This window comes from Acomys minous, assembly GCF_964271855.1.
Source record: "Acomys minous genome assembly, chromosome: 12".
NCBI lineage: Eukaryota > Metazoa > Chordata > Mammalia > Rodentia > Muridae > Acomys > Acomys minous.
Genome location: NC_140493.1, coordinates 3,855,094 through 3,910,611, shown reverse-complemented (window position 1 = coordinate 3,910,611; position 55,518 = coordinate 3,855,094). Strand labels below are relative to the sequence as shown.

Genomic DNA, 55,518 nt, shown 5'->3' with positions numbered 1-55,518 from the left:
GCGGCCAGTGCTGTACAGAGAAACCCTGTCTCAAAGAAACAAACTGAAAAGGAGCGAACCTTCTGGGGCCACTGGACTGGTGGAAAGATGACCGAGCAGAGCTTTGGCTCCTGATGAGGCCAGAGGGCACAGGGCACGCTGGCCCCAGCACGGTCAACCTAGGGGGTCAACATAGAAGAGAGTGGGGACTGACCCCAAGCCTCCGCCAATCCTCACGGTCCGGCTGACGTCACATATCCGGTAAGAAGCTGGGGAGGGGGGGGTGGGAGTCACAGAGACCTCCCGTCACGCGGGCCGCGCCTGCATGGCATCCAGTCCCACCAGCTGGGCCTGGCACCGCAGACCAGGCGGCGAGGTGTGGACAAGAATAAAAATGGGGCAGCGGAAAGGGCGGGGGGGGGGGGGGGACTGGCGGGCACTGGCGGGCACTGGCAGGACCGTTCTGTGCCCAGTAAGAAACGGAGGGTTCCTCTGAGGAGAGAGAAGGGAAAGCCAGGACAGCTGGAAGGACAGGATGCAGTAGGGGACTGAGACAGGGGCGGGTACGGTGGAACCTGCGGTCCAGAATTGGCTATTTCCCTCGAAAATGTCAGAGGGTTCTGTCCCGTGAGGGGGCAGGGGGGGAAGCCACAGGAACAGCAGACCGGAAGGAAGCCATCATGACAGTCCCCTGTTCTCATTATTGAGCGTCTGTGGAGCCAGTCTCCATGACAGACGCTATGTATAGGGATGAACAAAACGTGGCCCCTTCCCCGTAAGGGCTTGTCACCCTGTTGGAGAGACACATTAACCGCGGAGCGAGACAGCGTGCTGACTAGTATATGGAAATGCCTAGCTATGCGACAACACACAGAGATGTCCTTACCCAGGACATTGGAAGCTATCCTGAGGGATGAGTTAGGAGGTACCCAGGAACGGAGAGCGCCGAGGGCTCTCCAAGAAGGGAGAGTTTCAGAGATAGGCAGAGTGCTCATCCCAGGATGCTGGGGGACAAAGGGAGAGGCTCGGGTCCCCAAAGATGGGGGCGTAGCCTAGCAGAGACTTGGGCAGTGCACTTTTGAAACATCATTCAGATGGCACGATGGAGGACTGACCAGGGAAAAGCGAGGCCACAGGCTGGCCAGGCTGCAGGGTGGCAAGAAAAAGGTGCAGCCCAGGTGCGCACAGGGTTCAATTACCAGCAGAGCTAGATGCCTTTGCTCTGGGGTCAGGGGTCAAGGACGCTTCTTAGGTGCCGCCCACTGCACTGGAGGAGGAGAGGGTTGCATTTTGAGGCCGACTCTAAGGAGTCTGCTGATAACCAGGGGCATCTGTGGGCAGGCAGGGGCAGCCAGGGCAGGGAGAGGGAAGGCCTCTGCTTGAGGAAATGCCTTTTCATGCTGCTGGATGACAAAGGGATAAAACCTAGGCATGGGTGACACTTTGGCATGGTAATCATCTGATTTATTTTTATTTTTATTTTAAGAAGATTTATTCACTTATTTATTATTGTGCATACAGTGCTCCTCTGTATATACACCTGCAGGCCAGAAGAGGGCATCAGATCACATTATAGATGGTTGTGAGCCACCATGTAGTTGCTGGGAATTGAACTCAGGACCTCTGGAGGAGAAGTCAGTGCCCTTAACCTCTGAGCCATCTCTCCAGCCCCTGATAATCATTTGACTTAATAAATCACAGGATTTTTTTTTTTTTTTTTTTTTTGGATTTTCGAGACAGGGTTTCTCTGTGTAGCCTTGGCTGTCCTGGACGGACTTGCTTTGTAGACCAGGCTGGCCTCAAACTCACAGCGATCCACCTGCCTCTGCCTCCTGAGTGCTGGGATTAAAGGCGTGTGCCACCACTCCCAGCAATCACAGGATATTTTTGGGGGGGCGGGAGGGGGGACTCTGAGAGGTAGACAGAGAAGCCAGGGCTGTGAAGGGGGTGAGAGAAGGCGTAGAGGCAGGAAGTAAGGGAAGAGCTGGAGGAAATCCCCACTAACAGGTTCAGGGCCACGTGGCGCAGCTGGCACAGTCCGAGTGGTCCTTTCCACACACCCAGGACCACCTCCTCAGTGAAGCTGGCTCTGTTCATGTCTGCCACCTGGAAGCGACATCTCGTGCGGGAACGGCAGAAAGAACTTAGTTTCACACTGAGGATTACGGGGTACAGAACACACCCCACCTCTTGGGAAGAAGAGACCAGGCCACTAGGACATGGGCACCGCTGAAGCAGGCCTTAGACATGGGGTTCTCAGTGACCTTGCTGTGGCTAAGATAACATTGGGGCCTCGCAAGTCTCTAGCTCTCAGGCTAGGTTTTATTCAGCAGCCAGTGTTTGGCTGTCCTGGGAGGTTCCAGCTCAGTGGCCAGTGTTACCCCCTTACTGGCCTGGCCCCCCTCCGGTCAGGTGAGCCCAAGCTGGGGCAGGCACGTGAGCACTCTGTACCTCCCACCCCCAGACACACATAATCCCAGGGGCAGGCGCCCCACAGCTTGCTCCTAAGGACAGCAGTGTGCTGGAGGCACCCTAGCTGGGCTAGTGGGACCTGCCACAGCCAGGGAGGACAACAGAGTCTGGCAGGGGACAAGAGAGCTGGGGGAACTGAGAGAGGCAGGGAGGAGCTGCAGACCTGAAGGAAAGTGGGGGTGACATGGAGCTAGGGCTGTGTGGCAGAGCTTACCTGCTGGCGGGCGGGCTTTGGACGGCCATCAGCAAGGCACTGTTTGCCGAGTTCCTAGCCACCGGGCTCTACGTGTTCTTCGGCGTGGGCTCCGTCCTGCCCTGGCCTGTGGCACTCCCCTCTGTGCTACAAATCGCCATCACCTTCAACCTGGCCACAGCCACAGCTGTGCAGATCTCCTGGAAGACCAGCGGGGCCCACGCCAACCCTGCCGTGACACTGGCCTATCTCGTGGGATCCCATATCTCTCTGCCTCGGGCTGTGGCCTATATAGCTGCTCAGCTGGCAGGGGCCACTGTTGGCGCGGCTCTTCTCTATGGGGTAACTCCAGGAGGTGTCCGAGAGACCCTTGGGGTCAACGTGGTAGGTGCAAAGAGGCTGGGGCATGTGGCACAATTATAGGGCACCTGAGAGAGTCAGGTGGTCAGCGTGGGAGGCCAGACAGGGGGGAAGGAGGCAGGGACGGGAAAGTCGTGTTACCATGTGTTTGGCACGTTCTGGAGCAATGGGCTTAAGTGTTTGGCTAGGCCATCGAGGAATGGAAACTTGGTGTGCTGAACACATGGGGCAGGGAAAGGCAATACACAGAGGAGGGAGTCAGAAGGCCAGGCAGCTTAAGGCTGGCATAGCCGAGTGCGGCTGGCGTTGAGGTAGAGGCCCTACCTGCTCCTGTTTTGTGTGCCATGCTCCGCTATTTCCCCGGTGTTCTAGGTCCTGTTTCACTCCCCTAATCATTTCTGTCCCACCTGCCTCTTCTCCTACCCACAGGCCTCCTCCACTCTCTTCTCAAGCTTTCTACTCCCTTACTTTGGCGTCACCCCCATGATCTACAGGGCCTCAGTCAATGGCAGAGTGGGAAAGGTGCTAGACACTTCCACGGAGGGCGGGGGCGGGGGCGCGCAGGCACCCAGACATGATGTGAGCCGGCTGCACAGATCTCCTTAGGTTCTGATGCTGTGAGGGTCGTCCTTCACGCCTGAGGAGACTGGGCCTAGGAGTCTCACTGACCCCGGGGCTCAGAGCCCACGTCCACTCCGGTGCCATCCTCTCTGCCAAGGTCCACAACAGCACTTCCATCGGCCAGGCTGTGGCTGTGGAGCTGGTCCTGACGCTGCAGCTGGTGCTCTGTGTCTTCGCTTCCATGGACGGTCGGCAGACCTTGGCGTCCCCAGCCGCCATGATCGGGACCTCCGTAGCACTGGGCCACCTCATTGGGGTAAGGGACAAAGTAGGACACAATGTGTGTTGCTAGCGGCGGGGTGTGTGTGTGTGTGTGTGTGTCTGAGCTCAGGCAGAGGGGAATACCCTCTCCGCGCCCCCCCCCCCCTCAGGGCTGCCTCAACCACACACCCTCCCTCATATTTGCCTGTACTTTTTCCCCAGATCTACTTCACTGGATGTTCCATGAACCCAGCTCGGTCCTTCGGGCCTGCGGTCATTGTTGGGAAGTTTGCCGTCCACTGGGTGAGGAACTCTGCTGGCATAGCCCCGGGGCTGTGGGGGCTAAACAGAAGGACCAGAGGTGGTAGGTTTCCGTTAGGAGTCCACATGGCGTTAGATAAACCAGCTCCTGGCCCCAGGCTGGTTAGACCACCCAAGAGTGCAGAGTTCCCAGCATTCAAAGGGCCAAGGTGAGTGTCCTGGCTTGCACCGGCTCTTTTTCAGCTCCAGCATCCTGCAGTATCCAGGGACTCGCTCCCACGAAGTGGGCCAGGGCAGGAACTGCAGCCTTGGCCCAGGCTTCATGTTCCGTCTGTTTCCGTCTTCACTTTCTCCAGCTGGACCAATTTTCAAACTTGAATAAAGAAAAAGACAAACAGAAATAGACCACACAGAGGCAGAGACAGAAACGGCAGTAGTCAGAGCTAAAACAGGAGAGGTGAGAGGAGAGAGGCAGGAGTGGGAGAGGAGACCGGAGCCCCAGCTTTAGCGTTGGCTGCACGTTGCAGGGCCCCCACTCCAGGGAAGGTGAGGTCACCTCACCCTTAGGCCCGTAGCTCTCAGGTTATTGTCCTGTAGGCATTTAAGCGTCCCCGGGGCTGGGCTTGAGGACAAGTCAGTGTCAGGGGAACAGGCAGGGCTCCCAAACCAGCCTGTGGTGCCGGTCGCCTACTTCTGTCTCCTCAGATCTTCTGGGTGGGACCCCTCACAGGGGCCGTCTTGGCTTCGCTTATCTACAATTTCATCCTGTTCCCGGACACCAAGACTGTCGGGGAGCGCTTGGCCATCCTCGTGGGCATCGCAAAGGTGGAGAAAGTGGTAGATGTGGAACCCCAGAAGAAAGAATCCCAGACAAACTCGGAGGATACAGAAGTAAGCGTGTGACAGCACGGCCCCTGGCCCCTTGAGCCGCTAGGGCAGCCTGCAGGTGGGCGTCGTGCCTTGAGTGACCTGGCTTGAGGCGTGTCCCTGGTGTGTGGGGGATCAGGAGGCCAGCCTTGTGTTCTAACCATGGGTACCAATCTCTCTCCCTAACAAAACACTTGTTTCCTCCTCCCCCGTTTTCATCAAGCAGGCTGACCTTACAGTCACAACCTGCCTGCTTTGGCCTATGAAGTAGCTGGGACTTAGTCACACTGCCATGATTGGCTTTCGCATTTACAGACAGAAAGAATCCGAGGGGTAAATCCACACAGTTAATTCTCCAAGGCTTTCCTGGCTTTTTCTTTTTTTCATTTTCTTTCTTTTCAGATTTTAAATTTTAACATACAAAGTAAAGCGGTTTGGATGGGCCATTTTTATTCACACTTTTCTTTTGTTGATCCTCTGCCTGGCTCGCCGACCCCCTTTTCCGGCCCCCCCCCCCCACCTCCTGGTCATTTCTTGCTGGTCCCCGTCCTCCCCACAGGTCCTCCCCCCCCACCTCCTGGTCATTTCTTGCTGGTCCCCGTCCTCCCCACAGGTCCTCCCCCCCCCCACCTCCTGGTCATTTCTTGCTGGTCCCCATCCTCCCCACAGGTCCTCCTCCCCCCCCCCACATCCTGGTCATTTCTTGCTGGTCCCCATCCTCCCCACAGGTCCTCCTCTTCTGCGTTCATGTCACATGTTTCCCCCCTATTCCCCAGCCTCCCTCCCCCACACCACCATCTTCTCATGGTCCTGTTTCTAGTTTCATGACCCTTTTCCATTTCTTAAAGGTAAGAGCGAAGGGAGACAGAAATCAGGCAGCAGGACCCCAGCGGGCACCCTGGGCCTCTGGATCCCTGTCTTGGGGGAGATGGGAATTGGGGTCCAAATAGCCATTCTGCTTGGACTCTGAGGAGGGAACTTCAGAATCCCCAGACTTTCTCACTGAAGAGAAGAGGGGAACACCAGTCCTTGGGACAGCCTGAGCTCTGGGTGTGGTCTGGGCTTCTAAGGACAGAGGCGGCTCTTCCAAAAGACATTCACTCTTATTTCACAAATGCTCAGGGAACAAGCTGACACAGAGGAGCCTTCACATTGGTTAAGATGGGAGCTCTGGGCCAGATAGGCCACCCTCCACCTCGCGCCCCCCCCTTCTCCCCCTCACCCCCCTGCCGCCACCTCCCCCCTCAGGGCCTCTCAGTGTAGTCACGGGGTGGGGGGGGGAGCATCATGGGCCCCACAGAAGCTGCTAAGTCCTGTTAAATGACAGGAGCAGGGATGGCCCAGAAAGCGGAGGTTAGAAGTTGAGTCCCTCTGAAGGACGCTGGCAGTTGACTGTTTTCGCTAAGTGGTGAAGGCTGCTGCACATCCGCTCTGCCTACGCCAGGAGGCGTCGTGGGGGTGGGGGTGGGGTCCTATCTGGGTTTCATCGTATCCGCTGTAAAATGGGCACGCTCCTCCCACGGGGAATGCTGCTGGCAACAATGAGTTAGAAAATGCTTTGGGAAGTTAAACGCTGGTAGAACATCGCCAATAAATGATGATTATTGTTGCAGTCACTGTAATTATTGGGTTTGAATACAATTGCTGTTGGTAATGGGAAGGGGGGAAGAGGAGGGGGTTGATTGAGAGGGAGGGAGCGGGGAGGGAGGGAAAGCAGGTTCTGCCGCCTTTCGCTGGGTCAGCTTACCCAGAACCCTCTGGGGTCTACTGACCTGGGAGCTTTGTGGGGGTAGGGTGTGGGGAGGGGCCCTGGAGTGAAGAGATAAGCCAGTTCAAGCCGGTTCTCATCTCTATGGTACCCATCACCATGGTACCCTGAAATGCAGCAGCCAAATCCATTAAAAAAAAAAAAAGACAAGTGATAGATCCTTTTCCAACATCTTCCTTCCAATGGGAGGGGCTGCCAAAGCCTTACAAGGGCAGGTTGACGCAGCCTGTGACTACAGCAGTGGCCTGTCCGTGGCCCAGCATCTATGCTCTGTAGTCTGTGATATCTATGACTTCATTGGTGCCAAGTGCTATCCACATCTCTCCAAGCTGAGCCCTCGTCATCTGGTCATTCATCTTCACAATGGAAAGCCCCAGGGGCTTCTTGCCTCTCTCCTGTGCCCTTTTATAAGTAGGGACAGCGTGTGTGTGTGTGTGTGTGTGTGTGTGTGTGTGTGTGTCTATGTGTCTGTGTGTGTGTGTGTGTGTGTGTCTGTGTGTGTATGTGTCTATGTGTTTGTGTGTGTGTGTGTGTGTGTCTGTGTGTGTGTCTGTGTGTGTGTCTGTGTGTGTCTGTGTGTGTGTGTGTGTGTGTGTGTGTGTGTGTCTATGTGTTTGTGTGTGTGTGTGTGTGTGTGTGTGTGTGTGTCTATGTGTCTGTGTGTGTGTGTGTGTGTCTGTGTGTGTGCGCATGCTCACGTGCAGAGGATGTGATTGACTTGCCAGAGGTCACTTGACTCCATTGCTTAGACCCCTAAAGTCTCCCTAGCTCCCAGGTTAGAATTTTCTGAAGTAGAGCTCCATGGGGTCTCAGACAAGCTGCAGCTGCTGGAAGGAGGGGGCAGGGGCCGGAGGGCTGTGGCGGGGAGCTCCTGCGGTAGGCTTTTAAGCCTCTTGAAAAATTATCTCTGTTCCCCCCGGAGCCAAGCACACACTGGGTGCTCGGTACATGGTTGATGAATGAGTGACTGAGGCTGGGCAGCTAGGGAGGGAGGGGAGGGAGGGGAGGGAGGGGAGGGAGGGGAGGGAGGGGAGGGAGGATTTGATCAAGAAGAGGAGATCTCAGAACCTGCAGCTCCGAATGAGCCCAAATGACAGCAGCCGAGAAGCCCCCTGCTCCTCGCAGGGCTGGGAAGAGGGTGGTAGCCAGAGTTCGTGTCTCCACTCCCAACTCTGGAGCATCCTTGGCAATCCTAGAATTCACTTGTGGGAAGCACAAAGGTCCCTGTGCTCACGGACAGGCACCTGGGGAAACAGGAGTTGAAACACACAGGCCTGTTCCCTCAAAGGGAGGCATGCAGCCGGGCGGTGGTGGTGCACACCACTCCAGAGGCAGAGGCAGGTGGATCGATGTGAGTTCGAGGCCAGCCTGGTCTACAGAGTGAGTTCTAGGACAGCCAGGGCTACACAGGGAAACCCTGTCTCAAACAAACAAAGAAAAACAAAAAATAAGGAAAAAAATAAAGGGAGAGACATATAACCTGTTATCTGCCCAGAAGCCTGGGTGTGGGAGTGGAAAATAGCCTGGTGACCTTTGAACTTTGTGTGCAGGGAGCAAAACCACACAGATCTGCCTCTCAGATCCTTATCATGGCCTTGATAGTCCTTAGGCCACTCCCTCCCCCCCCCCTTTTTTTTTCTGAGACAGGGTTTCTCTGTGTAGTCTTGGCTGTCCTGGACTCGCTTTGTAGACCAGGCTGGCCTTGAACTCACAGTGATCCACCTGCCTCTCGCCTCCCAAGTGCTGGGATTAAAGGTGTGCGCCACCACGCCCGGCCTTGGGCTCCTTCTTTATGGGATATGTCACATACACGTTACAAAGAGTTTTGATGTACTTGCGTCTTAAACTTCATTGTGCACACGGGGGATTGAATTATTATCAATTATCAGGAAATTTTTCACCAAATTGTGCTGAATTTAAATAAGCCTAAAATAAACTTCTCAGGGTCGGACTCCCAATTTATGAACCAGCGCCGGCTGCTTAGTTGAAGCGGACAGCCTTCCTGCCTCCCGCAGACAGTTACTCCGCTGCCTGGGGGTGGTCGCAGAGATCCCCCAAAGGGACCCCAAAAGAGCAAGGAGGTGGCTTGAGAGAGAGCCGGGAGCCGCTTTCACAGACAGTCCCTTAGAAGGCCTTCTGTGGAGGAGAGGCAGAGCAAGGGCCAGGCTTCCTGAGAAATGAGGAATCAGGTTAAAGCTGAAGAGCTGGGGGAAGTTGGACGGAGTTAGTGCGCAAAGGTTGGCGTCTCGCTCTCTGGAGACTTTACTAGGACAACAGGCCATCTGTTTGGACGAGGGAAGAGCTGGCCTTCGGTGCTCCAGATCGCAGTGGCTCCAGCTGGCCAAGTAGGCTTCACCACCACAGTCCCTGGGGCTGGTTGGGGACAAAAGGTCTGGGGAGGACAGAGACCCACCAGGCAGGCCTTCAGTGTGCATCCCCCCCACCCCCACCCCCTTCTCTCATTTGTCAGGGGAAGTTTTTAATTAATGGTGTGTAATCTGATCTGGCCCTTCTTCCTGCTGAGTACCGCTTTCAATCAGCAGAGCCATCTGCAGTGGCAATTCATAATTCTCTCGAAGGGGAGGGGGGCGCGGGATGGGTGCCTTGGTGATTAATACAATTAGCCTTTTATGTTCATGATTGTCTTAGCGGGAGCAGCTGATATGAGCCCAGAGCCTAGGCAGTTACTTCCGATTGGCTGGCAGGAAGCCCCTTGTCCCCCCACCTCCCACTGCTCCTCTTTAACCCACCACCTCAGGTGTAAAGAGGACAGGCCTCATCTGGGACCATACTGTGCAAGGCGGGAAAGCCCAGAGAGGGGTCAGGCTCTGGGACACGTTTGGCTCCCGGGTTTAAGGGAAAATGGGGACCAAACCAGAGACTCTCTTTCCAAGAGAGCCACTTTGGTTTAAGGCCAAGGCTGAAGGAAAAGACGTGGCTAATGCTCGCCTAGGCTGGGCAAAGCCCTAGGTTTGACCTCCAACACCACATGACTGTGCTGTGGTGGCACATGCCTGTAATCCTAGCACTCAGGAGCTGGGGGCAAGAGGGCCACAAGGTTGGTTTGAAACAGGGTCTTTACTCTGTAACCTGATCTGGCCTTGAATTTGAGAGAAAAGTCCTGCCTCAGCTTCCGAAGGGATTGTAGGCTCTTGAGCTTTTTAGGTCACCGACTCATTTCCTCATCTGGAAAGCTCTGCAGTGAAGGTGGCTGGGAAAGCCGTGTGAGGCCTGCTCTTACCTCATGCCACTGAGTCAGAGCTCATGGCTCCTCGCACCATCGTGCTAAATGCCATCTCACACATGTGAGCATGGCTGCTTCCTGTGCGGTTCAGGGCAAAGGCAGAGCTGCTACTAAGGAAGACATTGCCTCCTTTCCACACCCTGGGCTTAGCTGAGCCGTGTGTGTGTGTGTGTGTGTGTGTGTGTGTGTGTGTGTGTGTGTGTGTGTAAGTACATGCGTGAGTGCGTGTGAGTGTGTGTGAGTGAGTGTGTGTGTAAGTATGTGTGAGTGTGTATGAGTGGGAGTGAGTGTGTGTGAGTACATGTGTGAGTGTGTGTGTGTGTGTAAGTACGTGTGTGTGTGTGTTCCTAGAAGTGAGGTGGGCTCCTCCAAAAAGCCACACACAAGAAGAGAAGTCGCATAGTAACGGGCTTCTCAGCCCTGGAGAGCCGGTAGCGAGGAGCGCTGACTTGGAGGAGCTGGGAGACTGGGGGAGGCTGGTGACAGAATGAAAAGGGCTTTGCGGACTTGAACTTCAAGGGAAAGTAAACAACAGAAGTCGAGGGTGATGCTGCACACCTGTGGTCCCAGTACTCCAGAGACAGAGACAGGCTCCAGGACGGATGGACAGACGGACCCACCCACACACACACACATACACACACACACACACACACACACACACACACACACACACACACGAGCCACACCGTGCAGCTGAGCCAGATGCAGTCTTCCTGGACTGCTCGGCGACCAGGAGGAACTGGAGGTGAGGCGGGAAGCGCTGAACACACAAGAGGAGGGCTGGCGTTCACTTGCGGGGCTGGCTGCACCACGGATGCCGTCAGCACAGCCCCCACCTATGCCAGCCCGGCACGTGTACCGGCCCCCCGGGACAGCCTCAGAACACTGAGGTGCTTGGAGCTGCCATCTAGCCTCCACAGGGAGGTGAAGCCTGAGAGACAGCTCTGAGAGCACCAGCGCCCTGCCAAGATCCCGGAGCCTAGCCCTCTGCACCGCACAGGGTTCCCTGAGCTGGCTTGCAATCCTAGCGTCTTACAGTCTACAATTGGCCTGAGCCAGCTTCCAGAACAGCTACAGCTGCCTGCAGGTGCACCAGCTTTCTGGACCCATATCAACTAGGGCTAACGTCAGAAGAAACTCAGCCTCTCAATCTGGGGTTTCTACCCCACACCCACAGGGGCAGCTAAGGGCAACTCTCTCTTTAGACAGCCCCTCCCCCAGCTGACTCCTGCTCAGTCTTCTGAGTTTCTAACTTTGTGAGTGAGGTATGGGTTTGCACAAGGTTTGAAGAGTAATTCCGAGAGCCACTTCCATGACACCACGTTTAGTCCGTGGTCTTATCAGACCCCTCTTCCCAGAACAAGGCTGCTCGTGTTAGCCAACAACTGGCTCAGGTGTGTCGGCGGCACAGGTGTTGTGGCTGATGAAATGCTGGCAAAGGACGTCAAGGAAGGACTGTCTCTCCTGGTGACAGCTGGAGGAAGACACCACACACACACACACACACACACACACACGTATGAGTACACACATCTAGTGCAGTGCAGTTGGCACACTTGGAATCCTAGCTACTCTGGAAGCTGAGGCTGACCCTGTTGTTCACACATATCTGAAATGACGAACGGTGTTTAGCGGGGTCTGATCTGATCCATTGGCCACTGTACTATATTTACAGGGAGCTTACAGGAAGAGACCTTTCATGTTTCAGAAACTTTCCTTTGCAAATCTGGGCTTTTCTTTTTATTTATTTTTATTTTTATTTTTTTGGTTTTTCGAGACAGGGTTTCTCTGTGTAGCCTTGGCTGTCCTGGACTCACTTTGTAGACCAGGCTGGCCTCGAACTCACAGCGATCCACCTGCTTCTACCTCCTGAGTGCTGGGGTTAAAGGTGTGCGCCACCACGCCCAACGCCCAGGCTCTTCTTTGCTGAAGGGTTCCTTGTAGCTCGTTCTCCATGAACACTGCCCCTCACACCACTTCCTACTGCTTGTTACTTTTGCAGTAATTTCTGAAGCCTTTTCTGTTTAGGAATGTGACCTTTTGTTCATAATAAGTAAATGTTTTTTCTTTGTCTTTTCATTGCCCTTATAGTGTTGTTTTTTCAATATTTACAGTGTAAAATAAAATACACCAAACTGCACAGAATTGGATAGTTAATGAATAAAACAATAGTAATGAGAGAGAGAAAGAGAAAGAGAGAGACAGAGAGAGAGAGAGAGACAGAGAGACAGACAGACAGACAGACAGACAGACAGACAGAAGCAGAGAGAGTGAGGCAGACAGACAGCACCAACATCAGATCTGAGGTTTGCGGTACAGCATAGGGTAATATCCTTGCTATCTGTAACAAGGTTGCATGATGGCAAGTTGATCAAGATTCTTGTTAGTGACCTTGAACTCCTGATGGAAGACTCCCCCGGGTGAGGAGAGAGGATTACCCACAATGCTGCTCCACGGCTGTCCTCCGTGCCGCAGAACAAGCCCAGGGAGGCAGGGAAGAGCCCAGAGAAAAGGAGCTTGATAGGTTTTGGGGTGTTTTTTTTTTTCTTTTTACCTAAGCTTAGGACCAGCTGCAGCGGTGTCAGAGAGAAAGGCAGCGAGGAAGTTAAGAGCTAATCAAGATGAACCCTTGTAGCCACGCTGCGGCCACTCTGGGCAGCCATGGCAGGGGGCTGCCACAGGCAAGGTCTGCAATCACTTCTCAGGGAGAGCTACCCAAGGCAGAGTCACGTTCAGCAAAGCTGAGGAGGCCGGGCACCGCCAGTGAAGGGGGGTGGTACAGGAGTCTGATGGCACTAATTAGTAGACTGCAGGTAGTGGACAGAACAAAAAAAGAGAGAGAGAAAGATGGAAAATGGTTTTTCAGAGCTCTGATTAGGGCAGATGAAGAAGTCAGGGCTCCTGGAGGAGAAGGCCAGAGACGGGCGGGGACCAGGAACTCCCGCCCTGACAGGCCAGAGCCCAGCCCAGGACCTTCATCTGTGACATTGAGTCTAGAGCCATGGGCTCAATGCTCTCCACCTGGGGACAGCTTCCAGGCCCCTCGCTAACTGGCTTTCTCCTGAATTCCAGCCTTACGTCACGACTGCTGAGCGCATCAGCTTCTAGCTCTAACTCCCCTGCTCCCACACTCTACCCTGATTCTGCCCTCGCACGGAAAACCTTTTTTTCAGGGTTTCAGCACCTGTCACAAAAAGACCTTTTAAAGAAAATTGCATTTTTAGTCTACTAATTTGAGGACAAGTTTCCCTGACTTCAGTGTCGTCTGTCCCACGCTAGCAGGTTTACAGTTCCCTCATCAGTTTCCCAAGTCATGACTCTGCCGGTCTCATTTGTGGTGGCAGGTAACTATGTGGCCCAGGCAGGCCTCACCCTTGTAATAATCCTTCTGCCTCAGCCTCATTGGAGTCATCTTGATCTACGTGATCATAAGACTTTCCTTGGTGGTTGTGCATTTGGTGAGTAAATTGGACAAGGATCATGAGAGACAGTCCCCATGGCCAGCTCTGATGGGACCCACCTACAGACTGCGCTGCGTCAACGCACTCATCTCCGTCTGACAGTGGGTTTTGTTTGGTTGGTTTGTTTTTCGAGACAAGGTTTCTCTGTGTAGCCTTGGCTGTCCTGGACTTGCTTTGTAGACCAGGCTGGCCTCGAACTCACAGAGATCCACCTGCCTCTGCCTCCCAAGTGCTGGGATTAAAGGCGTGCGCCGCCGCCGCCGCCGCCGCCGCCGCCGCCGCCGCCACCACCACCACCGCCCGATGTTTCTCCCTTCTCTCTGGGGGTGACAACAGGGACAGATTTTGATCCTGTATTACAAGTTGTCTGTCTGCTCCTTTGTGCTCGGAGACTGTGTAGATTCCTGGTGTCTCTGCTTTCCCTGGAGCAGCTATGCTCAGACGAGGGCTTCCCTGGGGTTTTGTTTGTTAGTTGGTACCAGGAACTGAACCACGGGATTCAATTTCCGAGCCTCCATTCTGAGCATGCACTGCCTCACTGTGTCTTAGCTACTTTTCTACTGCCATGAAGAGACACCAACCAAAACCAAAACAACTTACAAAAGGAAGCATTTACTTGCTGGGTTCAGTGTCGGGGGTAAAGTCCATGACCACCGTGGTGGGAAGCATGGCGGCGGGTCAGCAGGCACCACAGTAGAGTAGAAGCTAAGGGCTGACAGGATGAGACAGCAACCAGGACACAAAGGTAGACAGCCGGGCTGGGATTGTGTGGGCTGCTGAAGCCTTAAAGCCCACCCATAGTGACACGCCCCCCTCCAACAAGGCCACACCCCCTAATCCTTCCCAAATAATTCCACCAACTGGGCACCAAGTGTCCCAACATATAATCTGATGTGGGCCATTCTCCTTGAACCACTACATACTAGAATTGTCTTTGATCATGGAAGGTGGTGGGTTACCAACTAACAGAACAGCTTATGCCAAAATAACATGAAATGTAGGAATATATGCTGTAATTTTATTAGCCAACAAGAAAAAGAACAAAGGGTACATTGTAAAAGTCCACTGATTATAAGATGCCCCAAACCTCCCAGCATTAGCCAGGTTGGTTTTTTTTAAATCTTTCTTTTTTTTTTTTTAAGATTTATTTATTTATTATGTATACAAATCTCGTTATAGATGGTTGTGAGCCAACATGTGGTTGCTGGGAATTGAACTCATGACCTTTGGAAGAACAGTCAGTGCTCTTAACCTCTGAGCCATCTCTCCAGCCCTAGCCAGGTATTTTTAAAGCACATCTTATAAACAATGAAAAGATCATTTCTCTTTCAAATCTTGGCTCTTTAAATCAGGATTTAATAGGAACAAAAGGCCAAAGCAGGAGGCACACTGGGAGGCCTCAAGTCTTGTTCCCAGTGAGGTGGCTACCACTGTGCTCCTTACCCTCTCCACACCCACAACACCCAGCAGACAGCCACACCATTGTCCTTGTGGTGGACATGGAGTAGGCGTAGCCTAGGGGAAAGTCAGAGGACAGCAAAGGAAAGGATTCCTCCGCTGCATGGAGAAGCCCTCGAGGCTCGTGGTGAGCTCATCTTGGCAGCGAAGGGAACCAGGGAAGCTGAACCCATGCCCTGCCCACCCTCCACTCAACTGACGGTCACGGCAGCAGTGGATCTACTCAGGGTTGGGTGGGAGCAAACTCAACAGCAGTGGATCAGCCACCCTCCTACCTCCTGTCTTGCCCTGTAGGTGACTTTGTCAGGGCAGCAGAGGGAAGTTTGAGGGAGGTGAAAAAATAGTGTAAAATGAGAGAGGGGAGTTGGGGGGAAGGGAGAGGGGGAGCGGCCTTGCAGAGCAGTCTCCTGGTCCTTTCCGTAGGGCTCCACACCTCAGCCAAGGACACAGCGCTCTTCTGTAATTCGGAAGCTGTTGGAGACCCTTTCTCAAGGCACCCAGCACGTCCTCATCAACATAGCTGCTCCCTGTTTAAGAGCTGCTTCTTGCCAAGAGCCCAATTTTCCACGACTGTTCAAATCAAACACCAGTTGTACTGTTTGGGTGTGTGCCTGGAGCCTGGGCCCTCTTGCACACCTGACAGAGCACGCTCGCTTCACTGAAGCCACTCTGCTCGTGTCACCCTTCCATTAAGTGTCCTTAAAGCCAGTGCTGGAACGCGCTGGATCTCTCTGGAGCCGGCATTCTGCCCGAAGTTTAGCAGGCAGTCTCTAACTGACAGGACTGGCACCAGCTCCACCAAGCTCAACAGTCTCGTCCAAGTTCTCGTCACACATCTGCGTGACCTCCCTCGCTTCTCTCAGTTTTCACTCTTTGGCACCCTGCCAGGGCCTCTTCCTGCCTCCTCAGCTCTTGGAGCCGCTTTTCTAGCCTTTACCTTCTGATATCCCTTATATGCCTGGGCCCAGGTTCCCCAGGGACTGGGCTGTGGTGTTCCTGAGGGGGCTGTGGCAGCCGCGGGAGCTCTGTGTGGCACAGCCCAGCTCTGGCACTTCCAGGACGATAACAGCCTAGCACTTTAACACTATTATCCAGCCACTTCCCACCCCACCAGGCTATCTTTCCCGGATCCTCCGAAGGAGCGCAAGCAGCACCATGGGAAGATGCAGAGATTAGTCATTTCCTCTGACCCAGCTAAGATGGCTTCCTTAAGCTGCCGACCGATGGCGGGAGGTTCCCATTAAAGCAAAGCAGCTGGAAAGGGCTTAGCCCTTCTTTAATGCCGGCAGCTGTAGCTCCGATGTGGTTGCTCTGCCGAGGGGCTGGACACCATCCAGATGCATCAGGCGGTTAGCCATAGTCAGTGCACATTAGCCCAGGAGGGTAGAGCAGCCAGCTCCTTGGGAGGAAAGGCCGTGCTTTGTTGAAGCACCCCCCACCCCCAGGCTTTTCTTTCCAAAGATGAAAAACCCCAGCCCCTTTGCATCTCTTTAGCTACTGCACACTGGACAGAGCACGTCATCTCCCCTCTGTGGTAGGAGCGACTCACCTAAGGGCAAAGCCACTTGTTAGTTTTGACAACAGAAAGACTGGACCATTAAGCACAGACTCCCCTCTCTACGGCCTAACGAGTTCTGGTCCCAGGCATGCATACACGTGGGCACACAGACTGACTGCTTTGTGGAGAGCACGGAGGCCCGGGGTTGATGAGGGCAAAGCTGAACAGCCTTCGGGAGACCTTGGCACAGCGCAGGCAGCCAGAGATCACTGGAAGACTTCTTACTCAAAGCCAGATGGTAAACATGAGGGAGAACTAATGCCACTCAGAGGGAGAGCCAACAAGCTAATCTCAGGACGCGTTCCTTAAAGCTGGCTGAGAGCTTGGCTCAGACTTGTCTGTCTTTGGCCCTGAGCCACAGAGGCCACGCATGGGTGGCAGGAGAACCGGGCACCACAGGAACAACCTCTCGTGCTCATACCTGTTCCTTCTCCCCCTTCCACACAGAGGACAGCCCGGGGCCATCAAGTGCAAGCCCTCCGTTCTGTCCTGCAATACCCCACCCGGCAGGGACTCTGTCCCCAGCCCTTGCCCTGTGCTTTCTGGGCCATCTCTGGAGAACGCAGGGCCGCGTGGACACAGAGTTATCAGTGCAGGCTTGACTTACAAGGCTGGGTGCAGTGGCATCCCTTTGGCTCAGGGGTGAGACTTGGTCTCAAATAAGTTCTTAGAATGATGAGAAAAGAGTTTTGAAACGGAGATGACTGCTTCCCACTTTACTACGGGGTTTTTGTTTGTCTGTTTAATGTATGTAAGTGTTTTGTCTGCATGTACGTGTGTTGCCCTTAGAAAGCAGGTGGCCCCCCTGGAACAGGAGGTACTGACAGTTGTAACCCATTGTGCAGATGCTGGGAACCAAGCACACGTCCTCTGGAAGAGCAGACAGTAGCTCTGTCCATCACTCAGCCATCTCTCCAGCGCTTTACTACAGCTCTGTCGTCAGTTCTGAGAACTGAACCCCTGGGGCCTCTCAGCTGCTAGTGAAGCACTGTCCCACCAGCCAGATCCCCAACCCTGTGTCTTTTTCTTTTTTTGGTTTTTGTTTTTTGAGACAGGGTTTCTCCATGTCTTCCAGGCTGTCCTGGAACTCACTCTGTAAAGCAGGCTGGCCTTGAACTCACAGAGATCGGCCTGCTTCTGCCTCCCGAGTGGTGGGATTAAAAGTGTGCACCACCACTCCTGGCCCCAACACTGTTTTCTCAGTTTAAAAATTTGAGACATGGTCTCGCTAAGCTGCGCAGGCTGGCCCAGAACTCACTGTCTCAGGTGGGCCTTGATATGGCCCAAGTTCCTGAGACGCTAGACTCCTAAGCTTGTGCTGCCAGGCCCACTAGCTCTGCTCACCTATTATTTGAGCATTGGTAGATACAAATAATACTGGGTCTAAGTAAAGACAACTCAAGCTATTAGGTATTAAGTACCATTGAAAGGACTATGCTAACAAGAAGTCTGCAGTGGCATCCACCATTGCTGACACTAGGCTAAGAGCTGGAACACCAAGGTCTAATCCCAGGTAAACTATAGTTTGTAGGCATTTGGGTCAAATCATCTCAGTGAATTTGCCAACTGGGACACATCATCCATCTTTCTGCTGTCAGAGGGTACAGTGAGGTCAAGTAAATATTAACACTCAAATGGGATAAATCACTCTCTCAAGTGTCCTAGAGCTTGGAGAGCTGCTCCAGTGAAGAGCATTGTGTCTCTAAGAGCACTGTGTCTGCTACGGCAGAGGACAAGGCGTCCGTTCCCAGCACCCACACAGAGGCTGACAACCACCTGTAACCCCAGTTGCCCGGGATCTGACGTCCTTTTCTGGACTCCTTGGGCACCTGCATGCATTTAATGCATATACGTACATGCATGCAAGACACATAAATAAATGTATAAGAAGCATTTTTAAGTACTAGAGATTTTAAGGAGAATCCATCCTTAATTTCAGTGATGAGCAGGAGTAACTGGTAAGTGCCTATCAGAAGCCTACATATTCATTTGTGTCTGAACCAGGCACACAGATGGTGGCCAATTGTGTGGCGAATAGCAGTTCATGATAAAAACAAAGGGAGGGCTAGGGATCTGGTTCAGATGGTTGAGTGGCTGCCTAGCATGCGCACACATGGAGCCCTGGGTGTGAGCCCTCGCACCCTGTAAACTGATGTGATGGCACAGCTGCCATCCCAGCATTCTAGACGTGGAAGTGCAACAGTCAGGAGTTCAAGGTCACCCTCAGTTACGTTGCAGGTTTTGAGACCAGCATGGGCTACCTGAGACCCTATCTCACAAACAAAAATAAACAAAACCAAAACAAAATCCCCGAGTCCAGTGATGAGTCCCCAAGTGGCCTTCTTTCCCATCCTACATGACCATGAGGACAAAGCTCGCACACACAAGGTTATTCCTAGCAACACTGGCCATTTTCCACCTGACTTATGAATAGAAACCATCAACAAATATAGCTCTGAGAATCCAGGGAGCACCTGGCCTGGTGCCTTCCTTTATTTACAAAATATACCAGCTACAGGAAGCATATTTTAAAATATCACCAAGTTCTTAGGTTAAGTGGTTCTCCAAGGCCTGTGTACACTAAAAGCACAATGCAAACAGGTCCAGATCTACAGGTGTCAGCGTTCTCTGCACCCTAATATGGCTAAGCCTGAGTCATCGCCAAGACCACATTAAAGGACACTGGTTAAGAACCTACTGTGTGAGATGAGCTGACTTAAACACTGACCCCCGTGGTCATACTTACTTCTCAAAGCTGGATCTCCACAACAGCTCTTTCCCAGTCATGTTAAAAGTCCTAGGAGGAAAAACAGCCAGAACAGCACATCTCCAAATGCACACTCTAAGTGTAGAATGGATGGGTACAACAGTTCACACCGGGCACGTGTGTGTAATGTATGCAGCTATGCACATATGCACAAATATAACAGCTGCTCCCATTTGTGTTTTCTTTTCTTTTTTTTTTTTTCTTTTGAGACAGGGTCTCTCTGTGTAGCCTTGGCTGCCCTGGACTCGCTTTGTAGACCAGACTGGCCTCAAACTCACATCGATCCGCCTGCCTCTGCCTCCCAGGTGCTCGGATTAAAGGCGTGCGCCACCATGCCCGGCCCCATTTGTGTTTTCATTTCAGGCAGTTTCAATTCCCAAAAATATCAATTGGAAAATCCCACAAGTAAACAACTGCTAACACTTTTAGTAAGCTCAATACCTTCTTCACGCCAATTCTGCCGTCCTCTCTGGGATGAGTCGCCGCCGCCGCTGCCACTGCCGCTCTGCCCACTGTTTACACGTCATGTACACGATCTGTTAAGCACTTGTTGTCAGACTGCCAGGGTCTCACAGTGCTGTGTTCAGGTAATTCTTGCTTTACTGAATGACGGCCTCAGGCACAAGAGTACGATTTGGATACAAAAGAGAGAAGCCGTGCTTCCTTTAATTGCATAGGGCATGGCAGTGGTAGCCTCAGCACTTAAGAGGAACAGCAAGATCTCTGTGAGCTCCATGTCAGCTAAGGCTACAAAATAAGACCCTGTCAGAAGAAGAAGAGAGAAGGAGGAGCCTGTGTGGTGGCATACGCCTTTAATCCCAGCACTCGGGAGGCAGAGGCAGGCAGATCACTGTGAGTTCGAGGCCAGCCTGGTCTACAAAGCGAGCCCAGGACAGAGAAACCTTGTCTGGGGTGGGGGTGGGGGCGAGAAGAACAGAGCAAGCTATAATGCCCCTGCCTGTCCTCTGGGACTGCCCAATAATTTAAGAAATGAAGAACCCTTTCCTTGTATTGGCACATTTTTAGTTCACAGCCAGAAGTTACTTTCTTCCCTAGTAAATCAGCCGCATACCTTAACGTGGCTAATAAACCCTTTTTATTTCTACAAGAGGCAAAAATCGCCCCTTTTTCCCCTTTTTTCTTTTCATGCAGTCTTACTGTACAGCCCTGGAAATCAGAGATGCATCCGCCTCTGCCTCTTGACTACAGGAATTAAAGATGTGTGCCACAACATCCAACACAAATTCAGCTTGTTTTTCTTCCTGTCTTATATTTTACTATGTAGACCAGGCTGGCTTCAAACTCATAAATCCCACCTTCTCTGCCTCCCAAGTGCTAGGATTAAAGGCCTGCGCCACCACCAAGCCCAGCTACAAATTCATCTTCTTGAGAAAGAAGAAATGGTTAAACATCCAGCAATAAACTAAAATTGTTGCTGTTGAATCCAGCCATGTAATGCTTGCTCAACTGAGTAAACATCACCAGGGAGTTATGTGTAAGTTGAGATTTGAGGTTTAGATACTCGATTATTAGCCTTGGGATAGTGGCTCGTGTCTACAGTTCCAGAACTTGGAGTGCTAAGGCCATGGGACAGCCATAAAGGCAGCCTACATAGGAAGTGCCAGGGACACATTGAGACGCTGCCTTAAAAATAGAATTCTCACATTTTTTTTGCATCAAAGTTAAACAGCATCAAAAGTGAAGTAATTCCAAACCAGCCCGGGCCACAGTGAGAGAGAGACATGGCCTACAACAAGAGGGATGAAGAGGCAACAAGAGAAAGGTTACTTACAAGCACGAGATACAGGTCCAGCCACTTCAAAGCACTGGATCCCTTTAATTAATAAGGCCTCGGACAGTCGAGCTGTTTTGTGTGAAGGGTTACGGAAGCTGAAAGCACGTACCCTCCCTTCGCTAACATCAGACCCATTTCCATGGCTAAGGTCTCTTGGCTTAGCTCAGAACCTAAGCAACCAGCTGCCAACAGCTGGCGCATGGGACAGTTTCCTTCTTCATTAACAGGCCATCGGTTCCCGCCTAGGGCAGTTGTGCCTTCACTAACATTACACAACCCATTTGCTTCTTCCCATTAGTGACTCCAAGTGTACCTCGGAGAGAAGCTACAGGAAGGCAGCTGTGGCACCCGGCCAACCTGAAGCTTGCAGAGTAGAAAAGAGGGATCATCTAGGACAAAGTTAGAAAAAAGCCTAGCAGGCGTGTGTGTGGGGGGGGGGGGGTGAGTCTGGGAGCTGGGGCCATCTTCTGTCAGTTTGCTGAGGCAGATGGGCCCTGCTGTGAGAGCTGCCCCCTCCTGGGAGAGAAGCCAGGAGGTGGCCTCCTCTCCCCACGGCTGCACATTACGCCTGCGACTGTTTGCGTTCAATCTTGGATGTGTTCTGCTCGCCAGAGTCAGTGCTGTAAGTGCAGGTGCCCCGGTTAATCATCCCAGCTCACTCCAGAGTCACTTCCAGCAGTGAAGAATGTTCCAGGCAGCCAGCCAGCAGCAATTTTTTTTTCTTTAAATCTGCACCATTCTGATCCCTAAAGACTAGTTTAAAAAGTTTATTTTTCACCTAAAATGCTTTCTTCAAACAAGAAGATAACAAATCTAGGACGTCAGTTTAGAAAAACAGACTGAATAAAAAGGAGAAGCAAAGCCTACAGGTAGGAGAGATGAACAAGAGACTCAGAAGACGATCCCTCTGAAAGGTGTTGAAGGACAAGGAACAACTTCACATTCATTTTGAAAATTTATTTTTTCCACATAATATTCAAAATATCTAAATATGTCTTACAGATAAGCATCCGTGTGAGTCAGAAAACTCCCTAGGGATGGAAGCCATTTTGGACACTGGGAACATGTTAATCAAAGAGCCAACATTGACATATATGCATCTGTTTCATGGGAAAAGTTCACCACCCAAAGTGCAAAGACAGAAGCAACCAACATTTTTGCTATATAAAAATACTGACAGTCTCCTGAAAAGTTAGCTGACTTTTTAAACAGGCTCCACTGGATAAGGCACAAGAGGGTCCCTTGTCAAAATCCGGACAGATCCAAGGGGCTTTGGCCCCACTAAACTCCAGAGTCCAGCACGGTGTGGGTTGCAGACTGTGGCGCTGTCCACGGCCCAGATGACTGAGGTGCACTCAGACCAGCGCCTCACTCTATCCGGTTGCTGAGGCTCCATGTCCCTAGAGCAGGACAGAGAGCCAGGCTTTGTGCAGGGCCATCCTGCAGCCTCTGTCCTGAGATAACTCAGTTTTATCTAAGAGGTAAGGTTTCTGTCATTGTCTAAGTGACACCAAAGGGAAGAGACACCTTTCATGGGCAATATTTGGCTTTAAGCCAAAGGGACACTCCAAGAGTCCCCACCAATCCCTACTAACCCTTCAGCCCTATCTAAAAGCTCCCGCCAGCTAGCACAGGTGCTATTAAGTCACGAGGCAAGAGGGAGTATTGAAAATTAAACTCTAATACACATTAAACTTTATTTAAAGCCTGGAAAATGCTAAAAGAAGTAATTACAAATGAGGCTGAGAGCAAGCAGGTATGTTTCCTGCAGGTAGCAAATGCTGGACACCAGGCAGAAAAGGCTTTATTTGAGGTATGGAGCAGGGAAAAATTTGCCTTGTTGACCTAAGTTGGTGGCAGACTTGCTCTTGTTCCCAAATCTAAAAAAAAATAGAGAGAAGGAGTCAGAAAAGTACTCTACAGGGCTGATGAGGGCGGTGCCACAAAGAAAGGCATCACTGCTTACACCCGGGGACTTGATCATCCCTGGCAGCCACAGGAAAGTGGAAGGAAGAGCCAACCCCACGGCTGTCCTCCACACGGGGGCCATGGTGCACACATATTGTGCACATGCACACAAATACACATTTTCTAAAAGAAAGCATTCTATAAAAAATATTGAACAGGGGCTAGAGAGCTGGCTCAGTGGTTAAGAGCACTGACTGCTCTTCTAGAGGTCCTGAGTTCAGTTCCCAGCACCCACATGGCAGCTCACAACTGTTTGCAACTCCAGTTCCAGGGGATCCAACACCCACATACAGACACATATGTAGGCAAAACACCAATGCCCAAAAAATAAAAATTAATTAAATTTAAACACATTGAATAAACAATTAAAATGTTACTGATAGAAAGAACTAAGTATAGGAGATGTGTAGGGCTATTCTGGTTTTTGTTTTTGTTTTTTCAAGACAAGGTTTCTCTTTAGCCCTGGCTGTCCTGGACTCACTTTGTAGACCAGGCTGGCCTCGAACTCACAGCGATCCGCCTGCCTCCGCCTCCCGAGTGCTGGGATTAAAGGTGTGGGCTATTTTGTAAGGTGCTGCTGACACCCAGTAAGTCAGGTCACAGCAAAGACCTTCATTCTGACAGGGCCCCTTAGCGTCTAGCTACTTCTAGTTCAATTATTCTTTGTTTGTTTTTTTCTTTTTTCAAGAGAGATGGCTGTCCTGGAACTCACTGTGTAGACCAGGCTGGCCTTGAACTCACAGAGATCCACCTGCTTCCGCCTCCAGAGTGCTGGGATCACAGGCGTGGGCCACCGCCACCCAGCCTCCATTAGTCTTTTCATTGAGTGTTTTTTGTTTTTTTTTTTTTTAAGCTAAGGCCCTGGCTAGCCTTGTACTCACTCACAGCAGCTGTTCTGCCTGGGTCTCCCCAGTGCTAGGACTCCGGGGACTGCAGGGAGATGCATCACCATGTCCAGCTTCAGTAAACTACTGTCCTCAAACCTGCAGAGCTGAGCTCAGTTTCTAGGAACCACAAGGTACATAGGAGAGCTGACTGCTACAGGGCACGCTCTGACCTCAGCCTGCTGCTGCTGTGACTCACGCACGAGCACGCAGGCACACACGCAGGCAGACACGCCCGGCCTTCTGCATACCTGGGAGTGCTCTTGGAGAGGCTGTACAATCTCTGTGACAGGGAACTTGATAAAGGAGTCTTGACAAGCTGGAACTCAGGAGTGGTCACAGGCCCCAGTAAGCTCACTTCAAATAAAATTCAGACACAGTTTTAAGAGAATGGTTAAGATAGCTTTCACACTGACTAACCCTGAAGGCTTTGCCCATTTTGTAACTCGCTTCTGATTCGTTTGAACTATCCAGGCAACAACCCAAGGAACTGCTGGCATTCACTTCCGGATGCAGAGCATCCTCAAGCTCTGAACTTCACACAGCCGACACCGGAGCATCTGACTTTTACACATATTAGAAGAAACAAGACACTTGTCTTGCAAACAATCGTGTACTATGTTTATGTGGTGGGAGTAAATGAGTTTACTCACATAGAAAGCTGGTGGCAGCACAAATGCAAAGGTCACAGCAGAGGCAGATGGGAGGCCACTGAGGGCTAAGAGGCAACGCACTGCCAGCAAGCCTCATGACCTGGGTTCAATCCCTGGGGCCCACATGGGGGAAGAGAAAGCCAATCCCTCAAGTTGCCCTCTGACCTCCACAAATGTACCATGGCACATGCACCCACATTCATTAAATACAATGTAATAGAAATTTTCAAAAGAGAAACCAAATCAGTAAAACATGCCAACAAACCTAAGATGGGAATTAACCCTTAGGGTATATCCACGGTGCTAGGCGTAGGACTACTACATGTAATTAAGAAAAAACTGATGACTTCTCGGGATAACTGTGAGGGTTGGAGCAGGCTCACTAGAGGAGCTGAGAGGATGGCCTGAGCGCACTATGCAGCAAAGGGTTACCTCAGCTCTCCATCCTCCTGCCTCCACTTCCCAAAGTGACTACACACGCTTATCACCACACCCAGCCAGGATACGTCAAACGGCTTGAACAAGCTCAGGGCAATGGGCACAAGCCCTAGCGAGCAAGCATGGGGTAGGGCTGACCTTTAACATCTGGCGTCCGTGGTGTTGCGTTCCCATTGCCTCGCTGGATGTCAATATTCTCTTGGTCCACCATCATGAACTGATTCCAGTATTCCAGGGGCAGAGAGAGCAGGCGCTCCACCACCTAAAGGCACCACAGTTAAGGCTCACTTCACGGGGCTGTTTGTTTGGTTTTGGTTCTCTGTGTAGTCTTTGCTGTCCTGGACTCACTTTGTAGACCAGGCTGGCCTCGAACTCACAGAGATCTGCCTAAGGCTCACTTCCTATATTCCTTTTCTTGTTGAGTTTCTGAGACAGTCTCACTATGCAGTCCAGATGATCCTGGCACAGCCTGCCAGTCCATGTGCAGTGTGCAAGGCTTATTTTGTCACTGTGCCATGCACTGCAAAGCTCATAATTTATGTACCCGTGAGAGAGAGAAAGACAGACTGTGTGTGAGTGTGTGTGTGTGTGACGTGCACATGCACATCACCCCTACCTTGAGCTGACGCTTGATGTCCTGGAACATTGTCACTGGATCTGGATTAGGCACAGTGTGGGCAACTATTGTAGGGCCAAAGACCTTAGCTAGATTGGCAATATCCATCTTTGTGTTCGGACTCTGAGCCACTCTAAACAGAAGAGTATATTATATTAAAAAAACTTATTATACCTCTTAAATACATACCAAAATATACATTCTATAAGAAAGCCACTGACTGTCCACACGTCCTAACCCCCAGGACACACTATCTCCCAAGACAAGTCTCTGCTGTACTGACCTCTGCAAGTGGATCATGAGGAAGGCTAAGGTGTCCCTGTTGGCTTGGGGCAGCTCACTGACAGCCTGGTACATGGCGGCTGTGCTGTTGTCTTCATCTGTTATCTCTGTAATGAACAGAAAGCACTAAGAGGCCCAGACAGCGGCTTCCAAACTATCGACCACGAGGCCCATCTGTACACCGAGCTCTGAGACCTCTGATGAGGTTCATGACAGCATCAGACTCCAGTTTCATTAACAAGCAGGGCACTGGCTAACAGTTCAATGAGAAGTCAGAACTTCCTAAAAACCACCGCTGCAGTTAGAGAAAGCAGCTGGTACCCAGTGTGCTGGGAAGACACACAGCAGTGATGACAGTCATGACAAGGAGCTCATTCATACGCCATCTCAGGACCCACACGCACCAGGTGCTATGTTTACATGTGAGCATGAAGCAAAAAAAAAAAAAAAAGGCCCCTTGTCTCATGGAGTAAACACTACTGGAAGAGCTGGTCAGGAAAAACAAAAGCAAAACATGTGTTAGGCAGTGGCACATGAGACAAAGGAGAAGAGGCCACGGAGTGCTATAAAGTCAGAACCTGCTGCTTCACAAGACGGTCAGAAACGTGGGGTTTTGGTTTTGGTTTTTTGGTTTTGTTTTTGTCTTTTTGGTTAGTTTTTGAAACTGGGTCCCAGGAAGCCTTATCCAGTCTCAGACTCACTACATGGCCAACGCAGCTCTCACACACCTGGCCATCCTGCCTCTGCCTGCCACGTGCTGGACTAGCACGTCACACACTTGGCTTAGGAAAGGTGGGCTTTTGTTTTGATTTTTTATTTTTACATACATTGGTACTCTTCCTGCTTGTATGTGTGTGTGAGGACATCAAATCTCCTGGAACTGAAGTTACAGACAGTTGTGAGCTGCCATGTGGGTGCTGGGAATTAAACCGTGGGACCTTTGGAAGAGGAACCAGTTTTTAACCACTGACCCATCTCTCCAGTCCCAGGAAAGGTGTTTCTGAGGACAAAATATATGAAGAGAAACTGGGGAGGAGGAATAAAGGAGCAAACTACAAAGAGAACTAGTGGGAAACAGTTGGTGTTAAGACAACAAAGCTGGGTGGTGGCACACGCCTTTAATCCCAGCACTCGGGAGGCAGAGGCTGGTGGATCCCTGTGAGTTCAAGGCCAGCCTGGTCTACAAAGTGAGTCCAGGACAGCCACGGCTATACAGAGAAACCCTGTGTCAAAACAAAAACAGAAACAAAAACCCAAACAAACAAACAAACAAAAAAGACTACAACAAATATAAAGGACTCGGAGTGGGTGTATGCTAAGAAGGCCTGGAGAGATGGTTCACAGCCAGAGCACAGGCAGCTTTTACAGAGGACCTGGCTGCAGTTTCTAGCAGCTCGCAACAATCTGTAGCTCCAGGTTCAGAGGACACCCAATCCAGGCCTCTGTAGGCATTTCGTGCATGTGTGCACAGAAAGGCACAACACCTATACTTATAAAATAAAAAGAAACCCAAGACTCCAGAGTTAGAAAAGAGGAAGGAGGGATATAAAGCAAAATGGTGCTGGAGACGAGACCAGGAGCCAAGTCACACAGGGTCTCTTCAGCCGCGCTAAAGACTGGAGTTGAGTCTAACAGAGCTGGGTAAGCTGCCAGTGGCGGCGCACGCCTCTAATCCCAGCACTCAGAAGGCAGAGACAGGTGCTGGATCTCTTGAGTTTGAGGCCAGCCTCATCTATAAAATGAGTTTCAGGACAGCCAAAAATACAAAACAAAACAGTAATAAAATACAAATGATGGGCAGAAGTAACAGAGCAAAGGGACCACAGCAGCACCTGTGTGGAGACTATCCTGTAGGAGGCACAGCAGAGCCGGGACAAGCTGTTAGCAGGTTCTTAGAATAGCTCAGGGACAGGTAAGTGCCATGACTTGTAACAAATACCATATTTAAGGTGTATTTGCAAGGCTGCTGACAAGAGTTGTGGTGGAGGGCTGGAGAGATGGCTCAGCGGTCGGAAGCACTGACTGTTCTTTCGGAGGACCCGGGTTCAATTCCCAGTAACCACATGGCAGCTCACAATTGTCCGTAACTCCAAAATCTGACACCCACAGACATATAATGCACATAAAATAAAATGAATAAATTATTTTTTAAAAAAAGAGTTGTGGTGGAAAAGAAAGGAATCAAAGATGGTTCCAATTTCAAAGGGACAACCTGAAAGTTGAGCAAGAGCAAAGAGCAATGACAAATCCTATTAAGTCCTACTTAGTCTAACTCTTCCCCTCATTTCACGTGTATGGGTGCTTTGCCAACATGTAAGTAGTGGCCGAGGGGGCCAGAAGAAGGCATCAGATCGCCTGGGTCTGGAGTTACAGACAGTGTGGCCCACCCATGTGGACGCTGAGACTCAAAACCAGATCCTCTGGAAGAACAGCCAGTGTTCAACTACTGAGCCATCTCTCAACCCCTCTAGTCAGGGGAAGAAACGGTGTGAAGAGACGCATGCACCCAGGGACCTGCCTGCCTCTGCCTCCCAAGTCATGTGCCGCCACCACCCAGCTTACCCACCATCCTAGACTGAACGCCAGTGAGCAGTCAAGTTCTGCCCTTACCTGCTGCCTCCATGAAGGCTTTGCTTAGCCAACAGGTCAGAAGGGGTTCTTTGAGGTTTCGAAGGAAATCTTTGAGGAGGCTGCAGATGGCATGGATGTCGTCCACTTTGCTGAGGAGGGGGACAGTCTTCACTTTGAGGAACTTGTCTTTCAGCTCTTTCACTGTCCGGTCACAGCCTGAGATCCGGTACAAGCCTGCCTGTTAACAGACCACACTTGTTTCCGAATTTCTAACCCTGATACAAACGGCAAGCCCACCCGGTGCAGAGTCCACTGTACCTCAGTCAGGCCTCGCTGCTCGATCTCATTCACACAGCTGACAACGATGGCAGGGATCATTGGAGACGTCTGGGACACGAAGTCTGCCAACACTCCCTGGAAAAAGGAGCTGTGTTATTTACACCACTGAGTCCAAGAGACAAAGGCCACCTGCAAAGAGCCGCCACTGAACTCTAGGGAGTTGTGTCAGCCTCTGAATTTCTCGACTCAAAGTACACTTAGAACACCTTGGGGGCCGAGAGACAGAGCACCTGCTGTCTTCCTAAGGACCCAAGCTCACTGCCCAGCACCCACAGCTCCTCTAACTCCAGCTCCAGGGCAGTCTGACATCTCTGGCCTCCAGAGGAAACTGAACATGTGCACACTCCCACCCTATACATTGTTTAAAAAATAATAAAAGTTTTTAAAATCCTGGAATAATGGAGTGCAGCTCCATTAGTGGAGTGTGCATGGGGAGCAAGCATGAGGCCCTGGTTTTGATCCCACAGTGACCAATGTCTACTACCCAAGCTCTCTGGAGACAGAAGCAGGAGGACCAGGGGTTGAAGGCTATCGTAGGCTACACAGTGAGACTGAGGCCATCCTAGGCTACATGAGTTCCTGCCTCAAAAACAAACAGACAAATGAGCTTGGTCTCTTTTCCCACCTTCATGCTGTGATTGATTTATATGTACCAAACTTTATCATGGGCAAAAGTAATAATGCCACCAGCTGTGTACTTCCTTATACTCAAAGACCAGAGAAAGCAAGCAATGAAGAGATTACAGATATGAGCTGGGTGTGGAGGCACAGCCACAGCCTTAAATCCGCAGAGGTAGGCAGACCTCTGAGTTCGAGGCCAGCCTGGTCTACAGAGTGAGTTCTAGGACAGCCAAGGCTACACAGAGAAGCCCTGTTTTGAAAAGTGAAATCCACAACAACAACAAGTATACTGACATGAATCCTGCATACATTTTAGATCTGTTTTGTGTACATCTAAGTGTTCTGCCTGCATGTGGGTGCTAGGAATCCAGCCTGGCCCCCTGATAAGAACTCTTAAGATTAGTAAAATGCCGGGTGTGGTGGCTCACTCCCTTAATCCCAGCATTCAGGATTGCTGTGAGTTCGAGGCCAGTCTGACCTACAAAGTGAGTCCAGGACAGCTAAGGATACACAGAGAAACCCAAAACAAACAAACAAACAACAAAAAACCCCAGAACTTACTTTCTCAAGCCATTTTTTTCTGCATACAATTCTCATACACTAGTTCAGATCACAGTCACATTCTAGCCACTCTTGCTGTCATGAAAAAAAAGTCCTCTTGCGGAGGCCCTGAGCTCAGTTCCCAGCACCCATGTCACACGGCTCACAACAGCCTATAATACCAGCTGGGAGGCTCTGGGACTTATGTGCACATGCATACATACACATAATAATAATAAAATAATCTTCAAAAATAATTTCATAGCTGGGCAGAGGCAGGGGGATCTCTGTGAGTTCAATGCCAGCTTGGTCTACAAAGTGCATCCAGGACAGCCAAGGCTACACAGAGAAACCCTATCTTGATGAAAAAAAAAGAAAAAGAAAAACCAGCTCCGCCCCCCCCCCCAAAGCCCTGGCAGTACACCTTCTAAAGACTAAAGAAGTAACAAATGACTGCTGGCTCCCATAGGTCTTACCTCCCCAATCTTTACAGGAGTTCCCACCAGGGGAGAGATACAAGGAAGGGGACATCGGTCCCGACATTCCGGATGAGAGACCAAACGACAATCTCGACACTTCAGGGACAGCTTGCCAAACTTGATCCGCTTTCCACAGGGGACACAAGACTCAGGCTTAATAACCTGCGGATGACACAGGGCGCGAGCAAGAGAACAACATGAACCACAAAGCAGCGCCAACCACACACACTACGCACACAGGATGTATGAAACAGCTTTTAGGACCATGACACACTTTAATGTAATATAACCCACAAAAGTTTTATAAAATAGGTCTTGTTTTCATTTTTAAAACAGCAGTGGACTGATGGGCATGGTGGCACATACTTTAATTCAAGTACCTAGGAGCCAAAGACAGGTAGAGCTGTGTGAGCTACAAAATGAAACCCTTAACAGAAGTCATCAAGCGCCAGCCCCTCCTCACGCAGGGGTGGGTCCCCGTGGGCCCCCCCACCCGTGCTGCTGCAGGAGGGAGGGCGGAGGCTCAGGGCCGGGAAGTCGCTCCTGCTCCACTGCAGGAATCTCCACACCATGCACACGCTGGCAGCACTAATTAGACTCAGTTAATTATTAAAGAAAAGTAAAGAGGGCATGGGACATGTTACAGAGGTGGAGGAGTGGCAAGAGGAGTAAATATGATCAAACCCATTATATGCATGTCTAAAGCTCACAGAGAATAAACAAACAATGTTACACTTTTAAAAGACAGCTAATAGCTGGGTGGTGGCGCACGCCTTTAATCCCAGCACTTGGGAGGCAGAGGCAGGTGGATCTGAGTTGGAGGCCAGCCTGGTCTACAGTGTGTGTCCCAGGACAGCCAGGGCTACACAGAGAAACCCCGTCTCAAAAAAACCACACGCACGCACGCACGCACGCAGCTAATAAGAAGTATTGACATGATATAGAGGAACTGAAACTCTCATCTATTAGTTGTAAAATTTAAAATACAGCAGCCACATTAGGGAAAAACCTGGAAGATTCTCAGAAAATTAAGCCTAGTAGCCATCCAACCATGTGATGTCGCTTGTAGGCACACACAGCCGGCAGGAATGAACACCCTACATGCAGCCTGTGCACATGTTGCACTCTTCTAGCGCTGAGCATGGAGAGCCCTAGAGGTCTGTGCACAGGTGAGTGACTAGGTGACACGTGCTTCCAGATAACCCAACACCATTCATCGAAAAAAGAAAAGTAAACACACAGGCTGTAGACTGGGTGAGTAAATGAAATAGGCCACACACTCCCACTATATGGCTTCATGTACACGAAATGACTTAAAATGGCACAATCCACAGAGAGACAGTGGTGCTCAGGGTGGTAGCCTACAGCGACTGGATGCTTCCACAGAGAGACAGTGGTGCTCAGGGTGGTAGCCTACAATGATTGGATGCTTCCACAGAGAGACAGTGGTGCCCATGGTAGTAGCCTACAGCAACTAGATGCTTCCACAGAGACACAGTGGCGCCCACGGTGGTAGCCTACAGTGATTGGATGCTTCCACAGAGAGACAGTGGTGCCCACGGTGGTAGCCTACAGCGACTGGATGCTTCCACAGAGACACAGTGGCACCCACGGTGGTAGCCTACAGTGATTGGATGCTTCCACAGAGAGACAGTGGTGCCCACGGTGGTAGCCTACAGTGATTGGATGCTTCCACAGAGAGACAGTGGTGCCCACGGTGGTAGCCTACAGTGACTGGATGCTTCCACAGAGAGACAGTGGTGCCCACGGTGGTAGCCTACAGCGACTGGATGCTTCCACAGAGAGACAGTGGTGCCCACGGTGGTAGCCTACAGCGACTGGATGCTTCCACAGAGAGACAGTGGTGCCCACGGTGGTAGCCTACAGTGATTGGATGCTTCCACAGAGAGACAGTGGTGCCCAGGGTGGTAGCCTACAGTGACTGGATGCTTCCACAGAGAGACAGTGGTGCCCACGGTGGTAGCCTCTACAGTGATTGGATGCTGGTGTGGCACAGCGTGGTGGGGGAATTCTACTAGGTACAGGATTTCGTTTTTTGGGTGGTGAAAATGTTCTAAAAGTGACAATGGTAACAGATAGTGAATTCTATAAATATACTGAATGGTACATCTAAAGGGCTGAGTCGCGCCAGGCAACGATAGCTCACACCTGCTAATGCCAGCATGCAAGAGGCCAGTGGCATGAGGGACAACTCAGCAGCTAAGGGCACGTACTGTTTTTGAAAGGACACAGGCTGGCAGCCCAGCACCCACACTGGGCAGCTCCAGCTCCAAATCATCTGCTACCTACGTCAAGATCGTCAGCATCATGCACAGTAATTTCATGGAAGTAAAACAATGTGTGATATCCTGACTAGAATGTGAGTCGCATGGCTGTCTGCTGGCAGTCTGATGACAAGTGCCCTCAAAAATCTGTATACTGGGGTTCAGCAAGGTGGCCCCCTGCAGATAAAGGGACCTGCCACCAAGCCTGCGCTCAACCCCCAAGACTCAATGGTGGAAGAGGAACCACCACGGCGTATGCACGCCCCCACTCAGCAATCACACAGAAAATGGTATTTTCTTTTTTAATAAAATCGGTATATTTGATTGTATGTAAAGTAAGCTCAATAAAGCCAGGTGTGGTTGAACACACCTTTAATCTCACACTCAGGCAGAGGGGCAGGTGGATCTCTAAGTTTAAGGCCAGCCTAACCTGCAGAGTGAGTTCCAGGACAGTCAGGGCTACACAGAGAAACCTGCCTTGAAAAAAACTAAACAAAAAGAAACAACACTCTCTGACCCCCCTAAATAAAAAGATAAACAGGAGAGGTGGTGAGGTGCCAAAATCCCACCACTTGGGAGGCCTAAGCAAGATGTGAACAGAGCTGGCAGCCAACCCAGGCTACAAAGAGTGAACCTGTCTCCAAAAAACAAACTGCCTCAAAGAAAGTGACGCCATGACAGACTTACCGTCTTGGAGACAAAGTCATGTAGGCGCATGCCTCCACTGTTCTGAGGTGTGCCTGAGTTGTCTGTCGCAGCTCTCGGCTCCAGTGGCCTGCTGTTCAGAGCGGAATCACTGTTCACGGGCTGTAACGGACCTAGAAAACAACCAAGTTTAAACTTCTGTCCTGGAGAGCTTCATCCTTATGATTTTTTTATTTTTTACTATGACTACAGTGCTCTGCCTGCATATACACCTGCAGGCCAGAAGAGGGCACCAGATCTCAATATAGATGGTTGTGAGCCACCATGTGGTTGCAGGGAATTTAACGCAAGACCTTTGGAAAAGCAGGCAGTGCTCTTAACCTCTGCGCCATCTCTCCAGCCCCCCATCCTTATGAATTTTAATCCCATTTTTATTTTCAATTTTCTTACTTTCCTCTTTTACCTTCATTTGTAACATAATTGGCAGTAGTGAACACACACAGTTTCCAAGAAAAGCTACAATTCTCCACTGGTAGCACACTCAGACGACCCAGCCAGCCAGAAGTAGAGGAGAGCACAGACAGCTCTAGGGCAGCAGTGGCAGCCAGTAAGAACCTCCTGACCCCAGTTCATCCTTGTCTCAAGAGGCTCCTCAGAAACCAACTCCCAGTTTTAACCAGTGTTTGGTTTGTGTATATTTGGTTTTGGTAGCCAAGGCTAGCCTCAAACATATGATTGATTGTTCTGTCTCAGAATTTGGGTGGTTCATTTCTAGGCATGAGGCAGCAAGCCTGGCTGTTCTTTCTTCCTTTCTTTTTAATTTTCTTTTCTTTCTTTCTTTCTTTCTTTCTTTTTTTTTTTTTTTTTTTTTGAGATTTTTATTAGTTATGTGTCTGAGTGTCTAAAGGATCTGTGCACCACAGATGGAGGCCACAGCGGGGGTGTCAGATCCCCTGGGTCTGGAGTTAGAGGTGGCCGAGTCACCCTTTGGGTGCTAGGAGTCAAACCTGTGTCCACGGCAGCAGCAGCTGGTACCGAGGCAGCTCTGCAGCTCCTCTCTCTGTTTTTTGGTCTCACCGTATATCCAGGGACGGGCCTTGAACTCAACGTGAAGCCTACCCCCCCAATTACTATCTCCTGGCCCAGCTCCCAGTGTGTCTCCACAGGCAGCTCTGTGGAGATGAGGAAGAAACTTAGCCGTAACCCAGCAGACCTGATTTCCCTCGACTCCTGGTCCACGATGGCACTGTCTCAATAGTAGACACAGCTTCAATGGGGCCGCCATCACTGGGAACAGTCACTGTAGTTTTTGCAACTATTGATTCATTTGCCTGAAACAAAAGCCATAATTAAAGAAAGATAAACAGACTAACTTTGTTTCTATACAGGTATTTTCTACTAGGTAACAATTCCCAGATCTTGAGTAAGACTTATATTCCAACCCATAGCCCTTCTCATACACTGCAGGGCTATAGACAGAGCAAAACGCAGTCAAACCTATAGCTAACGGTTCTGATTATTTTTTTCCCTCTGGTTTGTTTTGAGAAAGGTTCTTGCTCTGTAGCTCTGGCTGTCCTGAGACTACGCTAGACCAGGCTGGACTCAGAGTCAGAGATTCACCTGCCTCGCCTTCAGAGTGCTGGAGTAAAGGCGCGCTACACGTCCGGCTTAGCTGACAGTTCTTAGTCAAAGCCCACTCATCTGGACAAGAAAGGACCTTCTTACACAGAGAAACTCTAATGTCTCTCAAGACAGCGCTGCAGTGACTCTGCCACTGAGCAGAGCCACTCACCCCTGGTGTGCTTAGAACCCCAGTTCTCTGGCCCTGACTCCTCTCACCTGGTCTACTGTGGAGCCAATGGAGCAGGTCTTCTTGACAGGCCCAGGGGGGCCATCGACGAACTGCCGGCTGCTGGAGCGCTGGAGAGCGGGTAAGAGCAACTTTAGCGTCAAGTAGAACTGAAGCTCAGAAAACAGTAATCCTATCAGCAACGACATGTAAGTTCTAAGAAGCAGGCCTACAATAAATAACAATGTCCTCTTTCTCACGGCCTGTTTGTTAAACAAACACAAAAATGCTTTCAGAGCTATAGAAAAAAGAAACAAGCTTTGGAGACAGCATCTGAAAAAGTAGAACTGTAATCCTATCTAAGGACAGGAAGTCTTTGGAAACACATCAAACACCCTAAGCACGTCAGCACAGATTTCCATATCCCATTACACACACTGCATCTGAAGCACGCATGAGAAGCACAAAACTCCTGCGTAAAAATCCACACGACAGGCTCAAATACACAATAAAGCAGAATCTTGCCGAGAGTCACTGTTCAAGCAGCACCACTACAGCCCTACAGGGCTGCCGAGATGGCTCAGTGGGTAAAGGTGCTCACTATGCAAGCCTGATGACCTGAGTTCAGTTTTCAGGAACCACAGGTGATTGGACAGAACCTACGCACTGAGGTATGCACGTGCCTTCACTCACATGGCCACATGACATAAACAATAATAGTAATAAGTACATGTTTCAAGTTCACAAGTACTGCCCCAGCAGCATTAATTCCGTTCCACTGGTGCTTGTTTTGAGTCAGGATCTCTGTATGGAGTCCTGGCTGTCCTTGGACCTTGTTCCATAGACTAGGGTAAGCTCCAACTCAGAGATCATGCCTCTGCCTCTGGAGCACCTGCACTAAAAGAGTATGCCACCACGGCGGACCTACATTTTGTGGTTTTAATGTTTAACAATGTCTTGAGATGTGTCAGTTTTGTATCCAAATTTCCCCCAAAAGTAAAACTATTATAGATAGTAATGTTTTGTTTTGCCTGATTGGTTGGTTTGGTTTTTCTTTTAACATTTATTTTCATATTATATATATGACTATTAGCCTGTGTGTATGTGTGTACACCACATGCATGACTAAAGCCCATGAAGGCTTTTTTTGTTTTGGTTTGGTTTTTTGTTTTTTGAGACAGGGTTTCTCTGTGTACCCTTTGCTGTCCTGGACTCTCTTTGTAGACCAAGCTGGCCTCAAACTCACAGGGATCACCTGCCTCTGCCTCCCAAGTGGTGGGATTAAAGATGTGCACTACCACCACCCGACATGACAGACGTTTTAAACTCCACCCAGGCCCTCTACAGGAACAGCAAGTCCTCTTCACTGTAAGCCAGCTCTCCAGGCCCTTTCTTTTTTGTCTTTTTTTTCTCTTTTCAAATAGGTATAACAATGCGTTTCAACCTGGTTTCTCAAACTTGGTAAGTAGCCCGGGCTAGCCTCAAATTCATGATCTTCCTGACTCAAAGCAGGATCACAGTGTGGGGCATGATGCCAGGCAAGAACACTCTGACTTTATAAATGTACAACATCTGAGGCTGACAGCAGAGGCTTATAAGCCAGCCACTTGGAAGGCTGAGGCAGGAGGATCATAGTCAAAGCTTGCCTAAACAGTAAGTTAAGGGCACCCTGGCATTTAGTGAGTATTTTAAAAGCTGAGAAGACACACAGTGAGAGAGCACTTGCCGTGTGTGGGGGGAGGGGCGTGGGGGGCTGTGGGGGAGGGGCAATGAGAACATACTTACCCTCTTTTCTCGTTTCTTCATTTTGAAATTCTTCACCAAAGAAGAATCCCAGTCCTGTTGGCAATTAGACCATATTAATCTCTTTCGTTGGTTAGGTTGCTCATAAATCCTGGCAAATAAATTTACAGCACACAAGCCAGGCAGCCCAATCTAGGCCCCAGGGGAGGGAAGTTACAAAGGTCTTTGGAGTTTGCTTCAAAGCTGCAGTTAACATGCTTCCTTCAAATATTGAAGCAACAGCAACAGAGTCAGGAACCAAGGCCACAGAGACAGGAAACGGTCAGAGAGTCACCTCCCGCCGTGACCATTTCAGGAGCCCGATCCTTTACTGCTGATTATTTTTCTAATTAGCTTTAGAACTTAGAGAAAATAATACTATAGTCTAGTTTCACTTCCATTACTGTAGTCACTGGATTCATTTTAGTATTTACCTGTGACTCTCTTACTCCTGATCACCCCTAAAAACACAGCCCCTAGAAACAGCGAGTACAACCAACAGCAGCTCCAAATAAGCAGAAGCTCCCCCAATTCACGGTCAAGTAATTTAGCCCTGGGTTGATCAGCTCCAATGGCAACAGCTGACACAGTAAGGCTTTTCTCAAAACGCACCTCATACATTTGATTATATCCCAGACCTGCTCTGCATCATTCGTTATTTCAGAAGGTGGCTGTCCAGTATTTATAACCTTAAAATGGACATTTGCTTCCCTGGTTGAACAAGCAAAACCACCGCTAGGCATGTGGGGAGTCCTCATCCTGCTTTGCATCAAACCAAGCACTAACAATTTCCTGTGTTGTGGTTTTTTTTTTGTTTGCTGGATTTTAGCCTCCCACAGAAATGGTAAGTTACCAGTACACTGCCTGTCTCCTGAACATTAAAGACTGTGATGTCAGCAGGTATGGGAAACATTGCCACTTACACAAAGAACTTACACCAGTTCTGCTGCCCACAAAGCAAGGCAACGACTTAGACACAGCAGCTACTGCTTAACCAAAGAACAACACGCTGCCTAGGAACATAAACCAACCTCCTGGCTGCAGGTAAGGGCCTTAGTTCCCTTCTAGTACAGGGGAGGTGGCTGAGCCTTCCTCAGGAGCTGGACTAACTTGAGACAAGTCACCAATCCACCCACCTCACCAGCAGCTGACCCTGTATCTGCGTCTACATAGCAGGCTCCACAGCAGCCACGAAGACACACTGAGACTTGTCTCAAAAATTAAAAGTAAAACAGGTGCCTGGTCAGTCTTTCTAGTTTCTACCCAAGCTAGGGTTTGACAAGGTAAGATGTAATCAATCACCTCAGGTTCCCCCCAGAGACCCTCAACCTCACAGCAACCCACATTTCACCTTCTCACTAAATGTTTAAGTCAGTGTCCTATAGCTTGTGTGGATTTAAATTGCTAGCTCAGAATTGGTAACAAATCAACTCATAAAGCAGTCATAAAGGGTGGCCGAGGACAGGCGCAGAGATGCTCCTACAGGAGCAGGCTAACAAAAGCAGATAACTCGAGAGATTAAATGTTTATTACCAGTGATTCATCAGTCTTGTCAAAGCTGATATCTGATAAAATGGAACCAGATTCATCAATTGTTGACAGTCTAGATTAAAAACAATAACACAATGTTAGACACAGCACAGAGAGCATAAAGCCAGCGGCACTGGTCCCGCTGGGCGGGCAGCACCCACACCTCGCTGCTTCCACGGAGCACCCTGAGGGCAGGAGCAGCACAGCCAGGGCCGTGGGGGCCTCTGTCGCTGAGTGCGCAGTACAAGCAGGCTGAGGGTCAAGTTGGTTCCAATCATGTCTGTTGCTGCTAACAAGCGAATATTACCCAGCACCGGGCTTTTGGTTTGGTGTTGGTTGTTTTTTGTTCTGTCTGAGACAAGGCCTGCAGCCAAGGCTGCCCATGAACTTCCTGAGTAACTGCAGAGGATCTCCAGCTTCTGACTCTCCCGTGCCTGCTTCACTAAGGCTGGATTACACATGTGTGCCTGCAGGCCAGCTTACAGGGTGCTAGGGGCTGAACATGCCAGACTCACTCTCTGAGCTACATCCCCGGCCCCAGCACTGGCTTTTTAAGACATTAAGTCTAAACTGGATGTAGTGGTCCAAGCAGGCAACTGCAGCACTTCTGAAGTTCAAGGCCAGCAGGGTGGTGGCGCACATCTTTAATCCCAACAGTCAGGAGGCAGAGGCAGGCAGATCTCTGTGAGTTCAAGGCCAGCCTGGTCTACAAAGCCAGTCCAAGATAGCCAAGGCTACACGGAGAAAACCTGTCTCCAAAACAAAACAAAACAAAAATGCAGAAACCTAACTAGGTGTGATGGCACGCGCCTTAATTCCAGCACCTGGAAGATAGAGACAGGTGGTTCTCTGTGAGTTGACAAAGCAAGTTCAGGATAGCCAGGGGCTGTTACACAAAGAAACCCGGTCTCAAAAAAACCAAACAAACAAAAAGTAGAAATCAAGTTCATATAGCTATTTAGTTATAAATTCTACATGAGCTGGGCAGAGTGGCAGCACAGTTTTAACCCCAGCATTCAGGAGGAAGAGAAAGGTGGATCTCTATAAATTCAAGGCCATCCTGGTCTACACAATACATTCAGGCCAGCCAGGGCTATACCCTAAGACCCTATCTCACCAAACCAAACAAAGTAAGATTCCCTGTGGACCAAGCAGCCAACAAAACAAACAACTCTGAGAGTGTAAGCCTTTTTCTACTTATTGTACTGGGAGCATTATGGCCAAACCTGGCTGAGACTATTTTAGTGACACTATGGAACCAAAGTGATTGTCTGGTCTGAGCTCCCCGTAGCCACAAGAGCTCTCTGGAGAGTACACACTGTGCGTGTTGCTGGGCTGCTACCTTCAAATGTACAGGAGCAGTTATCGATGTGCAATTTAATACCAACATCAAAATGGTACCCATGGTGAAACAACCTCCTAAAGAAAGCTTAAAAAATTAATGAAAGCAAATGGGGGATGGGGTGGGCTCTTCGGCCCTCCCTCCCACCACCCTCCCTAAGCTCTTTCTGCTTTGTTCAGCACACATCCCGGAAGCAGGATATTTAAGAGGTCAGATAACAGGACTTCTGACAGCTGTGCTGCCATGATCAGATAACAGCAGATGCAGCCCCCCACCTATTGCTCCCGACATTGCCGCTGGATGCCTGGCCACGGTTGAGGAAAGCCAGGGCTGACTTTTGTTCCTCGCTCAGCTGGATGCTGCCAGATGTGTCACACATGAGTATATCTCGGATCAGCTGAATCTGTTGTTCCTGCAGACCAAAGCAGAGTGAACATCAGAACCAGCCAGGAAGAAAACTTCACCTCAAATTTATGGGATAGGCAGAAGACAGTAAAATACAACATTATGCAAATGGGCCTTCAAGAAGGCATAGCAACAATAGAATATTAATTCACATCAGGACCGTGGCTGGTTCTGACGAGTAAAATCAGCTCCAAGTAGAAAAGTGGGGTCTCTGCTATGAGACTTTCAGACCAAACTGGCCGTCCAAGGGGAGTGTTACAGACCGCGAGTTCCAAATAGACTTCACACAGCAAAAATACTTCAAGTATCATTTTTATCGGAACAATTATTGGCTTCTTTTATGGATCAAAGCAGTCACGTTTTTTCTAAATGATGGAACAAAACACATTAAAATAGATACAAAGCTGTAATGCAGACAGACAGTTTGGGCTTACTGAGACACCTACCGCTGAGCTAAGATGGATTAGTCCCCTTGAGTAATGCTCTGCACTGCATCATGACCCATCCTGACACACCAAAATAGCGGTGCTGTGCGCCAGTCACATGCCCGACTCTTTGACTCCATTCTAGCCCTTTACTCAGGGGCTAGAGAGCAGTGATGAGGAACTGGAGTCACCCTGCCTGTTTCAATGACAGAGGGCCATGGCACCAACTCATAAAAGGAGGCCAATAATTTATAATAAACAACATAGGCTGGCCATGGCGGCACACACCACCAAACGTAGGGTTCTGGAAACAGAGGCAGAACACACACACACACACACACACACACACACACACACACACACACACACACACACCGCTCTACAGAACAGCAAATAAATTGTGCTAGATAAGTATCCTAGAATATTGCTATTATTCTCCCTCATTTTAATTCTTTAAAAGAATGCAGTGCTGGGTCCAGGCCTCTGTGCATCAGGGCAAGCATTTCACCAACTGTGCTGCATCCTTAGCCACTTTGTCTTAAAATTCTTTAAACTCTCATTTGAAATCTGTCTAGTGAAAAACAGCTTCAAGTCTAAAGGAAAAAATAAAATTTAACTTCAAACTAAAAAATAGAGTTCACAGGCTTTGATTTCATCTCCAATCAGAGGCAAGATGTCAGAGGAACATTACGGACAGTGTCTTCCCACTCCCATCACCAGCCTAGTGTGCAAAGCAGTACACACCAGCTTGGCACACTCGGCCTCAGCTCGCTGTCTCCGTTTGATCTCTACATCCACTTGGTTCCGCGCGTGCTTCAGCTTGACGTCCAGAGCGCTCCGCCCCGTCTCCGCTTTTAGCAGCAGATCTTTGAATTTTTCCAACTCCTGGTTGGTTCTTTGACACTTCTTCCGGAAATCCTCGAAGTCCTTTACAACCTGGATGAATTCAACTAAGGACAGGTAAAAACTTCAATAATCCAAGTAGTAAGAATACAGCTGTTCAAATAACTAGGTCCTATAGTTTGCTTCATCTCAAAAATAAAGTCTTGCTGAACTATGATCAAACACAGCTGAAAATGACCAGGAACAAACCCTATTTTGTCATTATGCACGAAAGCTGAGAGAAACAACTGCTCGTTCAACAGGCTCCGCATGTGTGGCTTAGCCAGGGCATCCGGTATGGAGTATGTCGTACCAGTCGCTAGTCACCTGGCCCCAGATGTCACCAACACGTAAAGCTCCTGAACAGAAGGTGCTCAAAGAAGGAGACCTTTGGGGCAGCTGTCACACAGCAGGACAGTCACATGAAACAAAAACAGCCTCCGTTACCTTCACGGGTGCTGGTGTGCATTAGTATTAGAGATAGCTAAGGCCTGTGACTCCATTCAGCGATAATTATACAAATTATTGATTAGAAATAAGGAGCTGGTTGCTTTTGCTGTTTAACAATGCCCTAAAAGATAAGTAAGCCGGGCGTAGTGGCGCATGCCTTTAATCCCAGCACTCAGGAGGCAGAGGCATGCGGATCGCTGTGAGTTCGAGGCCAGCCTGGTCTACAAAGTGAGTCCAGGACAGCCAGGGCTACACAGAGAAACCCTGTTTCGAAAAACTAAAAAAAAAAAAAAAAAAAAAAAAAAAAAAAAAGATAAGTAAACACTCTAGTGTGAAAGCAGAGGTGACCACACAGCTCTTAGAAAGTCACAGGTAAAGCCGGGCGTGGTGGACTACAAAGTGAGTCCGGGGCAGCCAAGGCTACACAGAGAAACCCTGTCTCAAAAAACCAAAAAAAAAAAAAAAAAAAAAAAGGAAAAATTAAAAAAACAACATGTTTGGATATCCAGATTTTTCTCAGTTCATGGAATAAATAAGAAATTGGTAATTAATACCAACTATTGTACAAAGAAGGGGTCAAGGAAGAAATGAAGGAAGCAAGCAAGCAAGCAACGTACCTAAAGTTCACTCAAAAACATGAATGATGGCTCAGTGGTGAAGAGGACCTGAGTTAGTTTCCTAGCACCCTTATCAGGGAGCTCACAACCACCAGCAACTGCAGCTCCAGAAGCTCCTATGCCCTCTCTGGCTTCCACAGGCGTGTGTACATACATGCACAAACACAGACACACAGGCACACATACCACAGGATTTTTTAAAAAAATAACTATATAATAAATTTCAATAGCCTTTTGAAATGAGTGCTCAGTAAGCTCTGGCCGTGAGTAGCCATCTTAAGGAACCTGAAAGAACAACTTTCGGATTTCAACACACTTCAGCATTATATAAACTGCTAAGCTGCAATCTGATGGCTCCTCTTTCTTCCCTCCCCCGCCTCCCCACGCGCCCTCCCGTCCTCCACAGCCCAGCTCCGAATGACTTACTGCTTTCATTTCCTTCATTGATAACCTCCAACCGGCGCACAAGCTGCTCAAACAGAGTCCACAGATTCACCATGGTAGTATCCATCTTTCTGCCAAGAAATCAAATACGCATTAGGAAGCTGCCTTCTCCCCTTACAGAAGACTCAATATCAGTCTAGTGAGTCCACCAGTGACCAACACCTGGACTCTCCTACCTGCAACCACCATGACAAGACTCTCAGGCCACAATTTTGTGTGATCCCAATTTATATTAAAAAGTTATCTTTTTGGCTGGGCATGGTGGTGCACATCTTTAATCCCAGCACTTGGAAGGCAGAGGCAGGTGGATCACTGTGAGTTCGAGACCAGCCTGATCTACAAAGAGAGTCTAGGACAGTCAAGGATATACAGAGAAACCCTGTTTCGAAAAACCAAAAAAAAAAGCTATCTTCTTGTTTTATTTCATTTTTTTTGCTTCTTTCTCCCTATCTGCACCTCTCTCTTTGGTTGATTTAAGAGACCTATCTGCCACCATGCCTAGCTGATTATTTATTTTTTTGAGACAAGGTCTTACCATGTTGCATAGGCTAACCCTGAACTCACAATCTTACTGCCTTGGTCTTTCAAATGCTGGATTAGAAGCATGTGCCAGACCAAAGAGGCAATAAGAAGCCAGGTTGGGGCGCACGCTTTTAATCCCAGCATTTAGGAGGCAGAGGCAGGTGATCTTTGAGTTCAAGGTCAGCCTGGTCTACACAGTGAGTTGCAGGACAGCCAAGAATACACAAAGAAACTCTGTCTCGGGGAAAAAAACAAAACAAAACAAAAAGATTCACTATGAAGTAGAAAATCATTGGAAACCACGGATGACATACACCTCCTCTGTCTACTTCTACGCCAATCCCCACTCCTTACAAAGATGCCTGTGAGGCGGGCATGGTGGTGCACACATGTAGTCCCAGCACTCTGGGAGGTAGAGGCAGGCAGATTTCTATGCGTTCAAGGCTAGCCTGGTCTACAAAGTGAGTCCAGGACAGCCAAGGTTACACAGAGAAACCACATCTCAAAATAAAAATCAAAAATAAATAAATAAAACAAAAACGGTGCTTGGTGCTAATTGCCTGCAGTAGGAGTGAGCATGCCAGTGGATTATAAATAACAGCACAAAATGTGGATCTTTAACTCTAACAATTTTTTTTTTGCTACTTCAACCTTTCAGACTTTGAAAACCTATAATGTAACTTAAAATGTTTATTTTTAATTTCACTTTTGGCTAATATCCTGTCACAACTGTCTCTTCAAAGGCAGGACGTGGTCAGCACATTTCCCACCAATGGCACAGGTGACATCACACAGTGATTAAGTGGGGAAACTGCCAGCTCAGCAACACAAGAATTATTTCTGTAGTGCGGGGTTCTCAGCTGGACTGCACGCAGGGACTGTGTCTAATAAATTTATACTAAGTATAGGCAAAGGATTATGCTCTCCCACTCTGGCATCAGGAGACAATGCGCCACCTTCACAGTGACAAGGGCAGAGGAGAACCATTGTTAGTGTTCTGTACGAGGGATCCCAGGCTTTGTGCTTCCACCCAGAGACCTGTGAAGAGGGCATTAAAACTCAGGCCTCTAGGCAGCTCTGCTCCACACAGGCTCAACCAAGAATGGACCAGGAAAACACATTTTTCATTTAATAGTCAAGAAAGACGTTTACTGGATGTGACAAAAATTATTAAGGAATGAAAATCGTCAAATTTCACTCAAAAATAAAATATTCTTAGAAGCAGAGTAGAGCACTCTCACGCCCTTCTCATTCCTGATGCTTTGTCTAGTTCGTTACTTTATGATCTAAATAACAGCTTCAGAACTCTATTTCGAATTTTTAGTGATTTTGTAAATGTTTTTAAGATGGTACTATAAGCTATGACACTAAGAAATGGAAAAAGGGAAAGAAACAAAAAAGCCAAACCCCCACAAAGAACAAAGGAATGTATGAGCATAAAAATATTTTCTATTAACACTACAGAAATATTCATTTGTAGGCATGCACCAACTGTTACAATAGCAGTGAAGTAAAATAAACTCTGTGATTCCCAGGCCTGCCTGCAGTGTGACCTCAACAGGGCTGGAAACCATGCTCTTCCAAAGACTATGTGTCTGCTTCCAAGCGACCAGCCATGCCAAGCTGCTCAACAACCGAACTAGCTGACGTATTACAGACATCTTCCTCCACAGCAGACAAAGTAGAGTGGCATTAAGCCCAACAGGAAGACATGTGCGAGTCACAGGAGGTCCACCGACTTAACAAAACCCACAGGCAGGTGCTGCAGAGCACTCAGGATCAATTCAAACGATGATTTCCTCTGGCTCCAGTGAAAATGGAGGCTGCTAGTCAGCAGCTTTAACACAGGCTATTGATCTCTTCCACCTCAACACCGTAAGTGTAGCTGCAACTCAGAACAAAAAAAACTTCTGCTAAGGGACTCAGAGAAGCAGTTTCTGTGGCGACTATGATGTTGAAAACAAGGGAGGGGCTTTTCTTAGTTCTGAGACCTGCCTGGAACCCAGACATCTGCCTGCCTCTGGAATTAAAGGTGTTAAACACTAAACGCCGTGCGCGCGCACACACACATTATCTATTCTGATTTTTAAAAAAGATTTATTTATTTATTCATTATGTATACAGTGTTCTACCTACATGTAACGCCTGCAGGCCAGAAGAGGGCACAGGATCTCGTTGTAGATGGCTGGGAGCCATCATGTGGTTGCTGGGAATTGAACTCAGGACCTTTGGAAGAGCAGGCAGTGTTCTTAACCTCTGAGCCATCTCTCCAGCCCAAAACATCTATTCTTCATAAATTACCCAGTTTAAGATATTTTGTTTCAGCAGCAGGAATAAAAACAGAACCCTCCCATTTTCTCAAGCTTTCTTAGTTCATTGTTACTCTGGTTTCTGTATGTACTCCAAAGAGTTAGGTTAGGTTGCTCTGCTGTGGTTTTGTTGTGTTGTATTGTTTGTTTTGAGGAAAGGGCTGTTTGCAGACAGCCGAGCTGGCTTTGAATCATCAGCCTCCCAACTGCGGACAGTCCAGCTGAAGACAGAGGCAGGCTCCTGAAAATAAGCCTGATTCCACAAACACAGACGTTATGGGAGACTGTGCTGTAGTGGCTGCTGTAGTCTCACACTGGCCTCCCGGACGTCTATGTACCTACTGCTGTCGTGAGCAGAGGCCAATTCTTATAGCTCTGTCAGCTCCTCATACTTTACCAGCACCCCAGGTATCCTTCCGAGTGCCAAGCAGCACCTAAATTAACCCATCAACTCCTCTGAATTTATTAAACTACCCAGCCACCACCTGCGCTCTGGCAGCTCACCACTTCTCTCTTCAGCTAGTCTAGTTACAGTGCGCCGGGGCTCTGAATGCTGTGCTTGACTGAGGCATTATCTCCCCTTCAAACACATCCTATCCTGTTGACTCCCAGGTTTTTGTTCCTGTTGTTTTTTGAGACAGGGTCTCACTGTGCAGTAGCCTGGAACTTGCTGTGTAGACCAGGCTGCGACCTGAGAGCTGGGATTAAAGGTGTGCACCACTGGCTCTGAGTCCCAATTTTTATCTCCCTATTTTCTTCATCTTTCTAGCCATTCCGGTCTAGATTTCAGAAATATCTTTGGTTTCCCCCTTTTCTGTGAGAATAACTGACAACTGTGGACTTTCCTCTTACATGGAGGAGAGCCTCCACATCCCCTGCAGGCGTCTCTGCTCAGTCCAACTGACTGCCTGCCTCACCTGCCTCCAGGATCCCCCAGCAAATCCCCTGCCACTCTTATCAGTTGCTACACAGATTAATTTCACTCTAATTTAACTTTACCAAATATGAGGGCAGAAACCTTGCATCTGATACTATGGTGTTAAATACACAATCGCTCAGTATTTAACTGGATGCCTAGACACAAAATACATGCACATACAATACTCCTGTCGCGCCATCTCGATCTCACTATGGACTCCAGAGGGCTCTGTGCAGGCGGATGGATTTACCTTGTAAGTAACTGCTGAGACCCTCTACAGAGTACAGTACCACCTGCTTCATAGAAATTCCAAACTATAGATGAAATTTTATAATGCATAAACTGAACCTTATAAAAAATACAGCTTATGAAAATATAAAATGGGCCTTTGTGGTTATGGGGTCTGATAGCTGTTAATTAGATTCTGGAAGAGTGATTCACAACTCTAGTAATTTTCCTAAGTAGTCTAGACTGTCTCCACATGAGGCGCCATGAAATTCAGAAGCACAGACCATTTTTTAAAATAGTGCTACATAATATTTAATATATGCCTTTGTTGTAAATTGAGTACTAAACTTGACAGTTCTCATTTTTTTCTTCTTGTGAATCTAATTAACTAAGCTGCCATTTTACAGACAACTTAAAGACTCAGAAACCTGAAATGACTAAATGCCGAGCACACAATGAAATGCAGGTGTCTATTTTCTTTCCACCCTAACACACTAAAACGTTATAAAAATATCAGCCGTATATGCTGCAGGTTTTCTCAGACACCTGCAAATCACAAGAGTCACACAAAGCAAAGCTATGTGTGTATATGTGTAAACACAGATGTCAGCTAGAACCCAGACCAAAAAAAAAAAAAAAAAAAAAAAAAAGACAGCAAACTTCTGACCTGTCAAACAAGCTGTTCTTGATGAGGCTCTTGCTTCTGCAGAAAGCTCATTTCCCCCTCTAATATGGGTTTGCTTTGAAAACCAAAGCCTGGCACTAGTAAAATACACTCGTCTTTGTATGCTGAGGGTTCGCATATTCTTACCAACACTCTGCAGAAGTGGCTCGCAGGAATTATTTACAGGTGATGAAAATACCTCTCTGCATCAACACTAACTCTCACTATCTCAGCCAAATTGAACTTGGAGAGGAGACCATCCTTTTCCGTGTCAGTTGAGAACGGCTTTAATTTTCCTGCTGGGCCACATTTTCATCCTCCTGTCTGTCTCCTCCCCCTTTATTACTTAGCTTCATGGCTAGGAGACCACTAATGTGAAAGGGAACAGGAACAGTCGTGCTGTAGAGCGCTGCACTCAGCTGTAAAGCAGCTGTCACTTCCCACAGCAGAGGCTGCTGCCTTTCGAGAGCACTGCAGCGGCCCCTGTGTGGCACAAGGAAATCAGTTTACAGAGCCTTTTAAACAAAAGGTGCCCAGAACCTCAGCTGTTATTGATGGGGAGCCCCAGAGGTGGAGAAGTCACTGTGTTACATTCCCAATCTGTGAGTATCCCTCGGGGAGCAATTTGACAGCACCAGGAGAAAGAGTCGCAGCTTGCTATGATTGCTTTGAGCCCCCAATTTAATTTCAATCACCCAGCAAAGAGACAGACAGTCCTTCAGAACAACAGACTATTACAGATCTTATTGCACAGTACCCTGGGAAAAGCATCTATACTCATCCTACAAACAACATTATTAAGAAAAAGATGTATCAGAGTTTTTAGACGCATCAAGAGTGTTACAATGCATAAGACAAAGCAATGGCAGATTGTTTGACTTTTTTCCCCCAGCGAAGTATTTTAATGAAAAATATTATTATACAAGATTGCTGTTCTGGAGATTCCCAGGAAATTAACAATGTAGGTTTCCTGAGGCTAAGAAAAAACACCCCCTAAAACAAGCTCTAGGCTAGGATGTCTTCACTCAAAAGCACTTGAGAGCAACTCATTTCCCTAAGTGCCCAGCTTCTGCTCCATCCAGAGGCAGAAGACTCCAGCATGAGGCCTAACGTTCCCAGGAGCAAGCCAACTGCAGAAAGAGATACCAGGGTGTCCTCAGCTCAACATGAGTGACGCTGTAAGTTCAGCACTGGCATCCTGTTTCCTGATTAGGCCTTCCCAGTCTTCTTCAATGCCAGAGTACGTCTCACCAATCATTTTTCCTCCAGATTTCAATCAACTCAGGCAGACACATAATGTCACACTGTCTCATATGTAAATATATGCTGGGGGTGGGGGACACGATGCCAACACCACCTTTAAACAGTGACAGAGAGACCCTAAGCCACACCCTCTACCCATCATGCCCCACCAGAGCTCCACTCAGGCATGTCCACTTTTTGACTTTTAGCATCTTGTTTCCATTAAACAAGAACTAAAGAGTTGGTGCGATACTGTTGGTCACTCTCTTTGGGTTTAGGTGACTGACAGTTTTTTAGTTACTCTCAGCCTACGGTCTCTAGCATGGTCTGTCGTCCCGTCCCGTCCCGTCCCGTCCCTGTCCATCCTACCCCAGAAATCTTCACGTCTCAGTGAAGTCTCTACTAACCACCCTTTTAAACACTGCAGCCTTTTCTGAAACACCTGGTTTGTTTTGCTCCCGATCACATGTCTCCACTACAATTCCTTAGTTTACTGTCTGGAAAGCAAACTTCTGTCCATTTTGCTTGTTGCAGAGGCACGGGTAGAACACTGTGCCTGGTAGGAAGGAGATCTGACATTGAGTGAGTGAACCTTCTCATGGCCAGTAGTCTTTAGGTCTTCAGGGAGAGTCCTTGGAACAGGTTTTTAATTAATAATATAGCATGGTATAAAAGCCTTATACGGCTTTTGATAAATATTGTCTGTTATTTTTTTTAAAGATTTATTATATTATTATGTATACAGTGCTCTGTCTGCATGTTCACCTGCAGGCCAGAAGAGGGCACCAGACCTTATTATAGATGGCTGTGAGCCACCATGTGTTGCTGGGAATTGAACTCAGGACCTCTGGAAGAGCAGTCAGTGCTCTTAACCTCTGAGCCCAACCAAAATATTTTCTTAAACAACTGTAGTGACTGAACATGGTGGCATGTGCCTCCCTCTCTCTATAAGTGCTATTCTGGTGGCTGTGGCAGGGCAATCCTTACTGGAAGCCAACCAAATAATTTAGCAAGGCTTTGCCAACAGAAATGCCTAGAGGGAAAAAGCCAATGTTAAGAATTTTACTTGCAGCCGGGCGTGGTGGCTTTAATCCCAGCACTTGGGAAGGAGAGGCAGGAGTATGTCTGTGAGCTGGGGGCCAGCCTGGACTACAGAGAGAGTTCCAGCCAGGTGTGGTGGCCCACACATTTAATCCCAGCACTCGGGAGGCAGAGGCAGGCAGATCACTGTGAGTTCAAGGCCAGCCTGGTCTACAAAGTGAGTCTAGGACAGCCAAGGCTACACAGAGAAATCCTGTCTCCAAAACACCAAAAACAAAACAAAACAAAGAGAGTTCAAGGACAACCAGGGATACACAGAGAAACCCTGTCTAAAAAAACAAAAAAATAAAAAATAAAAATCTCCTTGGACTTGAAGAAGCATGTAGCTGTGCTGGCCTGCAGCTTAGCTGATACCACGCCTGCCTAGTATGACTGAGAAGCCCCTGGCTTCGGTCCTCAGCACAGCAAATACTGGAAATGGTGCACCACACTTGTAATCTCCCAAATTATCCTGTAATGTCTGTAACGCCAGCACTCCAGAGACAGGAGGATCAGAAGTTCAAGGTTATCCTTGGCTACAAGAGGCCAACCTGGGCTACATTAAGACTCCCTCACACATACACAGTGTACAGTTTATTTAGGAGCAGCAGAACTTTGAAAGAGAAAACAGTGACTCCAATAACTCTCCAATACTCTATTGGGAATTCTGCAGTCTCTCTGTCTTTTTCAGGCACGGAAACAAAGCTCTCATCCCAAGGGAAACGAGTGTTCTTTCATAAGCCAAATATAAGTGGCCCTGGCCCTGGTACATGAATCCAGGTTACCCACATACCGTGTTCTGATATAATCAGTCCCATTAAGTTTTATAGCTAAGAACAAAAGAAAGTCATAAATATAGGGACTCTTAAAGCCCTTTGCTGGGCGCTTCAAGCAGGTTCCTAATGCTACCAGGTAACAGTCCTAGCTTTTCTGTTGGTGGAAGCAGTTAATATATATTAACACATCCCAATGGGTTTCACATGCGAGTCACAGGATGATTGGTCAGTGACAGAGGTAGGCAATGAATTACTATTAAAAGAGGGGCTTAAAAAATAAAAATCACACGAGATAGGCTCCGAGCTTGTTAACACTCCAACTCTCCACAATGTGGGGTGTTCTAATCAGCCCTGTGAGAGACAGACAGACAGACAACCTAGGAGGCAGAGTGCGCCCTGGCTCCTCCGACACCTGACTTCTTCAGAAGAGAATGCTCCTCGGGAAAAGGTAAGAGGGCTCTCTCTGAGCCACTCCCCACGCACCGCACTGTAGTTCCCGAAGACCACCTTGGGGAGCCACACCCGCCCCCGCCCGGCCACGCCTTAAAGGGACGCCCCTAACTTTGGACTGAACGCAACGCCGAGGGCAGCCCCCTCCCGTCTCCCGCCGCCCGCTCGCGGCCCCGGACCGGCTTACCGAGGAGACTCCCGGCCCCGCGCACACGCAGCCCCGCTCGGCCCACGGCGCTCTCTCCGCGGCCGCCGCGCCCCAGGAGGGCTGCAGTTCACCGGCTGCGCGCCTCACTAACGGCAGTGTGGAACCCCGCCGCCAGATCCGGTTCAAAATCGCGCACCAGCCAATCACTGAGGACAGCAGCCTTGCGCTGACGCATGCGTCAGGGGCGGGGGGGGGGCGGGTACAAAGCGCGAGTAAGCATGCGCGCTAAGTTAAGGAGACGCCGAAAGGCGGCCATTTTGACTAAGGTCATAGTTCGGGTGGGGGCATCGTGGGGTGTCCTGAGGAGGTAGTGGTTGTTTTGTGGTCCGCGTAAGACCCCCGCCTCCGGCTCCTGCTCTCTTTCCTGCAATTATTCTAATGACCTGTTGACTAATTGCATATTATTCTTGCCTCCCTGTTTCCCTAGGCAGGCAAATAGGGCTCTTGGAAACTAGTAACTGAGTAGTTTCGGGTCTCACTGTAGAACAGGAAGAATTCCAGAAGGAGACAGAGCAGCAATCATTTCAACCATATTTACTGAGCTATAATTATCCCTTCATTCATTCATTCAGACTTTTATTTGATGCACAATAAGTTATGCCAACTTCATAGCAAGCTCTCTGCTAGGAAGTAGAAAAAAATACAGATCATGTGGTCTTTGCTTTCCAGTAGCTATGAATGGGGAAGACAGCTCAAGGAAACAAATAGAAATACAAAATGAAGTGTTATAATTCCGCTTAATAAATGACACTTGAAATCTGGCGAAGCGAGCCGGGCTGTGATGGCACACTCCTTTAATCCCAGCACTTGGGAGGCAGAAGGATCTGAGTTTGAGGCCAGCCTGGTCTACAAAGAGAGTTCCAGGACAGCCAGAGCCGTTACACAAAGAAACCCTGTCTTGAAAAACAAAACAAAAAAAACCCAAACAAACAAAAGACACTTTACAGCTGGGGCACGGTGGCGCACACCTTTAATCCCATCACTCAGGAGGCAGAGGCAGAGGCAGAGGCAGGCGGATCACTGTGAGTTTGAGGCCAACCTGGTCTACAAAGAAAGTCCATGATAGGCAAGGCTACACAGAGAAACCCTGTTTCAAAAAAAACCTAAAAACAAAAAACAAAACAGAGAGAGTTCCAAGGCAGCTAAAGCTGTTACACAGAGAAACCATGTCTTGAAAAACCAAAAAGAAAGAAAGACAGTTTCCGCTACAACCGTGTGTCAGGGAACTGTTCACCCTTACTCTGTTAGTGTTCTCTCAGTCTTTCTCGTCTTCTTTTGTTATTTCTCTGTGTGTTGGTGTCCTTTCCTTCCTGAATTTACTAATCAATAGGGAGAGAGACTACCAGCAGCTTCACAAAATACTGGCCTAGCTAGAGTGTACAAGAAACAGTGAGCCAAAGCTGGGTGTGGTGGCGCACGCCTTTAATCCCAGCACTCAGGAGGCAGAGGCAGGTGGATCGGTGTGATTTCGAGGCCAGCCTGGACTACAAAGCGAGTCTAGGACAGCCAAGACTACACAGAGAAACCCTGTCTCGAAAAAAAAAAAAAGAAAGAAAGAAAAAAGAAAAAGAAACAGTGAGCCAGGCTCACGCCTTTAATCCCAGCACTTTGGAGGCAGAGGAGGTAAATTCAAGGCCAGTGTGGTCTATGTCGTGAGCTCCAGGCTAGCCCACACCACATCTAACTATTGTAACCAGCCTGGCCTGTTTCAGTAGTCTAACCACCAAGGACAGTGTACCCTTCCTTGAGCTCCTTAAACTACAGAACATGTTCATAATCCCATCTGGTGGGACATGGAGGCTGAGAGATCCAGACCAGCCTCTGCTCTTTAGTGAGCTCCAGACCCACCTAAAACAAAAAATAAGGGCTGGAGAGATGGCTCAGAGGTTAAGAGCACTGACTGCTCTTCCAAAAGTCCTGAGTTCAATTCCCAGCAACCACATAGTGGCTCACAACCATGTATAGTGAGAGCTGGTGCCCTCTTCTGGTGTGCAGGGGTGCATGCAAGCAGAACACTGTATGCATAATAAATAAATAAATCTTAAAAAACAAAGCCAAAACCAAATGAACCCAGCTCTCACCATGCCTCTTCCTTGCTGAAGACCACTAGTAACGTCACTTCACCTCTCCTCCCTAAAAAAGACAGGGGTTCTAACTTATTGGGTCATTCGGAGGAATAACTCAGCCGTCCTTGTAAAACTCGGTATGTGTCCCAGTACAAAGCAAGGGCTCAGTAAATATCCCTTGCCTTGCTAGCCAGACCGGCAGCTTCAGGTGACAGCAGCAGTACGCCTTTACTTAACACTGCATTTCCCATTGTAGCCCGGACAAAGTCATTCAAGCGCAGGTGAGTTCAGCTCAACCAAATGGTGGCAGTATTCCACCCCACCACACAATCTACAGGTTCCAAATGACGCATGGAGGAAGGAGAGGTGGGCGGGGTAGGTGGGCGGGACAGACATCCTTTCCTCCTCCTCCACCTGAAACCAAGAATCATCCTACTCAACACCTTTTTGCCTGCTGCACCAGCCTGGTGGTGGTGATGATGATGATGATGATGATGGTGGTGGTGGTGGTGGTGGTGATGGTGATAGGAGGGGGGTTGCTGATACGGAGTCAGGGTAGGGCTGTTAAAATCCTTTCGCTCCCAAACTGAGTTTTCTACCTCGGTTGCCCGCTGGGCTCCGCTTGAACCAGGAAAAGCAAAGTCTCCGGTTCCTGGAAGCCTAGCGTTCGATCCTAGCTCTGCCACTTACTGGAGGCGCTGCCTTTTAACCTGGTTCTTCAATCTCTCCGGCCTCTGGAGACGCAGTGGTTCCGAGTGCCGGCATGCGGGTGGAGCGTGTGAAAAGGCTTCAGTGTGTGGGAACGCCGCCTCCGTCGTGGGGCGAGTCATTCCCGTCGGAGCAAGGACCCTTGCCCGACAGCCCCATCCCGCCCTGCCGGAACACCTCCAAGCCACAAGCCCAAGGTACCGACAGAGGCGCTGTCACCAGATTAGCTGGGCTCGGGTCGGTGCGCTTTTGTCTTTTCACCTCGCCCATGCCACGACTTGTGGCTTCCAGTTCGTTCTCCTCTGCTCTGCTCCCGGCCTCTTTCCAAAGATGCAAATTGAGCCTCCACTTGAGGGTCTCAGTAAACCCCAGACACACACATACACCACACACGCGCGCGCACACCAGCTGTGAGCACTCCTGCCCACGGAAAGTGGTGTGTCCTACACACTGTAAGGGTGGCGAAGGCAGAGGCCTGATCTCAGACAGCACCAGGTTAGGGATTCTGTTCCGGGCCGGCAATCTATTTGGGTTTTTTGTTTGTTTTGTTGTTTTTGTTTGTTTGTTTTGGTCTTTCTTTTTAAATTTTATTTATTTTTATTTTACGTGCATTGGTGTTATGCCTGCATGTATGTCTGTATGAAGGTGTTAGATCTTGGAGTTACAGTTGTGAGCTGCCATGTGGATGCTGGGAATTGAACTTGGATCCTTTGGAAGAGCAGTCAGTGCTCTTAACCGCTGAGCCATCCTCCAGCCCCTTGTTTTGGTTTTTCGAGACACAGTTTCTCTGTGTAGCCTTGGCTGTCCTGGACTAACTTTCTAGACCAGGCCTGCCTCGAACTCACAGCGATCCACCTGCCTCTGCCTCCCAAGGGCTGGGACTAACGGCGTGGGCCACCATCGCCAGGCTTGGGCCAGCAGTCTGAAAGCAAATGCGCTGAGACTGAGGTCCAAAGCTAGCTGGAGCAGACCCCAACCCAGAAAGTGGAAAGTGAAACAGACAGACAAGTCAAGGGAAATGGGGGATCCCAGGCAGTGTGACTGGAGTGCAAGGCTGCTGGAAGTCTGCGGACAAGACTGAACATTTTCACAGAGCCGGGTAAGTAAGACATCTTTCTACCAGGTCAAACTAGTTAAATGCTCTTCCTGGGGCTTTCTCTGTTCCTTCACTTCCCTGACTATTAAATGGATGTGATGGTAGTAATAAATTGTAAAGGCTTGCCGGGCATGGTGGCGCACACCTTTAATCCCAGCACTCGGGAGGCAGAGGCAGGTGGATCGCTGTGAGTTCGAGGCCAGCCTGGTCTACAAAGTGAGTCCAGGACAGCCACGGCTACACAGAGAAACCCTG

General features: G+C 49.2%; 2 protein-coding genes across 3 annotated transcripts; one reads left to right on the top strand and one right to left on the bottom strand.

Moving 5' to 3' along the window:
* The first annotated feature begins 2,444 nt into the window (after positions 1-2,444).
* Positions 2,445-6,566, top strand: AQP6 (aquaporin 6). Its single transcript, XM_084748931.1, has 5 exons — positions 2,445-3,028; positions 3,723-3,881; positions 4,049-4,129; positions 4,793-5,513; positions 5,683-6,566. The coding sequence occupies exons 1-4, from the start codon at positions 2,636-2,638 to the stop codon at positions 4,988-4,990; spliced, it is 831 nt and encodes a 276-aa protein (XP_084605057.1). The 5' UTR covers positions 2,445-2,635; the 3' UTR covers positions 4,991-5,513; positions 5,683-6,566.
* A 16,107-nt stretch (positions 6,567-22,673) lies between these two features.
* On the bottom strand, positions 22,674-51,532 carry RACGAP1 (Rac GTPase activating protein 1). Of its 2 annotated transcripts, none has more exons than XM_084751472.1 (17): positions 51,373-51,532; positions 42,978-43,066; positions 41,347-41,552; positions 40,048-40,184; positions 38,434-38,503; positions 36,904-36,957; positions 35,169-35,249; positions 34,543-34,660; positions 33,372-33,502; positions 30,397-30,561; positions 28,739-28,834; positions 28,460-28,658; positions 25,851-25,956; positions 25,568-25,700; positions 25,090-25,213; positions 24,112-24,217; positions 22,674-22,888 (listed from the first exon to the last, which is right to left on the bottom strand). In XM_084751472.1, exons 2-17 carry the CDS (start codon positions 43,060-43,062, stop codon positions 22,813-22,815), a joined length of 1,887 nt encoding a protein of 628 aa, XP_084607598.1. In that variant the 5' UTR covers positions 43,063-43,066; positions 51,373-51,532; the 3' UTR covers positions 22,674-22,812. The 2 variants fall into 2 exon arrangements, with proteins under 2 accessions (XP_084607598.1, XP_084607599.1); XM_084751473.1 differs by having other exon boundaries at positions 42,978-43,062.
* Between the last annotated feature and the right edge of the window lie 3,986 nt (positions 51,533-55,518).

Bases quoted from the DNA above. Each gene is read 5' to 3' on its own strand.
- AQP6 (XM_084748931.1), top strand. From the start codon at position 2,636: ATGGAGCTAGGGCTGTGTGGCAGAGCTTACCTGCTGGCGGGCGGGCTT. The intron at 3,029-3,722 runs GTAGGTGCAAAG...CTCTCTGCCAAG, and splicing joins AGACCCTTGGGGTCAACGTG to GTCCACAACAGCACTTCCAT. The intron at 3,882-4,048 runs GTAAGGGACAAA...CTTTTTCCCCAG, and splicing joins CACTGGGCCACCTCATTGGG to ATCTACTTCACTGGATGTTC.
- RACGAP1 (XM_084751472.1), bottom strand. From the start codon at position 43,062: ATGGATACTACCATGGTGAATCTGTGGACTCTGTTTGAGCAGCTTGTG. The intron at 28,659-28,738 runs GTACAGTGGACT...GTCTGTTAACAG, and splicing joins AGCAGCGAGGCCTGACTGAG to GCAGGCTTGTACCGGATCTC. The intron at 25,701-25,850 runs GTCAGTACAGCA...TCTTCTGTTTAG, and splicing joins CTCATGATCCACTTGCAGAG to AGTGGCTCAGAGTCCGAACA.